Genomic DNA, 72089 nt, shown 5'->3' with positions numbered 1-72089 from the left:
TGAGTGCGCTCCAAGTTTCAGCTGAAGTTTTGCCTATTTTAATGGCAGATAATTCTTGCATTTCTTTTCATAGCTTATCTAATTACTTTAGAGTAGGTAGAGTAGAATAGCTGGATATGAAGCTTTTGTCCACTGTGTATTGAGAAAACCTTTCTTTTACCATCAATACACTTCTACTTTATCTACATTGGTATTTTGAAACTGTATTTTATTAATATAAAATAAGCACATCCATAACATTTCGTATCCAGGGCGTCACCTTTCTTGCCATACCACACCATTTTGATGATGACAAGGAGCCATGTCCGTACAGCTGGAGGTGAAAATGCAAGATCTGAAGCATAAATGTTTGTGGAGGAGCAGCTGGCCTTCAATGACAAGATTCAAGGTCTATCCGTTCTTCAAGCTGAAATCGCAAGAAACAGAGTCGAGAGCAATCAAAAAATGGATAAGATGAAGCGAATGATAGGAGATATGATAAGATCTATGAGAGGAGATAGAGGGAAGGATCCAGTGCAACCATGCAACACATCTAACCACCCTAACAGAAATCCAGAGATAATATCACCAAGGATGAGCCCAGTATATGAGGAGACAAGTAATCCTAACACCTTCTTGAAAATTATGAATATGAGGGACATCAGGTTGGATTTCCCCTATATTTGATGGCAGTCTTCCTAGAACTTGGTTGGGGCGATGCCACAGATATTTTGAGTTAAATCCGATGAGTGAACAGAAGAAGGTAAGGTTGGCTTGTGTGTATTTGGAGGGTAAAGTTGAAGATTGGTACTCCGATTACATCGAGAAGATAGAGAGATTAGGATGGGAAGTATTTTCTAATATGATATTAGAAAGGTTTATGGAAGAAGAAGAAGAAGAATAAGGGGTAGGCCTACTGGCTGAGTTCAACAAACTGCACCAACTCACATCTGTGAAGGAATATAGGCTGATATTTGAACACCTCAAAGTCTTTGTGTCCTAGAAATACCCAACTCTTCCTGAAGGTTACATTGTAGAGTGCTTTGTAGAAGGATTGCAAGGAGAGGTGAAGAACATGGTCAAAATGATGAGGCTATTGACCCTAGCTAATTCTATACAACAAGCAAAACTTCAAGAGTGGTGTGTAGACCAGATGAAAGTGGAGATAAGGAACTCTATAAGGGCAACCAACCAACTACAGAAACCTCCAAAACTTTCTAATCCAGAGCAACCATTGAGAATACAATACCCAGAGAGGAAGCCAAAAGAGACTAGTAGACTCACAAGGCCAAAAATGGAAGAATGAAGAAGGAGAGGATTGTGTTACAACTGTGAAGAGAGGTATGTGCCAGGACATAAGCGTAAGAAATTGTTCAACATTGAATGCACTCATTTTCCAGAAGAGGAATAATTGATGAGGAGGAAGAGGGTAACTTGGAAGTGGAGGAAATTATGCAGATTTTATTCAATGGCATGACAGGGCAGATAACCCACACTACTCTAAAAGTGTTTGGCAGATACGAGGGTAAAATTATCACAATCCTAATTGATACTGGAGATTCTCATAGTTTTTTAGATCCTCACACAGCAGCCAAGCTAAGTTGTGATAGGGTTTGCACAAAGAAGATGAAGGTTACTGTGGCAGGGAAGCAACAACTGTTCTGTGACTCCAATTGCCCCAACTTTTAACGGGATGTGGGGAACCACCACTTTAACATAATGAAAAAAAAATCAAGAAAACCTAATTTCTAAAAGGAGCTGATTTTATCAAAACAAAACGCACATTTCCATACGTTTTTTATCGAATGAAAAATGATGATGGAATAAAGTGAATCGGTGGGGGGTTTATATACTTGTATATGAACAATGAGAAAAGAAACAATCAATTTCATATATTAATAATATAAAAAACATTAAATGCAATAAAAATATGATAATTTTTTTATTAAGAAATAATATTGTATACCTTATTCTAGGGAGGTATATGTAAACAAAGAATAAATATATCTTTATGTAGGATATTACACTTTAAATCATATTCTTTTATATATACTAGCATTTTTACCCCGTGCGATGCACGTGCGATTCACGGGATATTATTTAAATAGTGAAAAAAATAATCAATTTAATACATAATAAGAAAGTATAGTACACTAATATAATAAAATTTAATAATGTAGTATTATTCATATTGAATTTCTAGCTTTATCTCTTAAGATTTGAGATATATCCGTATATATTTTTGTAGTTTTTCGTTTTAAGAAATACCCTCATAGTTTCTGGAAAAAAAAATAATTTCAAGGAAAGCTGGTGCTGAAGGATTTTAACATCGAGAATGAAGCAGGTGGAGTTAACAAGGGAATCATAAAAAACTTCACTGCAGTTGTTGCTGATAATACTTTGGATATCCGCTTCTATTGGGCTGGGGAAGGGACAAATGGTATTCCTGTTAGAGGCGTATACAGTCCTCTCATTTCAGCCATGTCTGTCGATCCCAGTAAGTTGCAAGTTAGAACACATAAGAGATAGTTGTCTGATACATTCTCTCCTCTAATATAAACCAAAAAGGTGATTATCTTGACTGTATATCTAATTCCTCTCTTGGATTTTACGCCACCAGCAGATCCATCAGAAAATGGAAGCAGTATTTCTGCAGGGGCTATAGTTGCTATCGTTGCGGCAGTTCTTTTCACAATCTTTCTGGTTCTGGGTATGCTTTGGTGGAAGGGCTGTCTGAGACCTAGAGACACACTTGAACACGGTAATAAAATTACTGACACAACCATAAATGCTTTGATTCACTTGTGTATGTATCTTATTTTCATATGTGCACCTTTCCTTTCAACTTGTGTATGTGTATCAGTATGTGTACTAATATTAGTATCCATATTAATAACAGTAGTAGTATCAATATCAATATCTGTATTATTATCATTATTAATATTTGTATTAGTATTAATAATAGTATTAATATGAATATTAGTATTAGTATCAGTATCGGTATCAAGATCAATATGTGTATGTGTATGTGTATGTGTATGTGTATGTGTATGTGTATGTGTATGTGTATGTGTATGTGTATTAATATTAGTATGAATATCATTATTATTATGGTAATAATATACTGTTAAAATCATGAGATAAAGATGATTCATTCATGTATTGACACGAACCTATACGATTCTTTCATAAAATAATTAAAAGTATAAACTCCAAATTTTAGCATAATATAATGAAATTATAATTATGAAATTTCGAAGGTAATACAATAATATAAAAATAAAACTGAAAGGAAAATCGTCAATAAAAAATAACGAAAGAACTAAATAACATAATAAAAAAAATCAAGAAAACCTAATTTCTAAAAGGAGCTGATTTTATCAAAACAAAACGCACATTTCCATACGTTTTTTATCGAATGAAAAATGATGATGGAATAAAGTGAATCGGTGGGGGGTTTATATACTTGTATATGAACAATGAGAAAAGAAACAATCAATTTCATATAGTAATAATATAAAAAACATTAAATGCAATAAAAAGATGATAATTTTTTTATTAAGAAATAATATTGTATACCTTATTCTAGGAAGGTATTTGTAAAGAAAGAATAAATATATCTTTATGTAGAATATTACACTTTAAATCATATTCTTTTATATATACTAGCATTTTTCCCCCGTGCGATGCACGTGCGATTCACGGGATATTATTTAAATAGTGAAAAAAATAATCAATTTAATACATAATAAGAAAGTATAGTACACTAATATAATAAAATTTAATAATGTAGTATTATTCATATTGAATTTCTAGCTTTATCTCTTAATATTTGAGATATATCCGTATATATTTTTGTAGTTTTTCGTTTTGAGAAATACCCTTATAGTTTCTGGAAAAAAAATAATTTCAGGGAAAGCTGGTGCTGAAGGATTTTAATAACATCGAGAATGAAGCAGGTGGAGTTAACAAGGGATTCATAAAAAACTTCACTGCAGTTGTTGCTGATAATACTTTGGATATCCGCTTCTATTAGGCTGGCGAAGGGACAAATGGTATTCCTGTTAGAGGCATATACGGTCCTCTCATTTCAGCCATGTCTGTCGATCCCATTAAGTTGCAAGTTAGAACACATAAGAGATAGTTGTCTGATACATTATCTCCTCTAATATAAACCAAAAAGGTGATTATCTTGACAGTATATCTAATTCCTCTCTTAGATTTTACGCCACCAGCAGATCCATCAGAAAATGGAAGCAGTATTTCTGCAGGGGCTATAGTTGCTATCGTTGCGGCAGTTCTTTTCACAGTCTTTCTGGTTCTGGGTATGCTTTGGTGGAAGGGCTGTCTGAGGCCTAGAGACACACTTGAACACGGTAATAAAATTACTGGCTCAACCATAAATGCTTTGAGTCACTTGTGTATGTATCTTATTTTCATATGTGCACCTTTCCTTTGAACTTGTGTATGTGTATCAGTATGTGTATTAATATTAGTATCCATATTAATATCAGTAGTGTTGGAGTAGGTGACCGGCAAGCCAACTTGTGGTTGTGGTCCTTCTCTTTTTCCTTGTAATAAAATAATCGTTTTTCGTTCGTAATAATAAAATATCTTATTTGGCATTCTATATCTGTTATCCCATGCAAGTAGCATAGATATAGTCCTAACGAGTTACTCTATTACTGTGAGTTGATCTAGTAGAATCGTGAGATAACTCAGCAATGTAATGTAACTGTTAAACCTTGTTCATAGTCGATGGGTTACGCCAATAATGAGGATACCGGCCTTTCCCTTTTGAGACTAGCACTTAGTGTATGTGTACTGCGTCTCATCAGTCCTCGATGTTGTGACATCGGCATACTTGAGTGGGTGCTCATATTAGATGAGTTCACTGAACTACCTCGCCCTAGAAATCTATAAGTGGTTCTCATTCATCGAGTAATAGGTTTCTAAGATATAGTTGTACACCATTAGTCCTTAAGACCCAGACATCACCGTGACTTCACTAGAGGACCGATTGTATCGTGACCTGTCCCTGAGTCCTACCGCGGACCACTCCAAGGGCCAACGTTCGTGCAATCCGAAATCTAGTGTGAAGTCTGTGTATTGTAGTAGGGGATTCGAGCGCTTGAGTAGTCATGGATGTCCTGTGTGTTCTGACGGTTTATAATCCATGGAATCTCTGGCCAGAGTTGATAGTGGGGTGATTAGGGAAATGTGGTTCCCTAAGTCGCACACGAACGGATTTATAATACCTAGAACGTTCGCACGGTTATTGAACTTTATAAGAGGTCTCGGTGAACCAATGCCTCTAGTTCAATCGGGACATGTGCTGCGAAAGGATCGTACTGTACGCTAACTATATCATAAGGTTCTTGCAGGCACTTCATTTGTATCTAGGGAATCATGATGCGTAGTTGCTAGATGCCAATCTTGATTCGTTGGGCACCGATTTGATCGGGGATTAGGTAAAATGAGTTTTACTCTAATCGGGACTCTTGGGAGGAGTTCGTATAAGAACAATGTGTTGTTCGAATCACAAAGAGTTGTGAGCCCACGGCTAGCATACACCTGAACCATTGAGGGTCACAATTCTCGTGTAATATAGATCCTTGATAACAACAAGCATAGATTAATGTGTTAATCTTTGAATGATTGGATGTCGATATGATTGAATCCAAGATTCGTAATTATGGATTGCGAATCGGAATAAACAAGAGAAAGAGAGACATGCGGAATTTAGTGAACTTTCTAAATTGGGAAGTTTCCCGATTTAGCAAGTCCACTGAAGTGGAAGTTTCCAATTTTGGAAATTGGAAATTTCGAAGAGGTACTCGTATCGACGAGGACTTTGAGCTCGTCACAAATATAATTTTGTTATAATTTTGTGAACGATCGTTTATTAGAAACGAGGCCGACGAGGGAATGGGCTTAATGCATCAGTGGGTAAAGCCCAATGACTTAAACCCATTAGGGTTGAAAACCCTAAGTATAAATAGACCTCAAACAAGAGTTCAAGATCAGATTTTCTGCACCAAACCCTAGCCGCTCAAGCCCTAGCCGCTCTCCCCTTCAGCCGTTGCTGCCCCGCCGCGCCACTGCCGACCACCGCCGGAAAACCGCCGGTTTTCTACTCTCGTTTCCTTCGTTTTATTCTTGTTGTTATCTAACTCGTTTACATCTAGTGATGTAGTTCGAGTGGGTCGAAAATACGAGGTGAAACCTAATTGGAGAGGAGCTGCTGCCCCGACGAATCCATGCACCGCCGCTGCACCGCCGCACGCGCCGTTACGCCACTCACGCGCCGCCGCTGCTGCTGCCACGCACCGCCGTTCGTCGCTTGCTGGATCAGCTTGTTCCAGCCGTGAGTTGCAGCCCCGAGGATTGGTAATTTGCAGCTTGTACGTGATTGGTTCTAGGTTTCGATTCGTCGAAATCTCACGCTACAAGAGGTAAATGAATCGAAACTTTCGTAAATTAATTCGAGCATGATTGTATGAATTATAATTTATGATTATGAGTAATATGTGATTACGTGTTTCGATTTTATTGAATGATGAACAAGCATGTTTCGTAATTTCGGTTTTACGTGTTTTTCAATTAAATCGATAATTACCATATGTATGGCGGAAGCGTTAAGGTACGTTGACTATGTGATTAGTTTATGCATGTAATCGAAACTAGTTCGATATAAAATTTTTAAATTCCGCTGCGTATACATGCACGATCCTCAACAGTGGTATCAGAGCCACGGGTTAATTGTTTATTTGTCAACGTGATTATCGTTTTCGAAAGCATGCTTCGATTTGTTGAATTGTTGAATTTTTGGTGTTATCAATTTGGGTGGTTTAATATTAATTAAATATTTTGAATATTTCAGAAAATATAAAATTTTTAAATTTAGAAAATCATTTTTTTTGCTGCTGTTTTTCAGCTGGCCGAACCGGTCCGGTCCGACCGGTCCGGTCAGCACAACAAAAAACAAAAAAAAACAAAAAAAAATATTAATTGATTTTCTGAGATTAATATTAAAATTAATTGATTTTTACTTTTTGAAATTATTTATCAATTAAACCCAATTAGATAATTGACTCATTAATTTAATTTGAATTCAAAGAATAGTGTTGGATTAATTATTTAATTTAATAGTTAAATTAGTTTAATTAATGGAACACAAATTAGATGGCAAATAATTAATGGACTTCATTCTTATGTGATTGATTTATGAATGAAGGGAGTCCGTTAATTATATTTGCAATTAATCGTATTTATTAATTAATTCATGAGGTGAATAATTGTGATTAAGTACGATGATGATCGTATGTCTCTCTTAGGATCAATATGCGTTTCCACATACCTAGAGAACATAGTTGTAGGAATCACAAACGATCATAACCTAAAACTTCCGATGAGCTAATAAGATTTAATAAATAAAATCCCTCATTCTTAATCAAGAATAATTATCAAGCTATAAAGGAAAACCCAAATTGTTGAATTTTTCTTTCCTTCTACCAACAATTAAATTATGTGTAGCCTCTCATAATAGTGCAGTAAGCCGTGTTAGCGGGGAGTGCTATTGTGGGATAAGCTGTAATTTAATTGACATTATATGGAGATACGGTCATAGATAAAATTATATTGGATTAATGTGGTCGGCTAGATTAACTAGGGATTGCATTAGTTTGATATAGTTGGATCTATGACATCTCATATTGGTAGGCTAGACTTGACACACGAAGATTTTGATATTCGCTAGATTAACTTAGGTCATTATCATGTGTGAGGTAAATCGAACTTTAGGGTCACATAGTGATGTGATTGATAGTACTCTACCTTTAGGCTTATGTAATCGGGATAGATTAACTACGTGTTACATTAGCGCTATTGGACCTAAAGCCCATTAAAGAAAAATAAGTTTTCTCGATTGTCTGCTAGAGGGTGGTGGAATTCGATAAAATTAGTGGGAGAACAATTAAAACATAAAAGTCCAAAATTTTAATTGTAACGATTATTACGAACTAAACTCTAATTATTGTCTTCTTAAAACTTTCTCAGCAACAATGTCCAAACATCCCCTTTCCTCAATCCTCGACCAAAACAAACTCACAGGTCCAAACTATTTGGATTGGCTTCGCAATCTGAAACTTGTGCTCCAAGTCGAGGAGCGTCTCTATGTGCTCAATGAACGTCCCCCCGCTGCTCTCCCTGCGACTGCTACTGCTGACGAGACTGCCACTTTCGAGGCATGGAAGAAGGACGACCTCCATGCGAGGTGCTACATGCTAGCATCCATGGTGCCAGAGCTCGCGAGGAAGTATGAGTCTCACGTGCATGCTTATGATATCAAGCATCATATTGAAAGCATGTACAGTGAGAATACAAGGGCATCGAGGTACTCAGCTACCAAGGAGTTGATCACCATGAGGCTGCGTGAAGGGGCTTCGGTCCACGAGCACGGTCTCAAGATGATCACTCTCCTTGAGAAGCTGGTGAGCCTTGATGTCACCCTCCCGGCCGAGCTCTCGGTGGATTTGATCCTACTGTCCCTTCCTAGTTCTTATGAATCGTTCATAGTGAACTTCAACATGAACAAGCTCGATCCACCATTGGATGAGTTGTTGAACATGTTGGTCAGCTATGAGTCTACGATCAAGAAGGGGAAATCTGTTCTCCTAGTTGCTCCTTCTGTGAAGAAAGGTTCTTTGCAGAAGAAAAGGAAAGAAAGAAGTTTCGGCCCGAGCAAGAAACTTGAGAAGGGCGAGTTGAGCGGAGTGAAGAATGACAAGGTCACCAAGCAAGTTGATGACCCTTGCCATCATTGTGGAAAGAAGGGCCATTGGCGACGCAACTGCAAGGCTTACCTCGATCAGAAACGTTCTGAAAAGGGTACGTATTTAGTTGAAGTTAATTTGTCCGTTAAATCTTCTGCTTGGGTATTGGATACTGGTTGTGGCTCACATCTTTGTAATGATTTGCAGCTCATGACAAGAAGTAGGAAGCTTAATGTGGGTGAGACCTACCTAAGAATGGGCAACGGAGCAAGGGTTGCTGCTGAAGCCATTGGGACAATTTATCTTTCTGTTTTGGATTCTAGTTTTTCCATTGTTTTGAACAATTGTTTATTTGTTCCGTCACTTATTCGAAACCTTATTTCTATTCCTGTTTTGGATAATGAAGGTTTTACTTTTGTTTTTGGAAATTCGATTTGCATTATACAAAAGGATCAAAATATGATTTGTAAGGGACAACTTATAAACAACTTATATAAACTAAATCCAAGTGAAATACCAAAACAGTTAACTCCACACCTTATGAACTTTGGCACTCCAAGAAACCCACGTTTAAACATATTAGGATATGGGGTTGTCCCGCTTACGTGAAGCGGCTAGTGGGAGATAAGTTGGGTAGAAAATCCGACCTATGCTATTTTGTGGGGTATCCCGAGGATTCCATGGGATACGAATTCTACTATGTTTCCGAGGCAAAGGTGTTCGTCTCGAGAAATGCCGTGTTCCTTGAGAAGGAATTTCTATCGGATAGAAAGGGCAGTGTAGTTGATCTCGAAGAAGTTCGAGAACCACAATCTGAAGTTCAAGCACAACAATCAGATAATGAACCAATTCAGCAAACCACTAATATACCTCCTGAACCGTCGCTGCGTAGATCCGAAAGAGTTCGGAGAGCGCCCGATAGGTTATTCCTCGTTGATGAAGTTGACCAAGGATGTGATCCTACAACTTTCAACGAAGCTGTATCGGATACAGACAAGGGACATTGGCTTAATGCCATGAAATCCGAAATGGACTCTATGTACTCCAACAAGGTATGGACCTTGGTAGATCCACCCGAGGGAATTGTTCCCATAGGCTGCAAGTGGATCTATAAGAAGAAAATTGGAGTAGATGGAAAGGTATCGACCTACAATGCTAGATTGGTAGCGAAGGGTTATACTCAAAAGCAAGGAGTTGACTATGAGGAAACCTTCTCTCCAGTTGCTATGCTTAAGTCCATTAGGATTTTGCTGGCCATCTCTGCGTGGTATGACTACGAGATATGGCAAATGGATGTGAAGACCGCTTTCCTTAATGGGGACATTGAGGAAGAAATTTACATGGCGCAGCCGGAAGGCTTCATATCTTCTGGAGATGAACAAAAGGTTTGCAAACTCCAGCGATCCATTTATGGATTGAAACAAGCATCCCGTAGTTGGAACAAGAGGTTCGACACAACTATCAATGAGTTTGAATTTGTGAAAAACCCGGAGGAACCTTGTGTCTACAAGAAGGTTAGTGGGAGTGCAGTGACTTTCCTTGTACTTTATGTCGATGACATACTACTCATTGGGAATGATGTAGGGATGTTGCAGTCAACTAAAGTATGGTTATCCACACATTTCTCGATGAAAGATTTGGGATAAGCATCCTACGTATTAGGAATACGGATCTATAGAGATAGATCGAGGAGGTTGCTTGGCTTGTCCCAATCCATGTACATAGACACCGTTCTTAAACGGTTTAGCATGGAAGAATCCAAGAAGGGATTCTTGCCAATGTCCCATGGGGTTCATCTCTCGAAATCCATGCGTCCTCAAACGCAAATGGAAATCGAGGAGATGAAAAGGACACCTTATGCATCCGCTATAGGAAGCATAATGTATGGCATGCTGTGTACACGACCTGATATTGCGTATGCTGTGAGCGTCACAAGCAGATATCAGTCCGACCCCGGCCCAGCCCATTGGAAGGCTGTGAAGGACATTCTCAAGTACTTGCGAAGAACTCGAGATTTGTTTTTGGTCTATGGGGATACCGAGTTGAAATTAGAAGGCTTCACGGATTCTAGTTTTCAATCGGACGTGGATGACTCGAAGTCAAACTCGGGGTATATATTCAAAGTCAACGGGGGTGCCGTGTGCTGGAAGAGTTCCAAACAAGGCACGACGCCTGATTCCACCACCGAGGATGAATATATTGCAGCATCAGATGCTTCAAAGGAAGGGTCATGGATTAGGAAATTCATCCAAGAGTTGGGTGTATTTCCGAATGCTAGCGATCCAGTACGGCTGTACTGCGATAACAACGGAGCCGTAGCGCAAGCTAAGGAACCAAGAGCTCATCAGAAGTCGAAGCACGTGTTGAGAAAATACCATGTGATCCGAGAGATCATAGAGAGAGGTGAAGTCAAGCTAGACAGAGTCACCTCGGAGGACAATATTGCAGATCCCTTCACCAAGCCATTGTCAGGATCAGTCCACGAGAAACATCGAGAGTCGATGGGACTTAGATTTATGAGTAGTTGGCTTTAGGTCAAGTGGGAGATTGTTGGAGTAGGTGACCGGCAAGCCAACTTGTGGTTGTGGTCCTTCTCTTTTTCCTTGTAATAAAACAATCGTTTTTCATTCGTAATAATAAAATATCTTATTTGGCATTCTATATCTGTTATCCCATGCAAGTAGCATAGATATAGTCCTAACGAGTTACTCTATTACTGTGAGTTGATCTAGTAGAATCGTGAGATAACTCAGCAATGTAATGTAACTGTTAAACCTTGTTCCTAGTCGATGGGTTACGCCAATAATGAGGATACCGGCCTTTCCCTTTTGAGACTAGCACTTAGTGTATGTGTACTGCGTCTCATCAGTCCTCGGTGTTGTGACATCGGCATACTTGAGTGGGTGCTCATATTAGATGAGTTCACTGAACTCCCTCGCCCTAGAAATCTATAAGTGGTTCTCATTCATCGAGTAATAGGTTTCTAAGATATAGTTGTACACCATTAGTCCTTAAGACCCAGACATCACCGTGACTTCACTAGAGGACCGATTGTATCGTGACCTGTCCCTGAGTCCCACCGCGGACCACTCCAAGGGCCAACGTTCGTGCAATCCGAAATCTAGTGTGAAGTCTGTGTATTGTAGTAGGGGATTCGAGCGCTTGAGTAGTCATGGATGTCCTGTGTGTTCTGACGGTTTATAATCCATGGAATCTCTGGCCAGAGTTGATAGTGGGGTGATTAGGGAAATGTGGTTCCCTAAGTCGCACACGAACGGATTTATAATACCTAGAACGTTCGCACGGTTATTGAACTTTATAAGAGGTCTCGGTGAACCAATGCCTCTAGTTCAATCGGGACATGTGCTGTGAAAGGATCGTACTGTACGCTAACTATATCATAAGGTTCTTGCAGGCACTTCATTTGTATCTAGGGAATCATGATGCGTAGTTGCTAGACGCCAATCTTGATTCGTTGGGCACCGATTTGATCGGGGATTAGGTAAAATGAGTTTTACTCTAATCGGGACTCTTGGGAGGAGTTCGTATAAGAACAATGTGTTGTTCGAATCACAAAGAGTTGTGAGCCCACGGCTAGCATACACCTGAACCATTGAGGGTCACACTTCTCGTGTAATATAGATCCTTGATAACAACAAGCATAGATTAATGTGTTAATCTTTGAACGATTGGATGTCGATATGATTGAATCCAAGATTCGTAATTGTGGATTGCGAATCGGATTAAACAAGAGAAAGAGAGACATGCGGAATTTAGTGAACTTTCTAAATTGGGAAGTTTCCCGATTTAGCAAGTCCACTGAAGTGGAAGTTTCCAATTTTGGAAATTGGAAATTTCGAAGAGGCACTCGTATCGACGAGGACTTTGAGCTCGTCACAAATATAATTTTGTTATAATTTTGTGAACGATCGTTTATTAGAAACGAGGCCGACGAGGGAATGGGCTTAATGCATCAGTGGGTAAAGCCCAATGACTTAAACCCATTAGGGTTGAAAACCTTAAGTATAAATAGACCTCAAACAAGAGTTTGAGATCAGATTTTCTGCACCAAACCCTAGCCGCTCAAGCCCTAGCCGCTCTCCCCTTCGGCCGTTGCTGCCCCGCCGCGCCACTGCCGACCACCGCCGGAAAACCGCCGGTTTTCTACTCTCGTTTCCTTCGTTTTATTATTCTTGTTATCTAACTCGTTTACATCTAGTGATGTAGTTCGAGTGGGTCGAAAATACGAGGTGACACCTAATTGGAGAGGAGCTGCTGCCCCGACGAATCCACGCACCGCCGCACGCGCCGTTACGCCGCTCACGCGCCGCCGCTGCTGCTGCCACGCGCCGCCGCTGCTGCTGCCACGCGCCGCCGTTCGTCGCTTGCTGGATCAGCTTGTTCCAGCCGTGAGTTGCAGCCCCGAGGATTGGTAATTTGCAGCTTGTACGTGATTGGTTCTAGGTTTCGATTCGTCGAAATCTCACGCTACAAGAGGTAAATGAATCGAAACTTTCGTAAATTAATTCGAGCATGATTGTATGAATTATAATTTATGATTATGAGTAATATGTGATTACGTGTTTCGATTTTATTGAATGATGAACAAGCATATTTCGTAATTTCGGTTTTACGTGTTTTTCAATTAAATCGATAATTACCATATGTATGGCGGAAGCGTTAAGGTACGTTGACTATGTGATTAGTTTATGCATGTAATCGAAACTAGTTCGATATAAAAATTTTAAATTCCGCTGCGTATACATGCACGATCCTCAACAAGTAGTAGTATCAATATCAATATATGTATTATTATCATTATTAGTACTGGTATTAGTATTAATAATAGTATTAATATGAATATTAGTATCAATATCGGTATCGGTATCAATATCAATATGTGTATTAATATTAGTATCAATATAATATCAATAGCAGTATCAATATCATTATTATTATGGTAATAATATATTGTTAAAATCATGAGATAAAGATGATTCATTCATGTATTTACACGAACATATATGATTCTTTCATAAAATAATTAAAAGTATAAACTCCAAATTTGAGCATAATATATTGAAATTATAATTACGAAATTTCGAAGGTAAAACAATATTATAAAAATAAAAATGAAAGGAAAATCGTCAATAAAAAATAACGAAAGAACTAAATAACATAATGAAAAAAAATCAAGAAAACCTAATTTCTAAAAGGAGCTGATTTTATCAAAACAAAACGCACATTTCCATACGTTTTTTATCGAATGAAAAATGATGATGGAATAAAGTGAATCGGCGGGGGGTTTATATACTTGTATATGAACAATGAGAAAAGAAACAATCAATTTCATATAGTAATAATATAAAAAACATTAAATGCAATAAAAAGATGATAATTTTTTTATTAAGAAATAATATTGTGTACCTTATTCTAGGAAGGTATATGTAAACAAAGAATAAATATATCTTTATGTAGGATATAACACTTTAAATCATATTCTTTTATATATACTAGCATTTTTCCCCCGTGCGATGCACGTGCGATTCACGGGATATTATTTAAATAGTGAAAAAAATAATCAATTTAATACATAATAAGAAAGTATAGTACACTAATATAATAAAATTTAATAATGTAGTATTATTCATATTGAATTTCTAGCTTTATCTCTTAAGATTTGAGATATATCCGTATATATTTTTGTGGTTTTTCGTTATGAGAAATACCCTCATAGTTTCTGGAAAAAAAATAATTTCACGGAAAGCTGGTGCTGAAGGATTTTAACATCGACAAATGAAGCAGGTGGAGTTAACACGGGAATCATAAAAAACTTCACTGCAGTTGTTGCTGATAATACTTTGGATATCCGCTTCTATTGGGCTGGGGAAGGGACAAATGGTATTCCTGTTAGAGGCGTATACGGTCCTCTCATTTCAGCCATGTCTGTCGATCCCAGTAAGTTGCAAGTTAGAACAAATAAGAGATAGTTGTCTGATACATTCTCTCCTCTAATATAAACCAAAAAGGTGATTATCTTGACAGTATATCTAATTCCTCTCTTAGATTTTACGCCACCAGCAGATCCATCAGAAAATGGAAGCAGTATTTCTGCAGGGGCTATAGTTGCTATCGTTGCGGCAGTTCTTTTCACAGTATTTCTGGTTCAGGGTATGCTTTGGAGGAAGGGATGTCTGAGGCCTAGAGACACACTTGAACACGGTAATTAAATTACTGGCACAACCATAAATGCTTTGAGTCACTTGTGTATGTATCTTATTTTCATATGTGCAGCTTTTCTTTCAACTTGTGTATGTGTATCAGTATGTGTATTAATATTAGTATCCATATTAATATCGGTAGTAGTATCAATATCAATATATGTATTATTATCATTATTAGTATTGGTATTAGTATTAATAATAGTATTAATATGAATATTAGTATCAGTATCGGTATCGTTATCAATATCAATATGCATATGTGTATGTGTATGTGTATGTGTATTAATATTAGTATCAATATAATATCAGTAGCAATATCAATATCATTATTATTATGGTAATAATATATTGTTAAAATCATGAGATAAAGATGATTCATTCATGTATTTACACGAACCTATATGATTCTTTCATAAAATAATTAAAAGTATAAACTCCAAATTTGAGCATAATATATTGAAATTATAGTTTCGAAATTGCGAAGGTAATACAATATTATAAAAATAAAAGTGAAAGGAAAATCGTCAATAAAAAATAACGAAAGAACTAAATAACATAATGAAAGAAAAAATCAAGAAAACCTAATTTCTAAAAGGAGTTGATTTTATCAAAACAAAACACACATTTCCATACGTTTTTTATCGAATGAAAAATGATGATGGAATAAAGTGATTCGGTGGGGGGTTTATATACTTGTATATGAACAATGAGAAAAGAAACAATAAATTTCATATAGTAATAATATAAAAAACATTAAATGCAATAAAAAGATGATAATGTTTTTATTAAGAAATAATATTGTATACCTTATTCTAGGAAGGTATATGTAAAGAAAGAATAAATATATCTTTATGTAGGATATTACACTTTAAATCATATTCTTTTATATATACTAGCATTTTTCCCCCGTGCGATGCACGTGCGATTCACGGGATATTATTTAAATAGTGAAAAAAATAATCAATTTAATACATAATAAGAAAGTATAGTACACTAATATAATAAAATTTAATAATGTAGTATTATTCAAATTGAATTTCTAGCTTTATCTCTTAAGATTTGAGATATATCCGTATATATTTTTGTAGTTTTTCGTTTTGAGAAATACCCTCATAGTTTTTGGAAAAAAAATAATTTCAGGGAAAGCTGGTGCTGAAGGATTTTAACATCGAGAATGAAGCAGGTGGAGTTAACAAGGGAATCATAAAAAACTTCACCACAGTTGTTGCTGATAATACTTTGGATATCCGCTTCTATTGGGCTGGGGAAGGGACAAATGGTATTCCTGTTAGAGGCGTATACGGTCCTCTCATTTCAGCCATGTCTGTCGATCCCAGTAAGTTGCAAGTTAGAACACATAAGAGATAGTTGTGTGATACATTCTCTCCTCTAATATAAACCAAAAAGGTGATTATCTTGATAGTATATCTAATTCCTCTCTTAGATTTTACGCCAACAGCAGATCCATCAGAAAATGGAAGCAGTATTTCTGCAGGGACTATAGTTGCTATCGTTGCGGTAGTTCTTTTCACAGTCTTTCTGGTTCTGGGTATGCTTTGGTGGAAGGGCTGTCTGAGACCTAGAGACACACTTGAACACGGTAATAAAATTACTGGCACAACCATAAATGCTTTGAGTCACTTGTGTACGTATCTTTTTTACATATGTGCACCTTTCCTTTCAACTTGTGTATGTGTATCAGTATGTGTATTAATATTAGTATCCATATTAATATCAGTAGTAGTATCAATATCAATATCTGTATTATTATCATTATTAGTATTGGTATTAGTATTAATAATAGTATTAATATGAATATTAGTATCAATATCGGTATCGGTATCAATATCAATATGTGTATGTGTATGTGTATGTGTATTAATATTAATATCAATTAAATATCAGTAGCAGTATCAATATCATTATTAGTAAGGTAATAATATATTGTTAAAATCATGAGATAAAGATGATTCATTCATGTATTTACACGAACCTATATGATTCTTTCATAAAATAATTAAAAGTATAAACTCCAAATTTGAGCATAATATATTGAAATTATAATTACGAAATTTCGAAGGTAATACAATATTATAACAATAAAAATGAAAGGAAAATCGTCAATAAAAAATAACGAAAGAACTAAATAACATAATGAAAAAAAAAATCAAGAAAACCTAATTTCTAAAAGGAGCTGATTTTATCAAAACAAAACGCACATTTCCATATGTTTTTTATCGAACGAAAAATGATGACGGAATAAAGTGAATCGATGGGGGGTTTATATACTTGTATATGAACAATGAGAAAAGAAACAATCAATTTCATATAGTAACAATATAAAAAACATTAAATGCAATAAAAAGATGATAATTTTTTTTATTAAGAAATAATATTGTATACCTTATTCTAGGAAGGTATATGTAAAGAAAGAATAAATATATCTTTATGTAGGATATTACACTTGAAATCATATTCTTTTATATATACTAGCATTTTTCCCCCGTGCGATGCACGTGCGATTCACGGGATATTATTTAAATAGTGAAAAAAATAATCAATTTAATACATAATAAGAAAGTATAGTACACTAATATAATAAAATTTAATAATGTAGTATTATTCAAATTGAATTTCTAGCTTTATCTCTTAAGATTTGAGATATATCCGTATATATTTTTGTAGTTTTTCGTTTTGAGAAATACCCTCATAGTTTCTGGAAAAAAAATAATTTCAGGGAAAGCTGGTGCTGAAGGATTTTAACATCGAGAATGAAGCAGGTGGAGTTAACAAGCGAATCATAAAAAACTTCACTGCAGTTGTTGCTGATAATACTTTGTATATCCGCTACTATTGGGCTGGGGAAGGGACAAATGGTATTCCTGTTAGAGGCGTATACGGTCCTCTCATTTCAGCCATGTCTGTCGATCCCAGTAAGTTGCAAGTTAGAACACATAAGAGATAGTTCTCTGATACATTCTCTCCTCTAATATAAACCGAAAAGGTGATTATCTTGACAGTATATCTAATTCCTCTCTTAGATTTTACGCCACCAGCAGATCCATCAGAAAATGGAAGCAGTATTTCTGCAGGGGCTATAGTTGCTATCGTTGCGGTAGTTCTTTTCACAGTCTTTCTGGTTCTGGGTATGCTTTGGTGGAAGGGCTGTCTGAGACCTAGAGACACACTTGAACACGGTAATAAAATTACTGGCACAACCATAAATGCTTTGATTCACTTGTGTATGTATCTTTTTTACATATGTGCACCTTTCCTTTCAACTTGTGTATGTGTATCAGTATGTGTATTAATATTAGTATCCATATTAATATCAGTAGTAGTATCAATATCAATATCTGTATTATTATCATTATTAGTATTGGTATTAGTATTAATAATAGTATTGATATGAATATTAGTATCAGTATCGGTTTCGGTATCAATATCAATATGTGTATGTGTATGTGTATTAGTATCAATATTAATATCAGTAGCAGTATCAATATCATTATTATTATGGTAATAATATATTGTTAAAATCATGAGATAAAGATTATTCATTCCTGTATTTACACGAACCAATATGATTCTTTCATAAAATAATTTAAAGTATAAACTCCAAATTTGAGCATAATATATTGAAATTATAATTACGAAATTTCGAAGGTAATACAATATTATAAAAATAAAAGTGAAAGGAAAATCGTCAATAAAAAATAACGAAAGAACTAAATAACATAATGAAAAAAAAAATCAAGAAAACCTAATTTCTAAAAGGAGCTGATTTTATCAAAACAAAACGCACATTTCCATACGTTTTTTATCGAATGAAAAATGATGATGGAATAAAGTGAATCGGTGGGGGTTTTATATACTTGTATATGAACAATGAGAAAAGAAACAATCAATTTCATATATTAATAATATAAAAAACATTAAATGCAATAAAAAGATGATAATTTTTTTATTAAGAAATAATATTGTATACCTTATTCTAGGGAGGTATATGTAAACAAAGAATAAATATATCTTTATGTAGGATATTACACTTTAAATCATATTCTTTTATATATACTAGCATTTTTACCCCGTGCGATGCACGCGCGATTCACGGGATATTATTTAAATAGTGAAAAAAATAATCAATTTAATACATAATAAGAAAGTATAGTACACTAATATAATAAAATTTAATAATGGAGTATTATTCATATTGAATTTCTAGCTCTATCTCTTAAGATTTGAGATATATCCGTATATATTTTTGTAGTTTTTCGTTTTGAGAAATACCCTCATAGTTTCTGGAAAAAAAATAATTTCGGGGAAAGCTGGTGCTGAAGGATTTTAACATCGAGAATGAAGCAGGTGGAGTTAACAAGGGAATCATAAAAAACTTCACTGCAGTTGTTGCTGATAATACTTTGGATATCCGCTTCTATTGGGCTGGGGAAGGGACAAATGGTATTCCTGTTAGAGGCGTATACGGTCCCTCTCATTTCAGCCATGTCTGTCGATCCCAGTAAGTTGCAAGTTAGAACACATAAGAGATAGTTTTCTGATACATTATCTCCTCTAATATAACCCAAAAAGGTGATTATCTTGACAGTATATCTAATTCCTCTCTTAGATTTTACGCCACCAGCAGATCCATCAGAAAATGGAAGCAGTATTTCTGCAGGGGCTATAGTTGCTATCGTTGCGGCAGTTCTTTTCACAGTCTTTCTGGTTCTGGGTATGCTTTGGTGGAAGGGTTGTCTGAGACCTAGAGACACACTTGAACACGGTAATAAAATTACTGGCACAACCATAAATGCTTTGAGTCACTTGTGTATGTATCTTATTTTCATATGTGCACCTTTCCTTTCAACTTGTGTATGTGTATCAGTATGTGTATTAATATTAGTATCCATAATAATATCAGTAGTAGTATCAATATCAATATCTGTATTATTATCATTATTAGTATTGGTATTAGTATTAATAATAGTATTAATATGAATATTAGTATCAGTATCGGTGTCGGTATCAGTATCAATATATGTATGTGTATGTGTATGTGTATTAATATTAGTATCAATATTAATATCAGTAGCAGTATCAATATCATTAATATTATGGTAATAATATATTGTTAAAATCATGACATAAAGATGATTCATTCATGTATTTACACGAACCTATATGATTCTTTCATAAAATAATTAAAAGTATAAACACCAAATTTGAGCATAGTATATTCAAATTATAATTACGAAATTTTGAAGGTAATACAATATTATAAAAATAAAAGTGAAAGGAAAATCGTTAATAATAAATAACGAAAGAACTAAATAACATAATGAAAAAAAAAATCAAGAAAACCTAATTTCTAAAAGGAGCTGATTTTATCAAAACAAAACGCACATTTTCATACGTTTTTTATCGAATGAAAATGATGATGGAATAAAGTGAATCGGTGGGGTGTTTATATACTTGTATATGAACAATGAGAAAAGAAACAATCAATTTCATATAGTAATAATATAAAAAACATTAAATGCAATAAAAAGATGATAATTTTTTTATTAAGAAATAATATTGTATACCTTATTCTAGGAATGTATACGTAAAGAAAGAATAAGTATATCTTTATGTAGGATATTACACTTTAAATCATATTCTTTAATATATACTAGCATTTTCCCACGTGCGATGCACGTGCGATTCACGGGATATTATTTAAGTAGTGAAAAAAATAATCAATTTAATACATAATAAGAAAGTATAGTACACTAATATAATAAAATTTAATAATGTAGTATTATTCATATTGAATTTCTAGCTTTATCTCTTAAGATCTGAGATATATCCGTATATATTTTTGTTGTTTTTCGTTTTGAGAAATACCCTCATAGTTTCTGGAAAAAAAAATAATTTCAAGGAAAGCTGGTGCTGAAGGATTTTAACATCGAGAATCAAGCTGGTGGAGTTAACAAGGGAATCATAAAAAACTTCACTGCAGTTGTTGCTGATAATACTTTGGATATCCGCTTCTATTGGGCTGGGGAAGGGACAAATGGTATTCCTATCAGAGGCGTATACGGTCCTCTCATTTCAGCCATGTCTGTCGATCCCAGTAAGTTGCAAGTTAGAACACATAAGAGATAGTTCTCTGATACATTCTCTCCTCTAATATAAACCAAAAAGGTGATTATCTTGACAGTATATCTAATTCCTCTCTTAGATTTTACGCCACCAGCAGATCCATCAGAAAATGGAAGCAGTATTTCTGCAGGGGCTATAGTTGCTATCGTTGCGGTAGTTCTTTTCACAGTCTTTCTGGTTCTGGGTATGCTTTGGTGGAAGGGCTGTCTGAGACCTAGAGACACACTTGAACACGGTAATAAAATTACTGGCACAACCATAAATGCTTTGATTCACTTGTGTATGTATCTTTTTTACATATGTGCACCTTTCCTTTCAACTTGTGTATGTGTATCAGTATGTGTATTAATATTAGTATCCATATTAATATCAGTAGTAGTATCAATATCAATATCTAAATTATTATCATTATTAGTATTGGTATTAGTATAAATAATAGTATTGATATGAATATTAGTATCAGTATCGGTTTCGGTATCAATATCAATATGTGTATGTGTATGTGTATGTGTATGTGTATTAATATTAGTATCAATATTAATATCAGTAGCAGTATCAATATCATTATTATTATGGTAATAATATATTGTTAAAATCATGAGATAAAGATTATTCATTCATGTATTTACACGAACCAATATGATTCTTTCATAAAATAATTTAAAGTATAAACTCCAAATTTGAGCATAATATATTGAAATTATAATTACGAAATTTCGAAGGTAATACAATATTATAAAAATAAAAGTGAAAGGAAAATCGTCAATAAAAAATAACGAAAGAACTAAATAAGATAATGAAAAAAAAATCAAGAAAACCTAATTTCTAAAAGGAGCTGATTTTATCAAAACAAAACGCACATTTCCATACGTTTTTTATCAAATGAAAAATGATGATGGAATAAAGTGAATCGGTGGGGGGTTTATATACTTGTATATGAACAATGAGAAAAGAAACAATCAATTTCATATATTAATAATATAAAAAACATTAAATGCAATAAAAAGATGATAATTTTTTTATTAAGAAATAATATTGTATACCTTATTCTAGGGAGGTATATGTAAACAAAGAATAAATATATCTTTATGTAGGATATTACACTTTAAATCATATTCTTTTATATATACTAGCATTTTTACCCCGTGCGATGCACGTGCGATTCACGGGATATTATTTAAATAGTGAAAAAAATAATCAATTTAATACATAATAAGAAAGTATAGTACACTAATATAATAAAATTTAATAATGGAGTATTATTCATATTGAATTTCTAGCTTTATCTCTTAAGATTTGAGATATATCCGTATATATTTTTGTAGTTTTTCGTTTTGAGAAATACCCTCATAGTTTCTGGGAAAAAAATAATTTCAGGGAAAGCTGGTGCTGAAGGATTTTAACATCGAGAATGAAGCAGGTGGAGTTAACAAGGGAATCATAAAAAACTTCACTGCAGTTGTTGCTGATAATACTTTGGATATCCGCTTCTATTGGGCTGGGGAAGGGACAAATGGTATTCCTGTTAGAGGCGTATACGGTCCTCTCATTTCAGCCATGTCTGTCGATCCCAGTAAGTTGCAAGTTAGAACACATAAGAGATAGTTTTCTGATACATTCTCTCCTCTAATATAACCCAAAAAGGTGATTATCTTGACAGTATATCTAATTCCTCTCTTAGATTTTACGCCACCAGCAGATCCATCAGAAAATGGAAGCAGTATTTCTGCAGGGGCTATAGTTGCTATCGTTGCGGCAGTTCTTTTCACAGTCTTTCTGGTTCTGGGTATGCTTTGGTGGAAGGGTTGTCTGAGACCTAGAGACACACTTGAACACGGTAATAAAATTACTGGTACAACCATAAATGCTTTGAGTCACTTGTGTATGTATCTTATTTTCATATGTGCACCTTTCCTTTCAACTTGTGTATGTGTATCAGTATGTGTATTAATATTAGTATCCATAATAATATCAGTAGTAGTATCAATATCAATATATGTATTATTATCATTATTAGTATTGGTATTAGTATTAATAATAGTATTAATATGAATATTAGTATCAGTATCGGTATCGGTATCGGTATCAATATCAATATGTGTATGTGTATGTGTATGTGTATTAATATTAGTATCATTATTAATATCAATAGTAGTATCAATATCATTATTATTATGGTAATAATAGAAAGACCGAGCATGCCATTCCCTTGAAAGACCGAGCATGCCATTCCCTTGAAAGAGGATGCTCAACCCTTCAAATCTCAACCACATAGGTAACGCTAAATGCAGATGAAGAAAATTGAAGAGATGATCAAGGAGATGCTCCATGCTGGGATCATACAAGATAGTTGCACCCCTTTTGCTTCACCAGTTCTACTTGTCAAAAAGAAATATGGGATTTGGAGGTTTTGTGTGAACTAAAAGAGGTTGAATGCCATGACCATCAAGGATGGTTACCCTATCCCTTTAATTGATGATCTACTAGATGAGTTAAGAGGTGCCAAAATGTTCTCAAAAGTGGACTTGAGAGCTGAATATCATTGAGAGAATTTCTAGGGTTAACTGATTATTACAGGAAGTTTGTAAGAAGATATGGAGAGATAGTCAAACCCTTAACCCAACAACTGAAGAAAGGTCGTTAGTTCAATTGGAATGAGGAAGCTCATAAAGAATTTGAAGGTTGAAAGAAGCCATGACTTCCACACCAGTGTTACAGCTCCCCAACAACCAAGACAAATTCATAGTGGAGACAGATGCATCTTATTAGTGCAGCAAGAACACCATAAAACATATTTAAGTAAGCATTGGGGCCCAAAAACTTAGGACTATCCATCTATGAGAAAGAATTCCTTACCATTATGTTGGCTGTTCAGAAATGGAAGTCATACCTCATTTGTGGAATATTTGTGATCAGAAATGATCTAAAGAGCTTGAAGTACCTTTTAGAGCAAAAAATATCAACTCATTTGAAACACAAATACTTGGCCAAGTTGTTGGGATTCAACTATACCATTGAGTATAAAAGAGGTACATAAAATAGTGCAACAGATGCCCTGTCTAGGAGAGGAGTAGGAAAACTGGCTCAAATCATATCTTACAACCTATGTGGATTCAAGAAGTGGTACAAAGTTATGAAGAATAAATAGAAGCTCAAGATATTATCGGTAATTGTACTTTGAGACCAACGGATGTTAATCTTTATCAATATTGTGATGGGATTAGTAAGTACAGATGGAAAGTGTGTATCGGAAAATCAGGAGAAATCAAGCAGAGACTGATTGAGGAGATGCATGGATCTCATGTAGAAGGGCAATCTGGCATCCAAAATACTTACCAAAGAATTCAATCCATTTTTCTATGGCCAGGATTAAGAAGTCAAGTAAAAGATTGGGTGAGGCAGTGTGCAGTTTGTCAACTGAGCAAGCATGGGAATGTTAAGTTGTCTGGCTTCTTACAGCCATTGCATGTTCTAGAGCAAGCATGGTCTAGCATAACTATGGATTTCATAGTTGAACTCCCTAAATCTCAAGGAAAAGAAGCAATTTGGGTAATTGTGTACCGGTTCACCAAATACAGTCACTTTATAGCACTTAGTCAATCTATGAATGCCTCTCAGTTAGCTCAAATTTTTGTGATGAAAGTATATAGATTGCATGGACTTCTAAACTTCATAATCTCTGATAGAGATCCCCTCTTTACCAGCCAGTTCTGGAAGGAGCTTTTGCAATCCTTAGGAGTACAACAACAACTCAGCACTGCCCATCATCCCCAAACTGATGGCCAGACAGAAAGGGTGAACCAATGCCTTGAATCCTATCTCAAGTGTATGTGTGGGAAAATGCCTAAGAACATGGATTATCTGGATTCCCTTTGATGAGTGGTGGTACAACACTTTCCGGAAGAACATAAAGAAGTAAAGAAATACCAAAAGGATCGGCCAACGGATGGCCGATTCCGGCGAGATGGTGGCGACGGCGGCGGTGGTGGCCGCGGGTTGAGATCGACCGAGAGAGGTGAGAGCGGCTAGGGTTTAGTTCGTGTATTTTCTTATGTGTAAGACCTATAAATCAAGTATTTATAGTGTCTTGCATAAAACCGTAACGGGCTTAAGTTGGACCGGGCCCAACAGCTTAAGTTCGTTAGTTCTTTTACTTGCTCATCTCTCTCAATTCGATTATCGGAAAACTGTAACAATTACATTTTCGGAATCATTATAATGTCCTCGTCATTACGAGTGCCAACTGTCGATTTCCAACTTTCCAAAAGTGGAAACCCTAATTCAGTGCACTTTCTAAATTTGGAAACTTCCTAATTTAGAAAGTCCACTAAGATGTTCGCCTACTCTTTTCCTTTTCTTATTCTCATTCATAATTCCAAATTACGAATGTTGGACCCAATCATATTGACTTCCAATCATGCAAAGATAAACCATTTTATCTCTGATCGTTTATTCAAAGATCTCATATGCACGAGCAGTGTGACCCTCGATGGTTCAGGTGTAAGCTAGCCGTGGGCCCACAACCCTTTGTGGTCAAAACTCATCCCTTAGAGTTACGATTAAGGTGAAGCTCGTTTCACCTTAATCACCCAACGAATCAAGATTGGCGTCTAGCAACTACGCATCATGATTCCCTAGATACAAATAAAGTGTCTGCAAGAACCTTCAGATATAGTTAACGTACAGTACGATCCCTTTGATTCATATGTCCCGATTGAACTAGAGGCATTGGTTCGTCGAGACCTCTTTATTTGTTCAATGACGGTGCGATCGTTCTAAGTGTTGTAATCGTTACGTGCATGACTTGGAGAATCAAATTCTCTAATCATCACTTAGTCAGCTCTGGCCAGAGACTTAGAATGATTACAAACTATCAGAACACACAGGACATCCAAGACTATTCTAGCGATCGAATCCCCGACTACAATGCACAGACCTCCCACTAGATTTCGGACTGCACGAACACTGGCCCTTGGGATGGTCCTCGGTGGAACTCAGGGACAGGTCACGATACAGCTGGTCCTCTAGTGCAGTCACGGTGATGTCTAGGTTATAAGGACTAATGGTGTACAACTATACCATAGATATCACTACTCGATTATTGGGAACCACTTAGAGATTTCTAGGGTGAGGGAGTTCAGTGAACTCGTCAACTTACGAGCACCCACTTATGCATGCCGACATCACAATACCGTTTACTGATGAGATGCAGTACACATACACTAAGTGCTAGTCTCTTAATGGGAAAGGCCGATATCCTCATTGGTGGCGTAACCCTTCGACTAGGAACACGTTTAACAGTTATAATACTTAAGTAAATATCTCACGATCCTAACGATCAATTACCAGTACTTGTAATAACTGTAAGGACTATATCTATGCTTGTGACAAATGAACAAAGATATAGAATGCCAAGGTGTTTTATCATTAATACGAATAAAGGTTCGTTTATTACCATAATAAATATGTTAAACGTACAAGTCTATTATTCTAATAGTATTCGAATGGTGTGCTACGGCGTACATAAAGATCATTTCGAAAGTTCGTTTAGAATATAAAGATTAAACGTTCACAATCTAGATGGAATTGGACTAACCATTGGTAAATGTTTGTAGCACAATATTTTAGTGATTGGTCTTGATCACGGTAAATAGAGGATAACTTTTGTAGTTATTGTTTTGACTTAATGTGCTAGCACACCCCGCATGTGTTGAACAGGACAAAGTGAAATATTTGTTTCATCACTGATTAAATATGAAACTGCATTATTTCTAGGTTGACAATAAATTGCTTAACCTCTTAATTCCTAGATAATCAATGTACACGTTTAATTGATGATCTCTACTTTGATGTCACAATGGGAGAGATTCTTATATTGAGTCAAACGAGCCCTAGTGCGTTGGGTAGAGACACTCAGGATTAATAGGTGGAAACTGATTATCGAAAGGAATTCTCATCTCTGAAATATGGGATTGAATAATGACCCTTGAGTAGCATATGAGTTTCGTTTATGTAAGAAACTCGGCCGAGTGGATTTCGTATCCGACATACACAAATAAGTTTAGCGGGAAAGACTCAAGATAATATGCCAAGCAAATCTATTTTTTAGTGAATTACTTAATTGGTGGTCATTTGATCTTCTTAATGCGAAAAGAAATTAAGTAATGATAAAAGGGAGCTCGAAATGTAATTTTGAGAGTATAATCGGGAGTCGATAATTATTTGGCAGTGGAAAATATATAATTATTTAATATTTAATTAAATGAATTCTTGTTAGAATTTTGATTTAATTAATTCTTAAATTGCCCGTGTTTTATTTTCTCCTTTAGTCCCTATTGTAGCCCAATGGATAATTCTAATTAATTGAGAAAATTGAATTAAGTCAATTAAATAAGGTGAAAGATAAATTGAAAAATTATTTGACTAATTTTGGCTTATGATTTTCAGCCATTGTAAAAGAGGGAAGAGAAGAAATTTTTCCTTGGACTCTTTTCCTACTTGAACTCCTTCTAGAATCTTTAAAGATAAGATGAAAGAAAGTTGGAGTCCTTTAGGACTCAAATTTCCGGCCCCAATGATAGAGTTGGATGAAGATTTGATTCTTCAATCCTTCTCCTAGTGCAACTCTTTCTGGACCCTTATATAGTACTTGATGGAAGAGAAAAATCACTTGTTCCATAACAAAGTAGTGACCGAATTTTTTCTAGAAAAATAAGCAAAAATATTTTCTCTTCTTTTTTGTTATTTTCTTTGATTATATAGTTAGATAATTTTCTAGGAGCGATCTCACAATCGTAGAAAAAACAAATCGGGGATATAAAATAGTAGATTAGGGGTTTTAAGCTCTGCAATTTTCGAGAAGCAAGGAGTGGTGGGCGGTCCTCGTTCGTGCGCCAAAGATAGTTTGGATCTGCTTTCCGAAACATAATTCCATAGATTAGGTTTATTCCGCTTTAACTAGATCAAATCTATGCATGCTAATTAAAAATAAAAACCAGCTAATCTAGAATCTCATAAGAATTTTCATTGGCTCTTGGGCTTCACATCCCAACACTTATGAGCACCCACTTATGTATGCCGATGTCACAACACCGTTGACTGATGAGACGCAGTACACATACACTAAGTGCTAGTCTCAAATGGGAAAGGCCGATATCCTCATTAGTGGCGTAACCTGTTGACTAGGAACTACGCTTAACAGTTACTATACTTAAATAATCTCATGATTCTACTAGATCTATTTATAGTAATTAAGTAACTGTAAGGACTATATCTATGGTTATGCAAGGGAAAAAGATACATAGAATGCCAAAGGGGGTATTTATCATTAATATAAAATAGATTATTTACGAGTAGCGTGAGAAAACACAATAATAAGTTGGCTCTTCGGTCACCTACTCTAACGCACGCATCATTAGCCCAGAAGACTCTTTGTTAGCCCAGCGAACTGGGGGAGTGCTAACTCCAAATTTGTTTTTTCCAAAATGCATAATTCGCTCATCCCGAACGTTCTTCGTCTGTCCAACAAACTGGGGGAGAAGTCAGTATGTACTAGCTTAGTCTCATGCCCGCTCGTCAGAACACACATATGAATGTTTATTTTTATTTTTTTACAAAACATCCGCTCAAATACACTTCGTTTATACGAGCGAACTAGGGGATATTTGATACGGGCCCAATTACCTAAAAGCCCGACAAAATAAGAATCACACAAGCCCAAGAGTTGAGGCCAATGATGGGACAAGCCATCGTCATGCCTCCGATATGTGGAACATGCATCAGTTGGCTGACAAGACCGCATGTGCGGCCGCGACATCGGTGGAAAGGATGTAGTGATAGTGACAGGAATATACATATCGGGTCCCAGAAAGGGCGAGCTCTTTGTTTAATGAACTAACACTGTCCGCGAGCCCTAAAAGGGGTTTGCCTCCTACAAGTAAACAAGTCGGAAGAGTCATGTCAGCCCCATTTAGGAGTATGGGTAACACAAACAGCGGGTCCCACCGCTTCACCAGTAGAAATGTACAAATAGTAGTCATGGGGTGCTGAAAGAGAGGTCATATTCTCAATACTTGACGATGCTAGAATCATATCACCTGATATAGTTGAAATATGATGAACTGGAAGAGCGAAGTGGATCACTGGCTTACGAGCTTGATGACTTTGAGATACCTGCGATCCGAGAATACATAAACTAAGCTGGGGGTTGATCCGGCGGAAATCCCTCCGACGCTCAAGTCAGGTGTGTAGATGATAAAAGTCGTAGATTGAATATGAGCAGTTGTATAGTTCAAATATTGAACGTACCTTTAGGAATGAGTTAAACCTTTATTAATACCTCATTGATTAGGCTGAAGTTTTATTAGTTGAGATCGTTGGTTCCAAGCCTTATTTGAAGGTGACTGGGCCTCGGTGGTAGTGGTCTTCAATATTGGGCTCGTGGCTCAGTAGGTAAAGAAATTGTAGGCCTATTGGGTTGGCCCAATTAGGCATATCAATACTCTACCTGAATAATTATTGATTCCTCCCACTTAGAATACGAGCAGTTGTATAGTTCAATATTGAACGTACCTTAAGAAATGAGTTAAAACTTTTATTTATACCCCATTGGTTGAGCTGGAGTTTTATTAGTTGAGATTGTTGGTTCCAAGCCTTATTTGAAGGTGATTAGGCTTCGGTAGTAGTTGTCTTCAATATTGGGCCCGTGGCTCAATAGGAAAATAAATTATAGGCCTATTGAGTTGGTTAAATTAGGCATATCAATACTCAAATAATTATTGATTCCTCCCACTTAGATTCCAACTAACTGGATCGTCGGAGTGCTAACGTCGGGAAACCACCACGACACTACTTTTTTTTGTGGCCATTTATACTTGCTCGTGGGCTTGATTTTGGGCTTCATCCTGGACTTCTTCATATTTACCTATCATATTTTTTCTTATCTCTTATATTGGCTATATCGGTCACATCACCTTAATATTATAAAACATTAATAAAATATTTAATTACTTTAACATAATATACATTGGCATACTAAGTAGGAGAAGGGGCCTTGGCTGCACCAAATCTTTTTATTTTAACAGTTATCATTTTAGTTTTAGTTTCTACATGTTATAATTTCCTATCAAAATTAATGCTATCAAACTCTTCAAAAAAATATCTCAATCACTATACTTATTAAGATGGTGTTTGGCTAAATTTATTAGTTGTTTAAAAGAGCTTCTAAGATCTTCATGATAGGTAAAGAAAAAAATTAAAAATATCTAAAAAATTCAAAAAATAAGCACCTGAATAGTAAATAAAATCTTTAAAAAAAAATACTTTTACTCCATCTCTTTATTTAGGACAAATTTGACATAGACCCACTAATCTAAATTTCACTACAAATAGGCCCACCCTGTAATTGTCATTTCAAATAAACCCACAAAAACATTAATTCCCAAAATGGCCCTACATATTTCTATTTGATATAAGCCTAACCCACCCCCATCCCATACCACACACCCACCAGACTAGTCCGGTCTGACCCGGTCAGATTTATTATTTTGTTTAGAATTTTTTTTTTCGCCGGCAGGTCATCGGAGTTCAAGTTAACTGACTCAACATTAGTTAACTTTAAACAATCCATTTTTTTAATATATTCTTTTTCTTTTAATTTTTTTTTTCCGGTGGTGGGTCGTCGGAACTCTGATTAGCCCACTCAACATTAGTTAACATTAACATTGGTAGACATTCTTTAATTTAATTTTTTTTCAGCAGCGGATCGTCAGATCTTCTGTTAATTAGCTCACTCGGCATTAGTTAATTTAAACATTACGAATAAAACTGTTAGGTGCCAGCTAATACTAAGACAGCTAATCGGAGCCCTAAATACCTACTGCCGTAAGAAAAGAGTTAAAAGGACAAAAAAAATCAAAAAAATGATAAAAGAAAAAAAAATGAATTTCAACTAATTGAAGTTGACTAATGCTGATTCAGCCAATCAGGGCTCCAACCACCCAGACCGCCGATGGAAAAAAAATAAAATAATAAAAAAAATCACAAAAAATATTATTTTTAAATAAATAAAGAAAAATAACAATAATCAAAATAAAATACGATAAAAGAAATAATTGTGGTTTGAAAGGGTAAAAGCGGTATAAGGTAATTATTTGGGTTTGTATTAAATGAAACTTAGAACTAATGGGTTTTACCCAAAATTTTAAAAAGGTTTGGCCTTATCCCACATCATGTAAGTTAGTGAGGGGCTATCTCAAATAACTATTTTTATTTAAGATCTTATAATGCATAAAATTAGCTTATAAAATCATTACGAAACACCCTAACAATTAATTATAAAAATAATACATAAGAACTTATCATCTCTTAAAACAGTTTATGACATGTAAGAATTTATTAGATGTTTAAAATAAGATTAGCCAAACGGGCCCTAAGTCAAAAGTTAAAAAAAAAAGTGTATTTGCTTGAATTATATAATTTTCTTCTATTAAATATTTATCTATTCCAATATTTTATTTTTATTCCCAATATTTTTGCATGTTCACTAAACTTATCTACATTTCTGTAATTTGTAATTGTATAATCACTTGGTGGGAGAATTATATTTTTTGTCTATCATGTTTGGCCCAATTCAAGTTTTGGTCTCCTTATTTCAAAGTGAACAAATTTCACCTCAAAGGTTCAATTTTAAACACATTTGGTCCCCTCCGTCACATGTCCGTTCACATTTAGCAGAAAACACTAATTTGGGGGGAAAAATGAAATTTAAAATTTTTTTGGGGCTATAAAACAATAAAAAAATTAATGTATTATTTTTAAGTAATTTGTTTAATAATATTTCGTTTAATAAAATGAAATTGAATAATATAATAAATATAGATACATTAGAACTTTTTTTTGAATAATATTTTAATTTAAAAAAAAATTATATATATATATATATATATATATATATATATATATATATATATATATATATATATATATATATGGGACTTAGTAGTGATAACCCCTCCAGCTGTTTTTAACAGGAGTGAATCCATCCTTATTTTCAATATTAGAAATAGGTTCAATTTTTTTTATATTCTAAGTTTGTCCCTCTCCACCAGTCAATTCCCACTACCCACTACTCAGTGCTCATTACTTGATTCCTTTTTATATTTATATAAATAATATTTTTTATTTCCATTTTTTATTTATTAAATTATTAAAAAATATTAATTTTTTTTTTAAAATCTAATAAAAATATTTTTTTTTTCCCATTTTTATTTTCTTTTTTTTTTCTTTTTCTTTTTCAAAAATCAACTAAATTTTTTTTGAAATCAATAAATTGTTTTTAAAAATTTTTAATTCATATTGAGTATTTTTTATTTGCAATTTATTTTTGTTTTCTTTCCATAATCAACTACAAAAATTTCTTAATCAACTATGATTTTCATTTTCTTAGTTTTTTTTTTTCACAATGAACTATAGAAATTATGGTTAACAACTAAAAAATTATGATATTGAAGGCTTACCAGTTTAAAATCAACTATTATCAAAATTAAGTATAAATTTTTGAAAACACTTAAAAAATATCGAAACTAACTACAAACATATCGATATCGACTACAAAATTATCAAAACCAACTATAAATTATCTAAACCAACTAAAACAAATAGCAGAATTCGAAAACAAATAGCAGAATTTGAAATCAACTAAAACAAGTAGCAGAACTCGAAAACAACTAAAAAAAGTGACGAAAACAACCATTTTCCCGTGCGAGATACCCAACACAATTTCAATAGCAATAAAAAAAAACAAAGCAAAACGATGGCAACATTGAGGCGGAGATGACGGCGGCGTGGATAAGCCTCGCTAATGGCGTAATCGAAAATCTAACGATGAAATCGGAAACCTTGGTATCTATAACCGACAAAAGTTTCGTAGATCTAGGTCCGGGGCAATGGAGCGCGGAGGCGGCGATTCTCCATGAAGATACAGTCCAAGGTTTCTACATCCTCCTCGGGGTCGATTGATTCCATCATCAAGCAACTCCAACGGTGGTGGTTGGGGCACCATAGTCACGACAAGTGTAGGCAGGATCAAGACGGGGAGGGGCAGGGCAGAGGTGGTGGCTGAGGCGCAGAGCGGGGCGAACGAATGAACTATGACAAAAGAAATGGATAAGAACGGCTGGTGGAGAGAAAAATGAGAGGAGAGAATAAAAATAGATTTTCACGTAATTAGAGATTTTAAATATAAAAGATATGAGGGCAAATTAGGTTTATTGAGTATTAAATTATTGAATATTTATTTAATTAAATAACTAAAGGGGGTTTCACTAATATGTAAAAGGGGGTGGGATCCATTTTTATTATACTCAATGAGTGAGGGGGGTGTCACTAATTATCCCAAAAAAAAAAAGACAATGTCCCCAAAATTTTTTTAGATGTTATTATACTAAATATTATTAAAAAAGTTAATTATAAATATTTCTTTAAATTTTTAATTATTTTCTAGTCCCAAAACAATTTTAAATTTCATTTTGACTCCAAAATAGTGTTTTCCGTTAGCTGTGAACGGACACATGATATAGGGGACCAAATGTGTTTAATATCGGACTTTGAAGATGAAATTTGTTCACTTTGAAACAAAGGAGACTAAGAGTGGAATCTAATCAAACATGAGGAACAAAAATATAATTCTCCCATCATTTCGTACATAATACTTTGGACATACTTTAGTTTAATTTATTTTAATTTATATTCTTTACGTTAAAATATAAAAGTATTTATTTATTTTATTTCCATAATTACCCTAAAGAATCAAAGGTATGGAAACTTTCTAAAACACAATTCAACCTATACTTACCTATAAATACCTGATAAAATTTAGTTCAATTTTGTAGTTCTCGACCTCCCTAATAGAAATAATCACCATTCCGCCATTTATAATATTTTGGAAATGTTTGTATTGGTTTTGGGAGTTATTATTATTTTTTTTTGGGAAAATATGTTTGGAGAGAATAATTTGAAAATGAAAGTTATGTTTGTTTATTATTTGAGATGACGTAAAAGACACTGGAGTGGTCAAATCATGTTTAAAGGTGTTGGACAAATGTAATATAAAAGAAGACTTTGAAAAATAAAGTATTGTTTGTTTGTTTTTTAGTAACGATAATTTTTATTGCAGTAGTTAAATATTTCTATTATACCAATCAAATCATGTCTGAAGGATTAGAAGTCGTGTTTGGATTTTATTTATTTTTTTCAAAATTTACCAAATAGGAGTTCATTTCGAAAAGAAAAAAAAGTGAAATAAAAACCGAACCAATCGTGGCCTAACAACGAAATGAGATGAACATAAATAGGAATCTTTAAAATGATCCAAGACCTCACATGCTTAGACCAAACTACTTCCATTTATCTATTATTTCCTAGCCAAAGTGCACCCATTATCCACCTATATATTTTAATATTTTTGTGGTCTCTATCAAATACATTCTTTATTATTGTTTTTAATATTATTTCTATCGCACTACAGTCAAGAAGCAACTTTATTTAGCTTTGAAAACAAGTATAGAAATAATTAAAGTATAGTCTAGTGAAAAATAAAAAAATGTAAACATATTAATAAAGTGTAGTGTTACCTAATAAGTAGGCTTTAAATTATGGATACCAATTGGTCAAAAGTAGACGTTTAGGTTAGGATCTTGGGGAGATGCTCATGCACCCCTACTTCTATACAAAAATCAATTCCCAAATGTTACAAAGGTTAGCCGCAATTATTGCGATCCATCCAGCATCTACCTTTACTTTTTCTAATTTGTTTTTTTTTTTAAACAATTCAATTTTTGTTACAAATAAAATATAGGTGAAGGACATGGTTTGAAAAATAAAAGGGACCATTGTTCAACTTATGTGTCTCATTCCAGTAGTTTATGTATTTTTTTATCAAGTATTTCTATATCCAAGAAATATAATTTTATTGAATTTTTTGTGTGACTGTATGATTTTTCATTGCTCTAAATTATTGTATAAAACATCAAGCTTCTCGAGATTTGATTAATACTCATTTGAATTTGGCTGGATTGCTTATCACATAAATCTCAAAAGTAACTCTTAGAACTCGTTCGAATTCAAATAATTTTGAACAACCATGCTTCGGCTCGACTCATCTCGCTTTATTTACACACCTATTCGAATCAATGCAACATTTGATGAACTGAGAAAATCTGTTATTTATTAGTATGTAGAAATGTGCCGTGAAACTATATTTTTGATCTCATAAGTTTATCTCGAGTTCACATTGGTCTTTCTTGTTGACAAGAAACAAATTTCGTCCATCATGTTTTTAATTTGAAAATATTTTGGTCTTTTCCATCAATTGTCCGTTAGAACTAATGAATACAAGCATGCGTCCACCAATATCTTAAATGACGGACTAACGATAAATCGACGAAGAAAAGCAAAAATGAAAATCGTTGAAACATGAAAACTAAATCTATTTCTTGAACGAAAAATTCAATATTGAAATAAACACGAGGAATGAAAAGGGCATTTTTTCCAATATGTGTATTTTGGTTATGATATACTCTATTTGTTTCACAATAATTGTCTCTTTTTAAAAATAGTTTTGTTCCATATTATCAACCACTTTTAGATTTCCAATACTGCATTAAATGCATTTTTACTATTTTAACCTTATTAATATATTTTAGGTTGCGGCTATATACAAGACTAATTCCACTTGTGCAAGACCAAATTAAAATTTTCAATATATAAATACTATAATACCCTTACTTGTTAAAAAAAAATAGAAAACTCCAAATGTGCAATACCAAAAACTCAAAAACAAAAAAAACCCTATCACAAAATCATAAGACCAACTTTCATCTTCTCCATCAAAATCTTTCTCATTCCTCATCTATAAACCCATAAAACCTAAACATTCAAAATCATCAAAACTCAACAAATCTTACAAAGATGGCAAGTATGGAGTCAATAGACATCAAAATAGAAGAATCTACGGTGGAATAATCCAAGAAATTATGCATTTTGTGTTTTTTTAGCTAGAATATCGTTTTTCCAAAAAAAATCCCGCGCAGACACAGTCGACATGTACATGTCGAATTTTATAGCCAAAAATCGACATTGAGATGTCGATTTTGTAGTACAAAATCGACACTTTAGTGTCGAAATTTAATTGTTAGTAAATTATTCCAAATTTTACTAAATTTCGACATTAAGGTGTCGAATTTATGGACATATATTCGACACCTTAATGTCGAAATTTAGTTGTTTCATATTTCGACATGTACATGTCGAATTTTATAGGTAAAAATCGACATTGAGATGTCGATTTTGGAGTACAAAATCGACACCTTAGTGTCGAAATTTAACTGTTAGCAAATTAGTCCAAAATTTACTAAATTTCGACATTAAAGTGTCGAATTTATGGACATATATTCGACACCTTAATGTCGAAATTTAGTTGTTTCATATTTTTTTGTCATTTGTTATTTGGTCTTGCATGAGCAAACAAAAGCCAATTTAATTTATGGGTATATTTGTCATTTCATCTTAATAAAATGGAATCTTTTGGAATCTTTCTTTAATTTGGTCTTGCACAAGTGCAATTAGTATTGCATATAGCCGCATCCTATATTTTAACCTTATTAATATATCTCTAAACATTAATTCTCTCTTATAAATCATTAAATGATAAAAGGTTGTTTTAGTCATTTTTATGTGATTAAAATCAAGTAACATTTATTGAATTTCTTAATCTTTGTGAAAAGTAAAAAACGACACTTATTTAGGAACGAAGGAAGTATTATTGTACGACGCCCAATGTAGTTTGTCATAAAATATAGATTTGCCTTAATTACTAATGAATGTGTAAGTGATGAATTTTTTTGTAAAACAAAAAGAAAATATCCCCATTGTTTTGGTAACGAAAGAAGCCGCAATCATATAGGTGCATTGGATAAACCTAGTAACAGTCTCATATAATCCGTTTGTAAATCATAGAGAGACGTATATTACACTAGACTAATCATGTGTGACAAGCTCCACATAGAAGTCTTTGATTAAGGTGATTTGAACCTGGGTCAAGTGACGCGGGTCAATTAATACGGTCTTACTTGCTCCAACCGTTACGGAAAAAAAAAAAAAAAAATCCATTTTTGAATTAAGCGTAGGTGGGTGTTAAAAGAGTTCCACGTCATTACCCCAAAATCAATATATACACATACAAACAAAGACATTTCTTGTAATAAAGGAAATGAGAAATACGAAATTATTATGTTGAGAGTTCCAGTATGTTGGCTCCTGGGTATTAGAATCGGTCCTATATTATATATAACAAAGAGAAGAGATCGTAAAAGTTAATGTTATAACTTATAAAGCACAAATTAAAGAGAAGAGAAAAAGTAAAATACCAAATATCATCATTACCACCATCATAACTCAAATCCCCACTCAAATTCCAAACATTATTTCTCTCTCTCTCTCTCACTTTCTTTAACTCTCCTTCTCCCACCTCTTGTACCACTTTAATTTTGCACCACCTTTTGTGTTTCTGCCCCATCTCCTGTCTCAACCTTCCATATCTCTCTCTCTCTCTCTCTCTCTCTCTCTCTCTCTCTCTCTCTCTCTCTCTCTCTCTCACTCTCACACACACACATACACACACACAAAAGTATATATATATATATATATACATACATAAATATATCATGAATGACAGGAAAGCTGTGTTCTCTTTTGAAAGAGTAGTAATCATGTTTCCTTGGATTGAAATGGTTTATCATTTGTGTTTCTCTGTTTGAAAACCATAAACTAAAATAAAATCCCAGTTGGCCGGATAATTAAGAAGAGAAGGAAGGAGGATTACAGTTTTCAGAAACAAAGTTGAAAAAAATTATATATGGATACAAGAATCATAATTTGTTGCCGCCTAGCAGTTGGAGTATTAATTCACCTCGCTGCTGTTCTACTCTGTTCAGGTTACACTCTGCCTTACTCCTTTTCTTCTCCATCATTATTATATTGATTCTTGCTCATTTCTTTTTCTCTTTTCTTCTACTAATTCATCATTTTTCAACCCACCTTCATCCCCTTTTGTTACATAAATGTCTTTTATATATTTTTTTCTAATAAACTACAAACTACTCTCTCTCTCTCTCTCTCTCTCTCTCTCTCTCTCTCTCTCTCTCTCTCTCTCTCTCTCTCTCTCTCTCTCTCTCTCTCTCTCTCTCTCTCTCTCTCTCTTTTGCACATGTAATTGTTTTTTTAAATAAGTACTTGGCTATAATTGTATACCATGCATGTAAAATTCTTTTATTACAGCGAGGCAGTTAGTTAATTTTTTTGTCCCTTCCAAATTTGAGTAATGCACATAGTTATTTGAAGTTTGAAGCCAGTTTTGTAATTTAAAAAAAACAATTAAAAATAAAAAAGAATTTTGTTCAATGTTCAAGATCTTCTAGATTGGGTTTTGCTAGATGCTATATTACTTATTATACTATGCCATGTTCTAAGATCACAGCTCCAATTTAACATCTGCATATATAATGTAATGAAAAAAAAATAGAAAAAATTAAATTGGATTTTGATTGTACTTCCCAGGTTCAAGTGTGAAAGCAACACAACACAGAAAACTATCAGTATCAGTATCAATATCCACAAGGCAAATGGACATAACTACCCCTATCACAACTGTTCCAACAACTACTAATCCCAAAATTGTAAACCCAACCGATTCGAATCCAGAACTTCCAGTAGTAATGAATCCGGCTAATCCAATAACCACAACTCCATTATCCACAAACTCTCCATTGTCATCATCGGCCGGAAGTTGGTGTGTGGCTGTCCAATCTGTGCCGCAGGCGGCATTACAGGCGGCGTTGGACTATGCATGTGGCCAAGGTGGTGCCGATTGCTCTGCCATTCAGCCCGGTTCTGGTTGTTATAATCCCAACACCATTCGAGATCATGCTTCGTATGCCTTCAATACTTACTATCAGAAGAATCCGATTCCGACTAGCTGTAACTTTGGTGGTACTGCTGTTACAACAAGTACCGATCCAAGTAAGATTATTTTTTTTATTCTTTTTTAACTTGTTTAATAGATTTATTTGTTTATTGATGTATGTAATTGTGAATGCAGGTTACGGTACATGTCAATATCAATCAACAAGGTAAGCATTAATACAACCGTAATCTATAAGTCATCATATATAGTTATTGTGTTCAAATTTAAGGAGAAAAACTTATAATTAGTGCCTAAATTTTGCAGCACAAGTTCATCTGTATTGAATATAACCAATTCGATTGGATCCCGAGTCTTTGGTGCCGGTCGACCAATCACTCCTGCTACTTCAGCAGCTGCCATGCCACGTTTTATCCATTATCTTCACTTTATATTATTAGTATCTCAAGCGATTATTATATTATCTGTCCATGATATAATCAATTAAATATCCGTGGCTTTTGTTACAAAGGATTGTAGCAATTTCTTGGTTTGAATGTACCATGCATTGATGTCAACAACTCTTGATGAAAATTCACCGAAATGGAGTGTATAGATAGATATAGATGAAGAGGAAAGAAGCAATTTGGTGGAATTTTTGTATTTCTTTTAATTTAGTGATCTAACTATTAATTAATTCTACTAGTGATTAGTACCAGTTTAGTAGTTCTGTTTCCTTGTTGATAATGATACATCTTTTTTTTTTTTTTTCTTATATATATATATATATATATATATATATATATATATATATATATATAATTTAATTTAATTTTTTTTGGTGTTTGGAAGGGTGGAAGGGTAAAGCTGAGAATCTTAGTAGGGAACTGTGTTAAAAAGCAGTGTTCTATCTATTATATGCAGATGAACTTTGACAGCATAAGGGACTATGCCTTTGAAAAGCAGTGTGCTGAAATGGAAGAAAGAAAAAGTTGCAAAACAGAATAAAGCTCTGCAGGATAAATCAAAACTAGCTAATGAAAAAAGTGAAGTGATTTCAGTAAAGCTCGTGTCAAAACTTGCTAATCAAAACTATGCCTTCTAGCTATTTGTTGTTTTGGAGGGTATTTTTGGACAACCAAAAAATTGAAAAACCTCCTTATCATTCTCACTTTTACAAGTACAAAATAAAAAAAAAAAATAAAAAAAAAAAAAAAAAAAAAAAAAAAAAAAAAAAAATACCAGTAAGTGAGATGTCCGTTGCACGTGGGTCATGATTTTTATTAATTATTTATAGATTTATTAACGATTTACTCGAGTACTAATATTAACAAGCAGTACAATAAAAAATAAATATAAATACAGAAGCTTATTCAACAATTAGAGAGAAAATCGATTATACCCTCTCGATGCAAAATTTTGGCTAGGAATGGGTAGGTTTTTATCCACCATCCGATACATTATCGATTATAATCTTAGGTGGATAATAATTTTTTAACTGATCCATTGGATTGGGTCGACAATTTTAACCAACCCATCCATAATTGGTCGGTTGGTGATTTTCAATATTATCAAAAGTTGGTTGACCGATAATTACCGGTCAACCAACTATATTATTATAATTTTATTAAAAAATATAAAATAAAAGATGTTTTCTTAACTACTTTGAACTTCTTAATCATATTTTAACTCCATACTTTGATTTTTTTTAAGCAACTAGGTGGTGGACATAACCCATCAACCAACTCATTCCGAAATCAAATATTCGGTTGTCAACCATCAACCGACCCACAAATGTTGGGTCGGCAACAATTTTCAAATTTGAGCAAAATTGGTTTGTTGGAAATGTCGGTGTTTAGGCTGGTCATTGGGTCACCCAACCCAGTTCCAGCCCTAGCATAAATCGTTGTAAATACATTTCAGATGTATAACAAAAATAACTTATTTTAGACACACATTTACACTTCGGGAATAGCTAAACAAATATCGTTTATTTCTCACTTCAATACCACCAACATGAAAAATAGAAAATAAATAGGTAACAACATTAATATCCTTAATAAAATCAATACCACACAAATTTTGCGTGTGGTATTGATTTCCGTTAAGGGTAATAATGTCATTACCTATTTATTATCTATTTATTTTCTATTTTTTATGTTAGTGGTACTGAAATAAGAAAAAAATGGTATTTATTTTAGCTGCTCCCTTACACTTCAGATGTCAGTAGTTATTAGTATTTATTTGAGGATCCATCACAAATAGGGTAAATAGTATTTAATACCCCTGTGGTTTCACCATTTGGCACTTGACCCCCTCTGATATCGATTTAGGCATTTAACCCACATATGGTTGTTAGTTTGTAGCGGCCGTCTAATAATCCGTTAAAGTTAACCGTTAGTGTATCTCACTCGCCCAAAATTGAAGTGGTTGAAGATTTCTCAGGCTGAATTTTCTGATAATGTTGCCCATTTGCCTTCAATAAAAACCCTAGACCAATCTCTCATTTTTATTTTAATTAAAAAAAATAAAAATAGAAATATCTAATTTTTTTTTAAAATTATGTATTACATAATTTAAACCTTTAGATTAATTATTTTTTAAATTACATATCTGAATTCTTTTGTAATTATTTTATATTTTTCAAATAAATTTATGTTCGATTAGTTGAACTTCAGCGTTCTCATTTTTAAGCAAAAAAGTATATATATATATATATATATATATATATATATATATATATATATATATATATATATATATATATATATATATTATAAAAATAAATTACAAAATCTGAAAGAAAAATAAAATGAGGCGTGAATAATACAACACCCAGGAGAAGAGAGAGAAATAGAAATAAGAAAGAGTTGTTCAATCATCAGTCAATCCATTCAATTTCTCGAAATTGTTGCCGTTCTGAACATCCGTTTTTTATTTTGCTTACTTGGATTACAAAGCTACGATCTTTGGAGCCAAAGCAGATTTCCCGTTCTATGTGTAGTATGCTGCCGGCGCCGCCGTCGTCATCGTCTTCGCCACCATCGTCGTGGGTCATGACCATAATATCAATCCGCCGCCGACCATCACCATGACCTCTTTTTCAGTTTCAATTTTCAGAATCGAAAAAACCTTCAACCACAGAAATGACGATAAGGAGACAGAACCACGATGAAGGAGAACCTTAAGTTGCAGAGATGTCATCGAAGAAGACAAAAAAGCGCGAATAATGGATTTTGAGATACATTTGTTGTTCCGATGATTTCCTCTGTTGTCTCAGACGGATTTTTTTAAAGGGATTGGAATAGTTGGGGCGAATTTGAAGGTGAAGGAAAACAAGAAGAAAATTAGGGATTTAAGAAGTTATGAAAATTGTAGTTTAGTCCTCTGAATTTGGGCTATTTATAATTAAAATATATCGAATTTACATTTATCATTAAAAATGAAATGTAAGGGCATTTTAGATATTTAACATTTTCAGTTAGTTTATTAGACGGCCGCTACAATCTGACAACCACATGGGGGTTAAGTGCCTAAATCGGTTTCGGAGGGGGGTGAAGTGCCAAACGGTGAAACCACAGGGGGGCTAAATGCTATTTACCCTTACAAATAAGCCCAACATGGGCTATTTATTCATAAATGGGTCCAAACAAATTTTTTTTTTACAAAAAAGTCCACACATTGTTTAGAGGTGTGTAAAAGACTAAAATACCACCTCACATTTTTATAGGTCATAGTTTCATAATTTAATTCAATTTAACCTCAAATTTCACTAATTATTCAATTTTGACCCTAAACCCAATTTTGAGTACAATTTCGCCCGTCACCGCCGGTCAACCGTCGTTGACTGCCGGTCTTCGGCGATGACCTATTTTTTTCCTTTTTTTTTCTTCTTTCTGCCGCTAAGCGGCGGTCAACGCTGGTCTCTCGTGGCGTTGACTTTTTTTTTTTTTTTGAAAACTTTTTTGTTTCTTCAACATTTTTAACCCGTTTAAACAATGATATTGTTGTGGTTGACAGTCATATTAACTTTATTATTGTTTAACACAGTAATTATTAACTATATTATAGACTAACACAGTAACATTATTATATTACTCTCTAGGACAATAATATTAACACAACAAAATTATTATTAGGGTAAATTCCACTTTACCCCCTTGTACTCTGCCCAAGAACCACTTTACCCCCTCGTACTCTTAATTTCGTCGATTTACCCCCTTGTACTTGTACAATTTCCCAATACAACCCTCTTCATCAACTTTTTTCGATTTTGACTCTAACGCCATTTGGTCAAGTCAAAATATTGACGTAAATATTGAATTTTTTCGATTTTGACTCTCGAGATTAGATAAGAGAAAGTTTCACACATTCATATATTTTTTTCTTTGCACTGGGTGGAATCGATCAATTTTTGGGTCTTGATTTTTACTAAGTTAGGGGTTCAATTTGGGGATATCTTGGAAGGGGAATTGGTGGGAGAAGAAGAAATGACAATATTGACGGAGAAGAAACGACGCGTTATAGGCAGTGCCAATTTTGTAATTTACAGAGTTGACCAAATGACGTTAGAGTCAAAATTGACAAAAATTGAAGAAAATTGCTGTGTTGGGAAATTGTACAAGTACAAGGGGGTAAATTGATAAAATTGAGAGTACGAGGGGGTAAAGTGACTCTCAGGCAGAGTACGAGGGGGTAAAGTGGAATTTACCCTTATTATTATCGTGTAATAAAGTAATATTAATATGTTGATCGTTCAACATGCAAAGACAAACATAATAAAAAACAGAATTAATATCGATGTGGTTGACAGTAATATTAGTGTCAACCACAGTTATATTACTATAACGACAGTAATATTACCAGCAACAACAGTAATATTATTGTGTTTACAGTAATATTATTACATTAATCGGTCAACCAATCAATCAAAACAAAAATGCCAAAAAAATATTGATGTGCTTGACAACAATATTATTGTGTTTACAGTAATTATTACATTGACTTGTCAACAAATCAAACAAAATAAAAAAATCCAAAAATATAATAATATTGATGTGGTTGACAATAATTGTACTGTCAGACAGTACACTTACGTAAATGTTTTGTCAACGATAGTATAATTACTGTTAATGACGGTAAAATTACGGTCAACGTTCAGTGCCGGGTGTAAAAAAAGACGGATAAAAATTTTCGGGAAAAAAAATAAAAAAGTCAACGTCGGAAACGACGGCGGAAAAAGCAAAAAAAAAAAAAAAAATCAATGCTGGAGACCGGCAACAAAAAAAATAAAAAAAAAATAAAATAAAACAACATAAAAGGAAAAATTGAAATTTTTTGTTCAAAATTGATGAAATTGAAGTTAAATTGGGGTTAAAATTAAGAATTGAGTTTAAAGGGTTTGGGGTATTTTTGTCATGTACACTAATTTTACCTTTATTTATAATATATATTAAAGGGATGAACTTATTGGCGAAAGAGATATAACACCAGAACCTATAATATTATTATAGATGGTTTATCACATAAAAACTCATTTATTTAAATCTTTTACCACATGGATTGTAAACATTTGTGTAAAGTTTTTATTTAAATAATAGAAAATAATTTTATGAATAAATAATTGGGTAAATAACACTTAACCCCTTTGTGGTTTGGACATTTTGCACATAACCCCCTTATGGTATCAAATTAGGCACATAACCCCCTTGTATTTTTGATATTTTGCACATGACCCCCTTATGGCGAAATTAGGCACATAACCCCCTTGTGGTTTTGAAATTTTGCAAATGACCCCCTTATGGTATGAAATTAGCACATAACCACCTTGAATAGAAATCTGGAAAAGACTAAATTACCCCTATCAATTCAAAAATTCTTGTTTTAATTTGTAAATAATTATCCTATAAAGTGAAACGCTTAATGTATTTTTTTATAAAATGAAAAATATAATATATTATTGTGTTTTTTTTAATTTTACAGCACAAAAGGTATATAATACTAGTTATTGTACGATTGACAATTTATTCGATTTTAAAAATCAATTTGAAAATCTTGAAAATCTTTAACATTATCATTAATTATGATTATTATATTACTATTTTCTATATAATATATTATTTTATAGCTGTTATCGAACTTTAATTTTTTTAAGAAACAGAGTCTTTATTTTACTTATTCTTTTGGAAAAATCTAAAAAAAAACATTTCTCGAAAGTTGAATTCGGGTCGCCTCAAAAAAGGAGCTCTTCACCTATCTGAGGGATAGGATTTGGTCCAAGATTAAAGGGTGGGGGAGAGACAATTATCGAGAGCCGGGAAAGAGGTCATGATCAAAGCGGTTCTACAAGCTATCCCGTCGTATGTAATGGGGTGTTTTCTATTGCCAGAGGGTATTTTAAATGATGTGGAGGCGGCTATTCGACGTTTTTGGTGGGGTCATAATGGAAATCGGCGGATGGCGTGGCTTCCTTGGAGAGAATAATGCAAATCGAAGGGGATGGGGGGCCTTGGATTTAGGGATCTTAGAGCTTTCAATTTGGCGATGGTGACGAAACAAGCATGGCGGATTTTCACCAACCCAGACCTTCTGCTATCAAAAATATTGGCGGCAAAGTATTTACCGAGAGGTCATCTATTCAGTGCTGACATTGGACTCCGACCCTCATCGACATGGAGAAGCATCAGGAAAACTATTCTTTTTTTTTAAAAAATGGGTCTTTGCCGTAGAATTGGGAACCGAAGGGACTCATCGCTATGGGCTGACCCATGGCTTCGAGACGGAGGCTCTCGTCGAATATTCACTAAACGTCCAGCCTCTACGATATTTCCCGATCGCGTGTCTGATATTATGAATGTGAGCTCGAGCACTTGGAATATGGATCTTATTAATGACGTTTTTTGGCCAGTGGACATTGATAGAATTCTTGCGGTTTGGCAGGGGTTTCGCCGATGATGTGTGGACTTGGTATTTTTCTAAAAATGGTAATTTCTCGGTCAGATCGTGCTACTATATGATTCTGGACCACCTAAGAGAGCAGGATACGCGAAGAAGTGGAGGAGAAGGGTCCAACAGTGGCGGTAGTGAAAGAGATTGGAGTGCTATTTGGCAACTTGAGTTTCCCCCAAAGATTAAATCTTTCCTTTGGCGAATGTGTAGCAATATTATACTGGCAAATGCAGATTTATTTAGGAGGCGGATCAGGCCATCTCCAATATGTAGTCGGTGTAATACCGAAGAAAAATCTATTTTACACGTGATCCTTCTCTTCCAAGGTATGAATGGGGTTTGGAGTTCCCCGCCATTCGAGAAACTCCAACGAGGGGATACATCTTCGACATGGGGATAGTTCTGTGATGCGAAATGTTTGCTTGGAGAAAAGGAGTTCTTGTTGGCAATGGTGGTGGCGTGGAAATCTTGGGACAGAAGTAATAAGGAGGCTAACGGAGAAACAGTTTTATGTGCGTCGGATGTTATACGTTGGTGTAGAGAATACATGACTATGTTTGAGGATGCTCAGATCCGGCCAAGGATTACTGCGCAAACTTGTCACCCGAGTGTTTGGAATCCACTAGAGGAAGGCAATATCAAAGTGAACTTCGATGCAGCTTTACCTCGCGAGCATCAAGGGATTTCGGTGGCAGCAGTAGCAAGGGATGCTGGTGGGTGTAGCGTTGGATGGCAGGTGCTCAGAATACGGAGACGCTTTCAACCGGCGGACGGAGAAGCATTGGCGGCTCTCACTGCTATCTCTTTTGCTAAAATGAAGGGTTGGACCAACATTGAACTCGAAGGAGACTGCCTTCAAATAATCAAAGCACTCCGAGACGGTGATTACGAAATGGAAACCTTTCGGGCCATTGTCAAAGATTGTAAGAGATTAGCTCTCGATTTTCATCAAATTTCGTTTGAATTTGTCAAGCGTACGGGAAACAAATTAGCCCATGCCCTTGCTCAATACCCTTGTAATAATGTTCTGGAAGGTTTTGCTCTTCCACCCAATTTGACTGATATAGTATGAATAAAGGTCTTTTTCCCATAAAAAAAAATAGACTACGGAATTTCAGATCATATCCCCAATAACATCAGAAACTAGTACAATAGATGGTAGCAACATAGAAATTAAAAGTTGAATTCAACTTACATATTGAAATTTATTATCATCCAAGTTTTCTATTTTTAAATAGACTACGGAAATTAAAATCCACATCCCCAACAACATCAGAAACCAGTACTATAGATGGTAGCAATATAGAAATTTAAAGTCAAATTCAACTTATAGTACAAAATTTATTATCATCCAAGTTTTCTATTAATAATCTTCAATTAAATTTAATCCATTTGACCAAATGCAGTAGATAATTCAGAAAAGTCTAGTAGAAAGTGATAGTACATATCGATGTTGCAAAATAAAATTTTGAATGAGATACATTCGTCTAAACATACATATGATGACGAGAGAACATGAAATTATATGTATTTCCCTTCACCATATGCATTAAGATATTTAAAAATTGTTGAGCGAAGACCTTTTTAACAATTATTATACTATCAAATGAATATAAATGAATGGAGCAAGAGGAAGTAATCTTGCACGATTCTCCTTTTTATATGTTAATTTGCTGATTGTCCAAATTCTTATCAATTCCTAAACAAAGTCGGTTACTTTTATTCATGTTCGTGTAATAACTAATCGTATATATTTTTTATGACCTCCCAAATCTAACCAATTCCTAAGCGACGTAGGTTACTTTATTCATGTTCAGGCTATTTTATTTTGTATTTAAAGTTAAGTTCTAAGCAAAATCATAACCCTTACTTATTATATTCTATCATGTTCAGACTTCTTAGATTTTTTCGAACAATTTTACGTTCTTCAATAACATCACCAAGGTTTCGATTTGGTTGACGATTTCAACAACTTTAGAAAGAAAGGATTGCATTCTATCGTCTTCTTTCATTGCCATGTTATCGAAATCTCTCCAAAGAGATTGGAGTTAAAAAGAAGTGACTTTCTCATTTCCTTTAAAACTTTGTTGTAAAATATCCCAAGCTTCTTTTACCTTTTTTGGTCCAAATATTCTTGGAAATATGGTTTTACTCACGCCATGTTGAAGATATCTCAAGGCACTTGCATCTCTCCGAATATTCTCCTTGTAAAGCTTTTGTTCTGCTTCACTCCACGATTCACTCGTAGCTTCGTGGCTCGGCGTATCTGTTCTCCACGATATCCCAAAGATCTAAAGAGATATACAAAGTTTTCATTTGACTACTCCAATAGTCGTAGTGTTCTCCGTCGAAGATGGGTACTTGGTTGGGGGTAAGTGCAAAGATAGTATATTTCCGTAATTGAAAGAGGTTTTGATCGTCGAATAAGGGTGGAGAGACCAACCAAGAAAACTGGCTCTGATACCAAATTTGTTGGGGTTTTCAATATGCGGAAGTGTGGTGTTAAGAAAGAACACCAAGAATTGGTGTAGAGATTTTTACTAAGTGGAGAACAATGGAATCACTTAAGAACAAGAGAGGTTTTTAGTACTGGAAATTCTTAGTTTTTAGTTGTTGTTTATTGCATATAAAAAACTGATATTGGGTACAAGATATAGGGTAGGAATGAATACAAAGAGACACTCTATTCTAAGTTCCAAGTTCTTAGAAAATGTAAAAGCCTTAACAAGTTACAAGAAACCTTCTTAACTTCTACAAGTCCAGTCTTCATCTTAGAATGATGTTCCAACTTCTATATTGGAAATATGAATTACTATTTTTAACATTCTTGTGCAACCATGTAATGAATTTAAGGGGCACTTATTTTCTCATTATAGCTTAATGATCGTGTGCCAATTTTTATGTTTATAAGATGAAATGCGTTCTCCAGAACTATTTAATGGGATGAGTATTCGTGTATCATTTGTGTTCAATTGTCAGTTAAAATATATTATCTGTAATGAGTTTTTGAGTTTTCAGTTACAAATGTGTGAGAGTTGTGAGAGAAGTTTTTAGAATCTCAGATTACAAATAAGCAAATTTACAAAAACTCACATCTTTGTTCTTCAAAAATGACTTTAGTATCAAAACTGAAGAAAGAGACATCCAATTATCAAAACATAAAGATAAGGATTACAAATATATTCATATAAACTTGGTCAAAGTTGGAATTAAGCTCCTTACTAAAGAACGACTAAATACATCTATCCCTACTGTCCTTAGAGATACAAGATTTACAACCATTGAAGATTCTCTTCTAAGTTCAATCGAGTCTAGTTTGTATACTGGTCCAATCTCTTTTGATTGTTACCCTAATCTAACACTCTAGTTAGATGATAAAAATATTTTAAAATCTTTAGTGTTACGAATCAAAACATACAACTACAAAATGCTGAAGGATCAATTCCCGTTGCAATAATATTTAGAATCCATTAAAATGCTATGAACTCAGTGTTTCACCACCAAAGTTAGATTCCACTGTAATATCTAAATACTTAAAGAGTACTAGGATAAGTGAAATCAATAAACATATTACAACTTTAGTTAAAATACAAAATATAATAATAACAAACTATTAGGACCAAAACGTAATATTCGACAGTTGTTAAGCTAGTAAAACTTTAGCTAGTTGAAATCAAAATTATTAGAGGAAATATTTGCTAAACACCCTTTATTTTGGACTTATATAGGTAGAAATCCTAGTTGCTAGATGAATATAGGCATAGGTCATTGGCCCAAAGAAATAATGTAAATAAAATAAAATAATTAGTATATAGACATAAACACCCTCAATTAATAAGAAAACAAATCTCATTTATTCTCTCTCCAATCTCACGTTTCTCTCAACCTATATTTAATCCCTCATCTTTCTCCATCTCTCTCTCTCTCTCTCTCTCTCTCTCTCTCTCTCTCTCTCTCTCGCGTTCTTCTTTGTTTTTTTTTTTTTTTTACTTTTTCTTTATTTTTTTATGAAGAAATATTATAGAGAAGGAAATAACAGGGATGTGAGATGATTTCTTGATGAAAGAATTAAAGAGGACAGCAAACATCCCCTCCCCTCTCCTAAACAAAATTCAGAAATTTAAAATTCTAGCCAAAATTCGCATTGTGTCTCCCGTATGTAGAGCATTCCCATCGTTTGGTGTTCGCAATTTTCGTTTGCAGGTTGGTTTAACTTCGTTTGTTGTTTGAAGAATTGCATTTGGTGTTGAGATTCGATTCGTCTGGTTTACAATTTGCAAGGTATGTCTTAAGTTCCATTTTACAAACACTATGTTTAGTGTTTTTGCAGTTTGCAACGTGTTTCATAAACAATTTTTTTGTTGGTGTTTCTAATGATGATGATTTTTTTTTCAGTTTGCTGTTTGCATTTGGCGAAGTCGTGGGTAATTTTTGGTTTGCAATTTAATAATGCAAATTCTGGAATTTTTTTCTCAGTTTGCTGTTTGCATTTGTTTGTTTGCAATTCAATAACATAAAATCTAATTTTCAGTTTGGTATTTGCAGTTCACAGAGTCATAGGCGTCGCGTGAATCGTCGCAGTTCCCGGAGTCACCGATAGCGTTTTTAGAGTATGAGTTAGTAAAATAAATTGTATATTTTATGAATTAATTTAATTTTTTAGTTAATATTTTGAAGCTAGATTTTTGAGAATTTATTTTGATAGAGAGAATTTTTAGAATTTAATTTGATTTAAACCAAGGATATTTAGGTCACAATAAATATTATTAATTTATTAAAACATGGAAATTTTGACTTGGATCTACAGACATAAATTATAATATAGAGGGACTATAGCAAATTGCCCAAAATTATTATCAATAACATTGTAATCATTATGGAATAAACATTATTTGGTGGAAAATAAAATAATACAGAATGTCTACAAAGGTAATATATAATGGGACACTCACCAAAACCAAAAGTAAACCATGTCTACACATACACACACAACTCTAGCGTGTCACATGGCAACATACAAATTTTATAAATGAAATTAGTTGTCATCTATTTAGTCAGCCACACATTATTTCATTTGGTCATCTCAACTATTGTACATCTCCAACTCCAACTAATTTCCATTTCCCACCATTACAAACATGGAGGACAACCACCACCTAATCCGGCCACTTCTTCACCCTTCCACCACAAACGCCGCCGTAACCCCACCACTAGATGACCATGTACACCACAACCTTATGAACCCCATCTCCGGCATCATTTTCCGCCTCTCGTTGGTGGCCTTTATCGGCATAGTGTCCATATGGGCAAACCACGAAGCCTCCAAAGGATACTCTGTAACAATCGTCAATGATTCCGGCCAAACAGTCGCCGGAAAAAGGTTCCATCTTTTCTACGTCTCGAACGATGAAGCCACGCGTGTTGTCGTCAAGGCAAGTAAAATTATCGAAAATTTTCTTTATCCCAATCACGATAAAATTATTCCCTCTAGAAAACAAGTCAAACATATAGTTCTAAAATTATCCGACCGGAATTTGACGGATAATTATGCCGTTTATTCAAATACGGACCGTGAATTTGTACTCACCATAAGTCCTTCAATTATGGGAGGTGCAAATTTTCGTCACGACACCGTTCTAGCAATGCAACGAGGTGTGGCGCGTATTTGGCTATGGGATGGTCCAACAAATCTAATAAACGGTATTGTGGAATATATGGTCATCAACAACCTAGGTGGTTCTTCCGCCGCCTCTTCTCGCGCCTACAGGGCTGAGCCTCCACAATCAGCCACCACGTGTTGGAAGAACGATGACTCTAGGGTGGTGGCGGAGTTCTTGAACAACTGTGAGCGCCGCCGCCCCGGATTCATTAGAAGATTGAATCAAGCTATGAAAAATGGATGGGAGGATGGCAAATTGGATGGAGCATTGGGCCAGCCGGTTCAAAATCTATGTGCAAGTAATAATGAGTCGTTAAGGTACAACTTCTCCAGCGTGTAGTACATCATGGTTGTATCCATATGTTAGTTTGATTTGAGTGGGTGTCACATTGGCCAATTGCCACAAGAAAGAGAAAGAAGCAATTATTGGCTGGAGAGGGAGTTCAGGTCCCACCACATCACATGGGAGGAGAAATCAACGGTGGAGATTGCTTTGTTTGGGCCTGATGCTTTAATTTATTTATGATGACAACAACATTCATAGCCAAATACGCGCCACACCTCGTTTTTAGCCGGTTTTGTATATTCTATATCTATACTACTTATAAAAGTGAGAATGTTAGGGGAGGTTTCTTCCCTTTGTTGCGATGACCAAAATGCCCCTATCAAAATTAAAATAATTAATATTAATTTATAATTAGTCTTTTATTATATGTTTATGAAAATAATTGATACTTTTTAGAGTTCAATGTATAAAAGCATCTGAAAAGATGAACTCATGTATCTATTAAATGTTAGTCATATAAGAAATTCAAAGAAACTCAATGGTCGATAATTCAATATGAATTTCAATTTTGCATCGGTTACACCAAAGAAAGAAATAAATGATCGTAACTTCCAGTTTCAAGTTCTCATTCATCTTTTCTTTCTCTTCTCGATTTCTTTTTCGTTTTCTTCTTTTTTATTTATTTTTTTTGTTCTCAGTTCTATGTTTAATTGTTTGAACCCTAAATTTTGAGAAATTGATAAAGTTTTCTAGATTAATGAAGTAATAAATCCTTCATGTCAAGATCGGATTGAGCCTCTGTTAATAAAGTTCGTAAGTTATTTTGCATATTTTTCCCACTTCTATGTACTAAGTTAATTTTTTTTATTCATTTGAATTAATTGACCTAATGAAACATGTATGGGTTATATGCATGGGGGTTATTGATTTAAAATTATTTCTACTCGGGTAATTCAAACCAAGTGTTTCAGTTTCATAAAATTAATGGTCTATGTATGGGGATTATTGATTTAACTTTTATCTACTAAATTTACTTGCAATTACATTTTATTTTTCCGTTCAATTCTTTATTCATGTATTGGCATGTAAGATTCATTGTGATATAGTTTGTGACTAAGAATGTTATACGTGAAGTTTGTAAGGACTTTCTATTTCAATTGGCTTCTTCTTGTCATCTCAAATTCACGTATGTACATTATCAGGGACTCATAACAAAAGAAAGAAAATGTATTGATCCTGCAACTGCTTTATTTACTTAATCCAAAGGTGATGTTGCATGACTTTGGGTTTAGCCAGTGATCCAATCTCATCAAAGTTGTTAGTCTTTCTCCAACAAGACTAAGCTATACATTTTCTGGAAACCATAATTTAATTATTGATTTACGTGGCTCTTGGTATTCCACATCCCGTTTATGAAAATAGGAATTGAACTGCCATGTTATTAATCTTTGCTAATGTTATGAATTGTGAGTGGATAAATAGGGAATAATCTGTTAAATGGGCTTTATATTGCTATTGGTAGTTTTGCATTAGATGATTATATTGGATTGTCATGTTTTAGTTACTCGGAGACTTCACTTTTGGTGGTTTGACTATCTCTTGGTTAGTGATATAAATTTTAGGGGAAATTCTACTTTCCCCCCTTTTACTTTGGCTCGGTATCACTTTACCCCATTCTATTCATTTGCCCCCCTATACTTGAAAAATTGTCTCAACGTGGTCCTCGCTGTTAATTGTCTGACATTTGACCTTAACGCCGTTTGATCTAAGCTCTAAAATTACAAAACTGCCACCCCTCCCAATTTAAATAATTATTTAATAATAATAATAATAATAATAACAATAATAATAATAATAATAATAATAATAATAATAATATATAATAATAATAATAATAATAATAATAATAATAATAATAATAATAATAATAATAATAATAATAATAATAATAATAATAATAATAATAATAATAATAATAATAAAATAATAATAAAAAAATCAAGAAACGAGAAAACATAGCCAACGACGTCTGCCACCATTTATTTATTTTTTTATTTTTTGGATTTTTTAATAATTATTTAAGCTAGGAGGAGTGGTTTTTTTTGTAATTTCCAGACTTAGATCAAACGGTGTTAAGGTCAAAGGTCTGAAAACTAACGGCGAGGGCCATATTGAGACAATTTTTCAAGTAAAGTCATATTCAGCCAAAGTACAAGGGGGAAAGTGGAATTTACCCTAAATTTTATGCACTTGACTGGTGGTTTTATGTTGTCTAATGGTAGACAAATATAACATGAAATTAAAAGTTATTTCTCATGTAATTTATTTATATAAACTTGTTTCCGTGATTTTTATTTTGATGGCAAAAAATTTAATGCCCCTTGTTTGTTTTATCTTCTATATTATTTGAATTTTTAGTGATTTTATTTGTTCATGAACTTCTTATATTTTCCAATTTATATTTTTTCCCTCTAAATATTAGGGTCCAATGGCTATAGATAGTTTCCTTTTTAATTTAGTAAGTTTTGTGTTTACTCCAAATTAAAAATCATGAGTTAAGTTTTAGGCTCTGATCCTTCGTGCAGACAATACCTCCCACCTTATGTAAAACACTTGTATTCGCTGTTGTGCTCTCATAAAAAATTTAATGTTATTAGATATTAAATTCCTTTAACACAAATCTTCGATCTGGTTCCCATTACTATTCAGGTGAGTTTTAGGGAGATATTATTATAGAAAATCTACGAGCCATTCAAGGGGATACTAGAGTGAATTATGCCAGTTTACTTTATATGCTTTATCACCCTTATTATTGGAGATATTAGTGACAAATGATACACTTCACTAATAGCTTACACTTTCGGTTGAGGTAGTCATTCAACATGGTATCAGAGTCAGACCAAATGAAAGGTCATGAGTTCGAATCCCACCGCCATCCATTTCAAATATTTCAAGTGCAAGGCTTCAAATGTAATTTGCTTAAACTTTAGGGGGCGAATTGAAGATATTAGTATTAAATAATAATAGCTTAATTTTGGTTGAGGTGGTCATTCAACAACTATATTTGGTTCGTTTTTTTTTTCCTTGTATAGCAAGTCGATATGATCCGTCAAAACTACAAGATAAGGATGTTGGATGTACATCATTTTTCTTAGACATAACAGGCATGGGAGGTACAACCGTACATGTGAAGTCATCAACAAATGGATTCTCCGATCCATGGTGTAGTCACATGATGATGAAACTGATAGCTGAAGGACAAAATGAAGCCATCCAAAATGCATAGGCAGAAATTTCAGCTCAATCTTGCATTCTCGAATGGTTTTACTAAATAGTTAGTTTAAGGAAGCTAAGTGAAGAAATGGTTGTACATGTAGTCCGTTCTTTGTTTTGATATTTCATGACATACCAATGGTTAAAAACAAATTGTTTTAGTTTCATTAATATATTTCATTGTTTTATTTAGAATTGTAGCAGGTTTTACTGTATACAGGTCAAGATTATGCTCTTGATACGCTCTTTTAGAATGCATTCAAATAGACAATCAACTCAGTGCTCTAGAATAAAGAAGGCACATTTTACTACCCTTGAGATACAAGTTCACTTGAGATATATCTTTCAATCTTTGTAACATATCAAAGATATCATTGTATGCAAACTTATGGACAATATCTAAAGTTCTTCCATGAATTATTTATTCTTTATAATTAGACATAGTTTCACTTTGTGAAATTATTATGTCATTATTTTGACAGGATGATGGCCTGGTACATAGTATGTCAAAGTCAAAATGCCCTAAGGTATGTTATTAAAATATGCAAGTGTCCTTTTTGTTTATGAGAACCTCTCATCTTCTATGTTTCGAATTAATCTAAATTCTCTAACTCTGAAACGATCGAGACCATTATAGAGCTACTCTAGACTTGCGGTCATGTGGAGCGATATTCTTTGTAAAGGTTGCACGAACCTAACCTTCTCTTTACACTACTGTGAATCATATAGACCAATTAAATTTGTTTAGAGTATGTTTGGAACATAATTTATATTCATGCTCTTTGCTAGCTGGAAATTATGTTAATGCACAAGCTTATAAGTTTTTTGTTTATTTTTCTAATGTATGTTTCATCATTCAATAAGTAAAAAAATGGAATTGGTTAAAGAAAGGGTAATCCATAATAAGAAGAGTTCTGTTGCATAAGGACTAGGTGTGCCATGAGGAACATTACAATTGGATGATGCATTTTGGTTATTATGAGTACATTTGCTGTCCCACCAGAGAGTTATAAGAGTTGTATTAGTTTTCAATGATTTCACATAGACATCATTAACTTCAACAACTATCATATTACAATAGCAATACTAAACAAAATCTCGTAATTGACTGCAGATCTGATCATAAATCTCGAAAAATATGTTTTCCTAGGATTCACCTGAATTTCAATGTATATGCAATACAAAGAAGATAAGAGAAGCATTTTAAGTTTGATTTGATGTAGTTTACATTTCTCCAATATTTACAGAAGTAGTGTTAAGTGTATATTTGTACACTTAATCGTACCTTTTAATTGGAGCTTTTGGTGGGTTTTAATGATAATTGGTGCTTAAAATGTTGATTTATTGTATTTTAGGTACAAATTGAAGAATTGGATAAGTATGGGGTAAAAACTGCATTTTTGGAGAAAATATGGGCGAAAAGTGAAGAAGTAAAAAATCTAAAGAATTATAGCCCAGACGGCCGTCTGAGGATTACACTTAAATCTCAGACGGTCGTCCGAGAAACGGAGGCAGTCTCTGGAATTGAGACGGCCGTCCGAGTTTTAGTACATAATCTCAGACGGCCGTCCGAGAAGGCCTAGAAGCGCAGTAAATGAATTTTAATTGCACAGGGAAACTACCTTTTCCTCCAAATTTTCCACCCTATATAAGAGCAAGCCAAGCACATAATTGGGCATCAATCTTTTACGCAATTTCAAGAGCAACGAAGCAATAACAAAGACGGAGAATTCGAAGATTACAAGCATACTTTATCTTTTTATGAATTATTATTTTGTTTTTATTTTAATCATGAGTAGCTAACTCTTTTATTCCTAGGATTTTATTTCGAACCCTTTGTGGGATTTATGAACCCAATTCTATGATTTGATGCAAGTTTTAATTCTGGATTATTTCTTCTACTTGTTTTATTAAGTGCATAAACTTGATCACATTATGTGCTTTTATGTTATTGTTAACCGCATGAATCGGAAGATCGGGTTAATAATTAGAATTGTGGTAGAAGAGCCTTTGTGGTATTAACATAGGAATATAGTTAATCTCTTAAGTAGCCATTATTGAGACCTGTGCTTAATGTTGTGTTCTAGAATTAATTGCGTAGGAATACAGTAATTGAATCTAGAGTATTAGAATCGTAATACACGCGGAAGCGGGTTATGATTAATTTAGCATCTCAGGTTAATAATATGAGTTAATTACTTGCATAATTGAAGGGATTGAGGGAGTAATAATCACATAGGGGGAGAATAAAATCCTAGGTTTGCTTTCTCTGGTTAAATGTTCGATTTTACTTGCTTTCTTGCTTTTGTCTTTTTAATTTGCTTAATTTAGTTTAGTTAATTTAGTTTATTATTCATCTTTCGACTGTGTAGGGTGGGCTTGATAATACTTGATAGGATTTAGTGTCTAGGATTAAGTAATTAAATATTCTCTGTGGGATCGATATCCGGACTTAATTGTCAACTATATTACTTGTACGATACGTGCACTTGCGTGTAGGTATTATCACCAACAAGTAGCAATATGTTTTTGGTCTAAAACCAATTGACTCATATTTAATAAAAGGCATCTTGCAATCTAATATGGACATAAAAAAATTATTTTCACCATATAATAATATTACGACACGTGCAACGCACGTGTACCTTGCTTGTATTTCTAAAAAAACATTTACAAACTTATATCACCATTGAAATTTGGAATCATTTCACGTTAGAAAATTATATTTTGTGCATTTGCTGACAATTCAACTTTAAGTGGAATGTAAAAATATTTGTTTCAAAATGCATACATATAACATATTATTGTAATGGGAAATATGCAATACCTTCTAGATTCTAAAATATTTTTGCACTAACTATTATTGACTTTAAAGATATTTCACACTCTCAAATCTCATTTTAAATGAGTGAGATTCCCTGGATTTGTGTGAAAATATAAAAATACCCTTAACAAAACCACTCATCTTGTTCGCCTCTCTCCATCCCATTCTTACGTCTCGTTTCTCACCCCTACTTTCAGACTATTCTTTTCTCTCTTCTACATCTCACTATTTCCTAGATTTGCACCACCGCCGCCACCCTTCTTTCAGATTTTACACCACCACCGCTTCCGTTCTCCTGGACAAAAATCCAATAAAGTCAATGACTATGTGCAAAATCGACCCTGAACATTCATCGACTCACATTTATGCTAGTCGAAGGGGAGATAGAAGTTGTGTGTGCCCCTTGGGTTGTGGTGTGTGTAAGTTTGTGATGTTAGTTTTATTTTATTTAATGGCCCATTAACCTTTGAATATAATTTATTAATTGTGGGTAATTCAATTATGGTATTAAGGTGATTTTATGGTAATTGATTTGTGACGTTGATGGCAATAAAAGACCATGATGGGTGGGATTTGTCATATGCCGTTTCAAATCAATCAATTACCATAATTGATTTTATGGTAATTAATTATGAATTGGGTAGGGTATCATAATTTGTATTACTTAGCAATTAGAATTGTTTATCTAAAGGTAACATGACTAATTGACGAGTGAAATAAATTATGTTAGACCCTACTTAAGTGTTATAAAAGATTATTTACACCAACATAGAGTGAACAGTAGGTATGCTGTATTTCACCCAAAGGAGAACTTGTAGTGATATCGGCAGTTCATCTTATTTGACTCAAGGTCTTATGTGAGCATCATTTTATATTTACCTTATTATATTTGCTATATTTATTTCAATTACTATTCCTACTTCATTGTACTCGCATGCTTCTGCTATTAAGACACTCAATGGATCAAATTTCTCCGAATGGTATGAACAAATTCAATTCACCTAGGGTGTTATGGATTTGGACCTAACATTGCTTACATAAAAATATGGGGAAATAACGAATGCTAACAGTGAGAAAGGAGTTAGCCTAATTGAAGCCTGGACCAAGTCAATAGGCTTAGTCTTATGCTTATTAGAATGACCGTTGCTAATAACATTAAGACTTCTCTTCCCGAGGTTGACAATGCTATGGAACTGTTAAAAGAACGCTTTAAATCAGCGAGCAAGTCGCTAGCAGGGACACTCATGGCTGAATTGACTACCATGAAATTGTTGGGGATCGTGCATGTATACGCAGCGGAATTTAAAAATTTTATATCGAACTAGTTTCGATTACATGCATAAACTAATCACATAGTCAACGTACCTTAACGTTTCCGCCATACATATGGTAATTATCGATTTAATTGAAAAACGCGTAAAACCGAAAATTACGAAACATGCTTATACTTCATTTCACAAAATCGAAACATGTAATCACGTATTACTCATGCTCGCAAATTAATAATCATACAAACATGTTCAAATCGAATTACGAAAGTTCCGATTTAATTACCTCCTGTAGCGTGCGATTTCGACGAATCGAAATCCTAGAACGAGTCACGTACAAGCTGCTAATTACCAATCCACGGGGCTGCAACTCACGGCTGGACCAAGCTGATCCAGCAAGCGACGAACGGCAGTGAACGGCAGCAGCAGCGGCGGCGCGTGGCAGCGGCAGCGGCGGCGCGTGAGCGGCGTATCGGCGCGTGCGGCGGTGCGTGGATTCGTCGGGGCAGCAGCTCCTCTCCAATTAGGTTTCACCTCGTATTTTCGACCCACTCGAACTACAGCACTAGATGTAAACGAGTTAGACAACAACAAGAATAAAACGAAGGAAACGAGAGAAGAAAAACCGGCGGTTTTCCGACGGTGGTCGGCGGTGGCGCGCCGGTGGAGCAACGGCCGAAGAGGGGCTGAGCGGCTAGGGTTTTTGTGCTGAAAAATCTGATCTCAAACTCTTGTTTGAGGTCTATTTATACCTAGGGTTTTCAACCCTAGCGGGCTTAAGTCATTGGGCTTGACCCACTGATGCATTAAACCCATTCCCTCGTCGGCCTCGTTTCTAATAAACGATCGTTCACAAAATTATAACAAAATTATATTTGTGACGAGCTCAAAGCCCTCGTCGATACGAGTGCCTTTTCGAAATTTCCAATTTCCAAAATTGGAAACTTCCACTTCAGTGGACTTGCTAAATCGGGAAACTTCCCAATTTAGAAAGTTCACTAAATTCCGCATTTCTCTCTTTCTCTACGTTTATTCCGATTCGCAATCCACAATTACGAATCTTGGATTCAATCATATCGACATCCAATCGTTCAAAGATTAACACATTAATCTATGCTTGTTGTTATCAAGGATCTATATTACACGAGAAGTGTGACCCTCAATGGTTCAGGTGTATGCTAGCCGCGGGCTCACAACTCTTTGTGATTCGAACAACACATTGTTCTTATACGAACTCCTCCCAAGAGTCCCGATTAGAGTAAAACTCATTTTACCTAATCCCGATCAAATCGGTGCCCAACGAATCAAGATTGGCGTCTAGCAACTACGCATCATGATTCCCTAGATACAAATGAAGTGCCTGCAAGAACCTTATGATATAGTTAGCGTACAGTACGATCCTTTCGCAGCACATGTCCCGATTGAACTAGAGGCATTGGTTCACCGAGACCTCTTATAAAATTCAATAACCGTGCGAACGTTCTAGGTATTATAAATCCGTTCGTGTGCGACTTAGGGAAACACATTTCCCTAATCACCCCACTATCAACTCTGGCCAGAGATTCCATGGATTATAAACCGTCAGAACACACAGGACATCCATGACTACTCAAGCGCTCGAATCCCCTACTACAATGCACAGACTTCACACTAGATTTCGGATTGCACGAACGTTGGCCCTTGGAGCGGTCCGCGGTGGGACTCAGGGACAGGTCACGATACAATCGGTCCTCTAGTGAAGTCACGGTGATGTCTGGGTCTTAAGGACTAATGGTGTACAACTATATCTTAGAAACCTATTACTCGATGAATGAGAACCACTTATAGATTTCTAGGGCGAGGGAGTTCAGTGAACTCATCCAGTATGAGCACCCACTCAAGTATGCCGATGTCACAACACCGAGGACTGATGAGACGCAGTACACATACACTAAGTGCTAGTCTCAAAAGGTAAAGGCCGGTATCCTCATTATTGGCGTAACCCATCGACTAGGAACAAGGTTTAACAGTTACATTACATTGCTGAGTTATCTCACGATTCTACTAGATCAACTCACAGTAATAGAGTAACTCGTTAGGACTATATCTATGCTGCTTGCATGGGATAACAGATATAGAATGCCAAATAAGATATTTTATTATTACGAACGAAAAACGATTGTTTTATTACAAGGAAAAGATAAAGACCACAACCACAAGTTGGCTTGCCAGTCACCTACTCTAACAATCTCCCACTTGACCTAAAGCCAACTACTCATAAATCTAAGTCCCATCGACTCTCGATGTTTCTCGTGGACTGATCCTGACAATGGCTTGGTGAAGGGATCTTCAATATTGTCCTTCGAGGTGACTCTGTCTAGCTTGACTTCACCTCTCTCTATGATCTCTCGGATCACATGGTATTTTCTCAACACGTGCTTCGACTTCTGATGAGCTCTTGGTTCCTTAGCTTGCGCTACGGCTCCGTTGTTATCGCAGTACAGCCGTACTGGATCGCTAGCGTTCGGAAATACACCCAACTCTTGGATGAATTTCCTAATCCATGACCCTTCCTTTGAAGCATCTGATGCTGCAATATATTCAGCCTCGGTGGTGGAATCAGCCGTTGTGCCTTGCTTGGAACTCTTCCAACACACGGCACCCCCGTTGACTTTGAATATATACCCCGAGTTTGACTTCGAGTCATCCACGTCCGATTGAAAACTAGAATCCGTGAAGCCTTCTATTTTCAACTCGGTATCCCCATAGACCAAAAACAAATCTCGAGTTCTTCGCAAGTACTTGAGAATGTCCTTCACAGCCTTCCAATGGGCTGGGCCGGGGTCGGACTGATATCTGCTTGTGACGCTCACAGCATACGCAATATCAGGTCGTGTACAAAGCATGCCATACATTATGCTTCCTATAGCGGATGCATAAGGTGTCCTTTTCATCTCCTCGATTTCCATTTGCGTTTGAGGACGCATGGATTTCGAGAGACGAACCCCATGGGACATTGGCAAGAATCCCTTCTTGGATTCTTCCATGCTAAACCGTTTAAGAACGGTGTCTATGTACATGGATTGGGACAAGCCAAGCAATCTCCTTGATCTATCTCTATAGATCCGTATTCCTAATACGTAGGATGCTTCTCCCAAATCCTTCATCGAGAAACGTGTGGATAACCATACTTTAGTCGACTGCAACATCCCTACATCATTCCCAATGAGTAGTATGTCATCAACATAAAGTACAAGGAAAGTCACTGCACTCCCACTAACCTTCTTATAGACACAAGGTTCCTCCGGGTTTTTCACAAATTCAAACTCTTTGATAGTTGTGTCGAACCTTTTGTTCCAACTACGGGATGCTTGTTTCAATCCATAAATGGATCGCTGGAGTTTGCAAACCTTTTGCTCATCTCCAGAAGATATGAAGCCTTCCGGCTGCGCCATGTAAATTTCTTCCTCAATGTCCCCATTAAGGAAAGCGGTCTTCACATCCATTTGCCATATCTCGTAATCATACCACGCAGAGATGGCCAGCAAAATCCTAATGGACTTAAGCATAGCAACTGGAGAGAAGGTTTCCTCATAGTCAACTCCTTGCTTTTGAGTATAACCCTTCGCTACCAATCTAGCCTTGTAGGTCGATACCTTTCCATCTACTCCAATTTTCTTCTTATAGATCCACTTGCAGCCTTTGGGAACAATTCCCTCGGGTGGATCTACCAAGGTCCATACCTTGTTGGAGTACATAGAGTCCATTTCGGATTTCATGGCATTAAGCCAATGTCCCTTGTCTGTATCTGATACAGCTTCGTTGAAAGTTCTAGGATCACATCCTTGGTCAACTTCATCAACGAGGAATAACCTATCGGGTGCTCTCCGAACTCTTTCGGATCTACGCAGCGACGGTTCAGGAGGTATGTTAGTGGTTTGTTGAATTGGTTCATTATCTGATTGTTGTGCTTGAACTTCAGATTGTGGTTCTCGAACTTCTTCGAGATCAACTACACTGCCCTTTCTATCCGATAGAAATTCCTTCTCAAGGAACACGGCATTTCTCGAGACGAACACCTTTGCCTCGGAAACATAGTAGAATTCGCATCCCATGGAATCCTCGGGATACCCCACAAAATAGCATAGGTCGGATTTTCTATCCAACTTATCTCCCACTAGCCGCTTCACGTAAGCGGGACAACCCCATATCCTAATATGTTTAAACGTGGGTTTCTTGGAGTGCCAAAGTTCATAAGGTGTGGAGTTAACTGCTTTGGTATTAACCCTATTCAGCAAATACACGGCAGTTAGGAGTGCATGACCCCACAGGTATGCCGGTAGCTCGGTGAACCCCATCATAGATCGAACCATGTCTAACAGTGTTCGATTCCGACGTTCGGAAACTCCATTAAGTTGAGGAGTTCCAGGAGGAGTCCATTGAGACAGAATCCCATTCTCTTTCAGATGGTCATAAACTCAGTACTTAAGTATTCGCCACCACGATCGGATCGTAGTTTCTTAATACGTCTACCGAGTTGGTTTTCTACTTGGTGTCTAAAATCTTTGAACCTTTCAAAAGTTTCAGACTTATACTTCATTAAGTACACGAAACCATACCTAGAATAATCATCGGTAAAGGTAACGAAGTAGTTAAAACCACCCCTAGCACTAACGCTTAGTGGACCACACACGTCTGAATGGATCAAATCCAAAAGACCCTCGGCCCGTTCCATCCTCCCTTTGAAGGGAGTCTTGGTCATTTTTCCTTTAAGGCAGGATACACAAGTTTGAAGTGATTTAACGTCCTCCAAGGAGAACATTCCTTCACTAACAAACTTGTTCATCCTTCTCAAGGAAATGTGACCTAGTCGAGCGTGCCAAAGTTGTGCGGGGTTAAGACTTATATCTTTTCGTTTTGCTGATATAACGTTAATAGGTATTTCACTTGGATTCAGTTCATATAAGTTGTTTATAAGTTGTCCCTTACAAATCATATTTTGTTCCTTTTGTATAATGCAAATCGAATTTCCAAAAACAAAAGTAAAACCTTCATTATCCAAAACAGGAATAGAAATAAGGTTTCGAATAAGTGACGGAACAAATAAACAATTGTTCAAAACAATGGAAAAACTAGAATCCAAAACAGAAAGATAAATTGTCCCAATGGCTTCAGCAGCAACCCTTGCTCCGTTGCCCATTCTTAGGTAGGTCTCACCCACATTAAGCTTCCTACTTCTTGTCATGAGCTGCAAATCATTACAAAGATGTGAGCCACAACCAGTATCCAATACCCAAGCAGAAGATTTAACGGACAAGTTAACTTCAACTAAATACGTACCCTTTTCAGAACGTTTCTGATCGAGGTAAGCCTTGCAGTTGCGTCGCCAATGGCCCTTCTTTCCACAATGATGGCAAGCGTCATCAACTTGCTTGGTGACCTTGTCATTCTTCACTCCGCTCGACTCGCCCTACTCAAGTTTCTTGCTCGGGCCGAAACTCCTTTCGTTCGTTTTCTTCTGGAAAGAACCTTTCTTTGCAGAAGGAGCAACTAGGAGAACTGATTTCTCCTTCTTGATCGTGGACTCATAGCTGACCAACATGTTCAACAACTCATCCAATGGTGGATCGAGCTTGTTCATGTTGAAGTTCACTATGAACGATTCATAAGAACTAGGAAGGGACAGTAGGATCAAATCCACCGAGAGCTCGGCCGGGAGGGTGACATCAAGGTTCACCAACTTCTCAAGGAGAGTGATCATCTTGAGACCGTGCTCGTGGACCGAAGCCCCTTCACGCAGCCTCATGGTGATCAACTCCTTGGTAGCTGAGTACCTCGACGCCCTAGTATTCTCACTGTACATGCTTTCAAGATGGTGCTTGATATCATAAGCATGCACGTGAGACTCATACTTCCTCGCGAGCTCTGGCACCATGGATGCTAGCATGTAGCACCTCGCATGGAGGTCGTCCTTCTTCCATGCCTCGAAAGTGGCAGTCTCGTCAACAGTAGCAGTCGCAGGAAGAGCAGCGGGGGGACGTTCATTGAGCACATAGAGACGCTCCTCGACTTGGAGCACAAGTTTCAGATTGCGAAGCCAATCCAAATAGTTTGGACCGGTGAGTTTGTTTTGGTCGAGGATTGAGGAAAGGGGATGTTTGGACATTGTTGCTGAGAAAATTTTAAGAAGACAATAATTAGAGTTTAGTTCGTAATAATCGTTACAATTAAAATTTTGGACTTTTATGTTTTAATTGTTCTCCCACTAATTTTATCGAATTCCACCACCCTCTAGCAGACAATCGAGAAAACTTATTTTTCTTTAATGGGCTTTAGGTCCAATAGCGCTAATGTAACCCGTAGTTAATCTATCCCGATTACATAAGCCTAAAGGTAGAGTACTATCAATCACATCACTATGTGACCCTAAAGTTCGATTTACCTCACACTTGATAATGACCTAAGTTAATCTAGCGAATATCAAAATCTTCGTGTGTCAAGTCTAGCCTACCAATATGAGATGTCATAGATCCAACTATATCAAACTAATGCAATCCCTAGTTAATCTAGCCGACCACATTAATCCAACATAATTTTATCTATGACCGTATCTCCATCTAATGTCAATTAAATTACAGCTTATCCCACAATAGCACTCCCCGCTAACACGGCTTACTGCACTATTATGAGAGGCTACACATAATTTAATTGTTGGTAGAAGGAAAGAAAAATTCAACAATTTGGTTTTTCTTTATAGCTTGATAATTATTCTTGATTAAGAATGAGGGATTTTATTTTTAAATCTTATTAGCTCATCGGAAGTTTTAGGTTATGATCGTTTGTGATTCCTACAACTATGTTCTCTAGGTATATGGAAACGCATATTGATCCTAAGAGAGACATACGATCATCATCGTACTTAATCACAATTATTCATCTCATGAATTAATTAATTAATTAATACGATAAATTGCAAATATAATTAACGGACCTCCTTCATTCATAAATCATTCAAATAATAATGAAGCCCATTAATTTATTTGCCATCCAATTTGTGTTCCATTAATTAAACTAATTTAACGATTAAATTAAATAATTAATCCAACACTATTCTTTGAATTCAAATTAAATTAATGGATCAATTATCTAATTGGGTTTAATTGATAAATAATTTCAAAAATTAAAAATCAATTAATTTTAATATTAATTCTCAGAAAATCAAATATATTTTTTTTTTTTTTTTTTTTTTGTTGTTGCTGACCGGACCGGTCGGACCGGTTCGACCGGGCCGGTTCGGTCAGCTGAAAAACAGCAGCAAAAATCGAATTTTTCAAAATTAAATTTTTTTTATATTTTCTGAAATATTCAAAATATTTAATTAATATTAAACCACCCAATTTGATAACACCAAAAATTCAACAATTCAACAAATCGAAGCATGCTTTCGAAAGCGATAAACACATTGACAAATAAACGATTAACCCGTGGCTCTGATACCACTGTTGGGGATCGTGCATGTATACGCAGCGGAATTTAAAAATTTTATATCGAACTAGTTTCGATTACATGCATAAACTAATCACATAGTCAACGTACCTTAACGCTTCCGCCATACATATGGTAATTATCGATTTAATTGAAAAACGCGTAAAACCGAAAATTACGAAACATGCTTATACTTCATTTCACAAAATCGAAACATGTAATCACGTATTACTCATGCTCGCAAATTAATAATCATACAAACATGTTCAAATCGAATTACGAAAGTTCCGATTTAATTACCTCCTGTAGCGTGCGATTTCGACGAATCGAAATCCTAGAACGAGTCACGTACAAGCTGCTAATTACCAATCCACGGGGCTGCAACTCACGGCTGGACCAAGCTGATCCAGCAAGCGACGAACGGCAGTGAACGGCAGCAGCAGCGGCGGCGCGTGGCAGCGGCAGCGGCGGCGCGTGAGCGGCGTATCGGCGCGTGCGGCGGTGCGTGGATTCGTCGGGGCAGCAGCTCCTCTCCAATTAGGTTTCACCTCGTATTTTCGACCCACTCGAACTACAGCACTAGATGTAAACGAGTTAGACAACAACAAGAATAAAACGAAGGAAACGAGAGAAGAAAAACCGGCGGTTTTCCGACGGTGGTCGGCGGTGGCGCGCCGGTGGAGCAACGGCCGAAGAGGGGCTGAGCGGCTAGGGTTTTTGTGCTGAAAAATCTGATCTCAAACTCTTGTTTGAGGTCTATTTATACCTAGGGTTTTCAACCCTAGCGGGCTTAAGTCATTGGGCTTGACCCACTGATGCATTAAACCCATTCCCTCGTCGGCCTCGTTTCTAATAAACGATCGTTCACAAAATTATAACAAAATTATATTTGTGACGAGCTCAAAGCCCTCGTCGATACGAGTGCCTTTTCGAAATTTCCAATTTCCAAAATTGGAAACTTCCACTTCAGTGGACTTGCTAAATCGGGAAACTTCCCAATTTAGAAAGTTCACTAAATTCCGCATTTCTCTCTTTCTCTACGTTTATTCCGATTCGCAATCCACAATTACGAATCTTGGATTCAATCATATCGACATCCAATCGTTCAAAGATTAACACATTAATCTATGCTTGTTGTTATCAAGGATCTATATTACACGAGAAGTGTGACCCTCAATGGTTCAGGTGTATGCTAGCCGCGGGCTCACAACTCTTTGTGATTCGAACAACACATTGTTCTTATACGAACTCCTCCCAAGAGTCCCGATTAGAGTAAAACTCATTTTACCTAATCCCGATCAAATCGGTGCCCAACGAATCAAGATTGGCGTCTAGCAACTACGCATCATGATTCCCTAGATACAAATGAAGTGCCTGCAAGAACCTTATGATATAGTTAGCGTACAGTACGATCCTTTCGCAGCACATGTCCCGATTGAACTAGAGGCATTGGTTCACCGAGACCTCTTATAAAATTCAATAACCGTGCGAACGTTCTAGGTATTATAAATCCGTTCGTGTGCGACTTAGGGAAACACATTTCCCTAATCACCCCACTATCAACTCTGGCCAGAGATTCCATGGATTATAAACCGTCAGAACACACAGGACATCCATGACTACTCAAGCGCTCGAATCCCCTACTACAATGCACAGACTTCACACTAGATTTCGGATTGCACGAACGTTGGCCCTTGGAGCGGTCCGCGGTGGGACTCAGGGACAGGTCACGATACAATCGGTCCTCTAGTGAAGTCACGGTGATGTCTGGGTCTTAAGGACTAATGGTGTACAACTATATCTTAGAAACCTATTACTCGATGAATGAGAACCACTTATAGATTTCTAGGGCGAGGGAGTTCAGTGAACTCATCCAGTATGAGCACCCACTCAAGTATGCCGATGTCACAACACCGAGGACTGATGAGACGCAGTACACATACACTAAGTGCTAGTCTCAAAAGGTAAAGGCCGGTATCCTCATTATTGGCGTAACCCATCGACTAGGAACAAGGTTTAACAGTTACATTACATTGCTGAGTTATCTCACGATTCTACTAGATCAACTCACAGTAATAGAGTAACTCGTTAGGACTATATCTATGCTGCTTGCATGGGATAACAGATATAGAATGCCAAATAAGATATTTTATTATTACGAACGAAAAACGATTGTTTTATTACAAGGAAAAGATAAAGACCACAACCACAAGTTGGCTTGCCAGTCACCTACTCTAACAGAAATATGGTGGGGATAAGGGAATTCAGGAACACATCCTGAATATGACTGATAAGGCTACCAAACTTGGAGCTCTTGGCATGAAAGTGGAAGAGTCCTTCCTTGTGCAAATTATCCTTAACTCACTTCCATTAAAGTTCGGCCCATTCAAAATCCACTATAATACTCAAAAAGATAAGTGAAATTTGAATGAGCTGACTAGTATGTGTATTCAAGAGGAAGTGAGATTAAAGCAGAAACGAAATCACTTTGCATTGCCTGAAACTCATGGAATATGAAGAAGAAAGGAAAATTTGTGAAGAGTGGAAAGAAATTTGCACCAAACAAAAGATATGAACCTGGTGAAAGTAGTCAGGGTCATGGAAAGGCTTTTGTTGTTACCTATTACTTTTGTAACAAAAAGAGACACGTAAAGAAGGACTGTGAGAAACGTAAGGCTTGGTTCGAAAAGAAAGGTATTCATCTTTGTTTTGTATGTTATGAATCAAATCTTATCGAAGTTCCTTCTTACACTTGGTGGCTTGATTATGGTGCTACAACTCATATCACAAATTCATTACAGGGATTCCTTACAATTCGGAAACCGGAGAAAAGTGAAAAATACATCTACATAGGAACTGTCTTAAATCTAACGTGGCGTTTGTTGGCACTTATCGCCTCATATTAGAGACGGGTCACAAGATGGATCTTGAAAACACTTTTTATGTACCTTCGTTTTCTAGGAATTTGGTTTCTTTGTCAAAACTGGATGTTTGTGGTTATTCAGCTTTAATGGGTTGTGGAAAACTAAGTTCTCTGTATCATTCAATAATAATTGGTTCTGGTATTTATGTGATAGTTTATATAAAATATATTTGAATCATGAGTTTGAACAATCATTATTAACCACTCATTCGGAAGTTGGCGTAAAGCGAAGCCTAAATAACAAAAATTCTTCTACCTTGTGGCATAAACGATTGGGGCATATCTCCAAGGAAAGAATCGAAAGATTGATAAAAACTGGAATTTTGGAAAATCTAGACTTTGCTGATTTTCAAATGTGTGGATTGCATTAAGGGTACGCAAACCAAACACAATAAAAGAGGTGCCACAAGAAGTAAAGAGCTTCTTGAGTTAATCCATACAGATATCTGCTCACTGCCTATTCCATGTTTTAGTGGATAAAAATATTTTATCACCTTCATTGGTGATCTATCTCCTTATGGGTATCTCTATCTAATTCATGAAAAATCTCAAGCTGTTGACATGCTTGAGGTGTTTGTTACGGAAGTCGAAAGACAATTAGATAGAAAAATTAAAGTTATACGATCAGATCGGAGTCGGGAATACTATGGTAGATATGATGAGTCGGGACAATATCCTGGTCCATTCGCTAAATTCTTAGAAAAGCGTGGTATTTGTGTTCAATACACAATGCCTGGAACACCACAACATAATGGAGTTGCTGAACGTCGTAATCATACTCTTATGGATATGGTTAGGAGTATGCTAAGTAATTCAACTGTACCCATTTCACTTTGGAATGAAGCCTTAAAGACCGCTATGTTTATAAACCGAGTTCCCAGTAAGGCAGTCCCAACAACTCTCTACGATTTGTGGACTGGTAGGAAACCTAGTTTAAGACATTTCCATGTTTGGGGTTGTCCAGCAGAGGCTAGAGTATACAATCCAAATGAAAATAAATTGGACCCTAAAACAATTTCTGGATATTTTATTGGTTATCCACTAAAGTCAAAAGGGTACAGATTTTATTGCCCTAACCATACTACGAGGATAGTTGAAACTAGAAGCACCAAATTCTTAGAGAATGGTGAAGTTAGTAGGAGTGTTGAATCAAGAAAGGTAGAACTTGAGGAAATTAGGGTGGATATTTTACCATCTTATTTCGCTGAAGATAAAGTTACTCTTCAACCTATACAGCAGGTTTAAACAAATGATTCGCCACTCCATGAAGATGTCATCATTGGCAATATTGTAGAACCACCACAATCGGTAGCTTTGAGGAAATCTCAAAGGAAAAGAAAATCTGCCCTATCCAATGATTATGTGGTGTATCTACAAGAATCTGATTTTGATGTTGGTATTCAAAATGATCCAGTTTCATATTCACAATCCATGAAAAGTAAAGATTCTAGTAAATGGATTGATGCTATGAATGAAGAGTTGAAATCAATGGACTATAATGGTGTCTGGGATCTTATCGAATTGCCTAAGAACACTAAGAAAGTCGGATGTAGATGGGTCTTCAAGACCAAACATGACTTTAAAGGCAACATTGAAAGATTTAAAGCTAGACTAGTGGCGAAAGGTTTCACTCAAAAAAAGAAGGCATTGAATATAGAGAGACTTTCTCTCCAGTATCTAAGAAAGACTCTCTTAAAATCGTCATGGCTCTTGTAGCTCATTATGATTTGGAGTTGCACCAAATGGACGTGAAAACCGCTTTTCTGAATGGGAATTTAGATGAAGATATCTATATGAACCAGCCTGAAGGATTTGTAAAACATGGAAATGAACACTTGGCTTGTAAATTAAAGAAATCCATATATGGACTTAAACAAGCTTCTAGACAATGGTATATAAAATTCAATGATACCATTACTTCCTTTGGATTTAAGGAAAACACTGTTGACCAGTGTATATATCTAAAGGTCAATGGGAGCACGTTTATCTTTATAGTCTTATATGTGGATGATATTTTACTAGCAAGTAGTGATCTTGGTTTACTTCATGAAACCAAGAATTATCTTTCCAAGAATTTAAAGATAGTTGATATGGGTGAGGCAAATTATGTTATTGGGATAGAGATCTTTAGAGATCGATCTCGAGGATTGTTAGGCTAGTCTCAGAAAGGATATATCAATCGAGTTCTTGAAAGATTTAATATGCAGTTTGGTTCAGCCATTAATGCTCATATCACGAAAAGTGATAAGTTAAATGAAAAGCAATGTCCAAAGAATGATTTGGGAAAGGAGAAAATGAAGTTGATTCCATATGCACGAGGAGTTGGAAGTCTGATGTATGCATAGACTTGTACTAGACCAGATATTA

General features: G+C 35.1%; 2 protein-coding genes across 2 annotated transcripts; both read left to right on the top strand.

The window, feature by feature from the left end:
- Positions 1–37667: 37667 nt before the first annotated feature.
- LOC105966682 (uncharacterized) lies at positions 37668–39827 on the top strand. The gene is made up of 4 exons (XM_012991272.2): positions 37668–38112; positions 38735–39196; positions 39276–39306; positions 39405–39827. Exons 1-4 carry the CDS (start codon positions 38034–38036, stop codon positions 39583–39585), a joined length of 753 nt encoding a protein of 250 aa, XP_012846726.2. The 5' UTR covers positions 37668–38033; the 3' UTR covers positions 39586–39827.
- Positions 39828–50871: 11044 nt separating this feature from the next.
- On the top strand, positions 50872–52504 carry LOC105966714 (Plant basic secretory protein (BSP) family protein). The gene has a single exon (XM_012991300.2). It carries the CDS (start codon positions 51164–51166, stop codon positions 52022–52024), a length of 861 nt encoding a protein of 286 aa, XP_012846754.2. The 5' UTR covers positions 50872–51163; the 3' UTR covers positions 52025–52504.
- Positions 52505–72089: the final 19585 nt, after the last annotated feature.

The sequence above is a fragment of the Erythranthe guttata genome, chromosome 13 (genome assembly GCF_056151865.1).
Source record: "Erythranthe guttata isolate IM_541 chromosome 13, IM_541, whole genome shotgun sequence".
NCBI classification, from domain to species: Eukaryota; Viridiplantae; Streptophyta; class Magnoliopsida; order Lamiales; family Phrymaceae; genus Erythranthe; species Erythranthe guttata.
The sequence above is the reverse complement of the archived record's forward strand: the minus strand, read 5'-3'. Positions and strand labels throughout refer to the sequence as shown.

Coding starts and splice junctions, on each gene's coding strand:
- LOC105966682 (XM_012991272.2), top strand. CDS start 38,034: ATGGATACAAGAATCATAATTTGTTGCCGCCTAGCAGTTGGAGTATTA. Junction 38,113..38,734: donor TGCTGTTCTACTCTGTTCAG/GTTACACTCTGC, acceptor TGTACTTCCCAG/GTTCAAGTGTGAAAGCAACA. Junction 39,197..39,275: donor TACAACAAGTACCGATCCAA/GTAAGATTATTT, acceptor TTGTGAATGCAG/GTTACGGTACATGTCAATAT.
- LOC105966714 (XM_012991300.2), top strand. CDS start 51,164: ATGGAGGACAACCACCACCTAATCCGGCCACTTCTTCACCCTTCCACC.